Source organism: Xiphophorus maculatus, chromosome 3 (assembly GCF_002775205.1).
Source record: "Xiphophorus maculatus strain JP 163 A chromosome 3, X_maculatus-5.0-male, whole genome shotgun sequence".
NCBI classification, from domain to species: Eukaryota; Metazoa; Chordata; class Actinopteri; order Cyprinodontiformes; family Poeciliidae; genus Xiphophorus; species Xiphophorus maculatus.
In genome coordinates this window covers 10838827-10908972 of record NC_036445.1, presented here as the reverse complement: position 1 = coordinate 10908972, position 70146 = coordinate 10838827, and the positions used below count along the sequence as shown (strand labels likewise).

The following is a 70146-nucleotide window of genomic DNA, read 5'->3' as shown; positions in this document are numbered from 1 at the left end:
TAGCACAGCCGTCATGCTGGGAATCGAGTGACTTTTTATTTATTATTCAATTCAATTCAAAAATATTGTATTTATCCTGATGGGAAGATAAATGCTGTAACTCACATCATCCAAGAATCTTCAGTGAGTCGTCTTGTAGCCAAGAAGGATCTGTGTTGCAGTCAGCTTTCCAAAGAATCTGAGGAGGCTTCTGATTGAAAACTCGTTTTATGACCGTTCATTGGCCATAATAACATGCTAACAGATTTGTTTCCAAACAGCAGAGATGATATTTGTCCTGGATGACACCATCAGTTGTTGGTAAGAACTGCTAATTAACCTCATTTGCTTCTGCTGCTCCTCTTTAAATCTCTGTCTTTCTGTGTGGTGCTTGAAATGTCATGTTATAAACATGGTTGGTTTGTGGAGAGCTTAATATTGCAGCATTAACATGTGTGGTAAATGACCAACAGGGACAGCTTTTCATGCAAAATGAAAGATGAAGAAATATCATCTGACCTTCTGCACCAGCTCCTCATTTATTATTATTGTTGTTGAAATGTTATTTTTTTACAATCAGAATAATATCTCATTAAATCTGTCCTTTCAGGTGTTTGAATAAAAAATGTCCTTGTTTTGATCTAAAGTGAGAAATGTTCTGATAATTGGTTCATTAAGTATTCAGTTTTTTCAGGTACTTTGTTTTGAGGTCACTACTCTTCACCTAGAACCAACAATGGTGAATGACCCAGTCTTTTGTCGACATTTGTGACAGTAGTGTTAATATTTTAATTAAAAGATTTTTTTTTTGCAGCTCAACACATGGTAAAAATATATATATATATATATATATTGTCCATTTAACCAAACTATTTACTGTCATCTAAACCCAACCACTAAGCCGTGTCTCATCATTACAATTTTTCTTTTCAAATAACCAAATAATATAGTTTGTTCATATGAGAAAAAAACTTTTAAGTAGTGCTTGCAATAGCTTTTCTAAATGAAAACAGCTAATCTCCAGTTTTTATTTGAATAAAAACACACTGACACCTTCTTCTAAATTGCTAAACTGATTTAGAAAATGTTGGAAAGTGATGCGATTTGCATAAATATAGTAAAAAGAAAAACTGATTCCTTGTTTGTGTAAATTTGCAGTTATCAGTCACTTAGGAAGCCGTAAGTGTCCTCCTGAATGAAGGCACATTTCCATTCAATCCTGTGTTCACAGACAGACATCGTGGAGCTGCAGAGCGTCGATCTGGACGCCTCACAGTTCAGAGAAGTGAGCTGAGTCATTATGACTGTTTAGCGAAGATCTGTTTGTAATAGCCGTCTCATCGTCGGGCCACAGGAGAGTTCAGTGGCGCGGTTCCGTCAGTCAGTGTAATTATAGTCTCTGCTGTCCGCTCACTTCTCCCTTCAAAACACTGCAGTAAAGCTTTTACCAGAGATTTTGTGACTTTTTAATTGTTTTCTGATGGTGGAAGGTTTATGTAACTTCCAATTTTTTTGATAAAAAGTATTTGCACTTGAATGAATGGATTTTCTGGTCATATCAAATAGGTGTATTTCGCTAAACTGCAATGGAATTTTCTTTTTGCGTATCACAGGAGTCATGCGATCAGCAGCCGGATGTTACTACTGGTGAAAACGACAAAGAAGACAACAGGAAGTAAGATGTTGGGGGGTTTTTTGGACAGTGTGCAGCTGGCTCCACCAGACGTTTGAGCATGGGACTTCCTCACAGTTCATAAAATGTTGTGTCTCATTCTAAATTGTTATTTCCATAGTTCTTCTGTAAAGGAAGAACTATGTTTAGATCTGTCACTGCTATAATTTTTAATGACTTCCTGTGTGAACAAGCTTGTTTACATGTGATTTTTATTTCATTTCTTATACAATGGAAACTCCGTAAGTGTGAAATTGTGTTTTTTCTACATTAGCAGAATATTGACAAAGTTTTGCGCACATTTGTAATGGAAACGCAGCAAATGAAACAATATTTTAAGTGGAAAATGAGTTGGTCTCTTTTACAGTGATTTGTGTTACCAGGTCGGGTTGTGTTACCAGAGCACCAGGCATGCTGTGAGTTTGCACATTTTCACTCATTCACGCCTCTAGCACTTGGTTTTAAAAATGAGTCATGCATTTAGAGGCAAATAAGAGGTCACACAGGGGTCAGTTTTAATACTACCCAGACACAGTTAGCGCTGACGCTTAGTAAAGAGGGCTTTTTCCAGTGGGAAGGTCAGGGGTTCAGTGCTCAGCAGCTCAATTTGTCCTAGAGCAAGGCATTGTACCTACAATTACTTAGAAATCAGTTCAAAAGGTTTAGTGTGGGGAAAAAAACCTAAACTGATTTAAGAAGAAGCTAAAGGTTAATAAAAGCTGTGATTTGGCAAGTTTCTGATTCTTTGAGTTTAAAATGTCATCAGTTTGTAGGACCAGAGGAAGTTCTTTTTTTTGTTTTACCTGAATGAATTGTGCTCAGCTCTGGTGGGCGGTAAAAGTCACCGAGGTGCAGGAGTTTGCTCCCGAGTGGAGCTGTTGTCATTATGTGGCAACATTAGAGCTGGAGGTGAGTCTGAAGACACACGAGGTTGAGAAAAGGAGGCAGTAAAGTATGAAATTAAGTTCCCCCAGAGATGTGGGCAGCAAAGCGGTGGAAACGTACGTTTGTCTTGTTGCAGCCTGTTAGAGTGTGAAGGGTCTGCGGATGTCCAGCTTGTTTTCTATTTCTCCTGGCTGTGACTGTGCGGTCGGTCGGTATTGTTTTTACTATACGAGTCTGTGGGAGTTTCTGTCAGCATAGAAAGTGTCTCAGAAGCAGCTTTGAAAAGTTTGGCATCTTTAAATCAGTGGTGGTGTCGACACAGAGGGAACTAAAAGCAGCCTTTCTTCTGAATCTTTTTTTATTGATGTTTGCCGTTAAATTTAAAGTATCTTCTTGAATTTTTTAAATAAAAGTCCTGCATTATAAAAAAAGAAATAGATTGTAAACACTTAGCTTTTAGTTTATTTTCACTCTATGTAATTATTTGTTATATTAATGTACAGTACAATACAATGTTGTCACTGTTCCACTGTTTCATCTCCAATAGCTGTAGAGGCAGAATTTACCCTTTTTAATTCAACACAATAAATATGTTGCTGAAATATCTGATTTCCACTGATGAGTCAAAATTCACACATAAACTTCATAAACAGATTTTACCACGAGACTAAATTCCAGCCAACAGGTAAATATGGTAAACATTGGGCTTTGCAGAAAGTATAAGAAGGCAAATGAAAACGCTAAGATAATATTCTGCTTATTTAATCCCAACACTATTCAGTAAACCATGAAAAGGAAAATATATTTGAAAGAGATGGCCTTGGATGCATTCAATGAATGGGCCAATAATTAAAAATTAATTAAAAGCAGGCTAACTTTACATGGAAGTATTTTTACATTTTTCATTTACCTTCTATAAAATATAGTGCAGAATTTTTTATTTAAAAAATTTTCACCCAAATTCTGACATTAAATAATCATATATGTATTGCATCTAATATATTGATCCCAGACTTTTGGGTATTTTAATGAGGTAGACAAACACAAACCATTTTTAAAATGAATCTTTAATAAGAATCAGAAATATAAGCTTATAATAAAAGTGAAGGTTTATTTGCAGGGTCATCACTTTTCTAAGCACAAAAAAGGTGTTTTTATTTCCTTTAATTGGTTTTTCTAAATTGTTTGCAACTGTTTAATAGTACAATTTAAATAATGACAAAATATGTAGTCAAAGTAAATATTTTAGTGACCCCTCTGGTGACACTAAAAGGATAAATTGAACTGAAACCTTAATTTGACATTTGTTTGTCTTGGATTCATTAACATTTAAAACCATTGATATTCTAGGACTCAATCAAATTTCTGTGACCTTATTTGTAAAAAAAACAACAAAAGAAAATTATTGAAGTGGACAAAAACAGGTTCCTACCCTGTTCTCTACTTTCAGAATTTGGATCTTTTAAGGTTCGTTACTCGAAAGGAAAATCAGTCTGAATAATTTTTACTTCTAGTGATCTTAATCGTTTTACTTCATTTTAGTACATCTTTATAAAATGCTTGCAAATTATTTTTCTTTTTGCTCCTTTGGAAGTTAAAGCTTTCAATCTATGAGGCGGTTTCTGTGGTTCAGTTTCTGTTATTAAAATGGAACATAAGAGCAGAAACTATAAAAAAATACTAACCCATTGAAAACATGTTCATTGTTTTTCAGATTGTTTTAGTTCTACATTTGCAGGTATTGTGCTGCTCCTCAGTCTGCAGCGTCTGATCTGATTGGCCTCACTATGACCTGCAGAGGTGAGTGAGGACAGAAAACATGATCAGAAAGCACAAAGCAAAGTTCAAATTCCTCTTCAGACTTGAATTCCTCATCCAACATTTATTCCAGCAGTTCAACTGAAAAGCGAAACTCGTGTCCAAAAGCATACAGAACGATTTAAAAAAACATTCATGGAAAGTTTGGTGCAAGAAGAGTTCTGCCCAGATCCTGAGTAGTTATGCTGTGAAGTTAAAAAGTAGCTGGAAGCCTCATTCATCAAGAATAAAATGACTTTTAATTGCATAAATTGACTTAATTTGGTAGATAAATGTGTTTTTAATGAGATTTGGGGTGGAAGATCTGGGAGATGATGATCTAGTCTAAAATATGTACCGAAATAATGCAGAGTGCTTTCTGAAAGCGAATCTAAACCTCTGTGGGTGGAAACATTTCATCAGGGAAATAAAAGCAGCAGAATAAACATATCCCATCATACCTCAGTCTGGATTTAAATGAGTTACCACAAACAGCTGTCTTTTCAATCTATCTTTAATTTACAAAAGCAGTGCTGATCGCATTTTCCATTAATATGAACTCATCTCATCACACAGAGGAAATAGGTTGGACTGAAATCCACAGTGTGTTCTGCATCAAAAATTAACCCAGCATTCATTCCTCATCTCAGATCTGAATGACATTTCTTCACATCAGGGATCTGTACTTCCTGGAAGGTCAGTTTGTTTGTGGATCCACCCAGTCCCAAACGTGGACGGATCCGTCTGAAGCTGCAGACAGCAGCGTCCTCGGCCGCTCGGGATGCCAGACGTGGGTGGTGATGAAGATGGGGGCGGAGCCATCGCCGTGCTGCGAGGAAACCGAATGGCCGGCGTGCTGGAACAGCGGCGAGGCGTCCTGCGGCTCCGCCCTCCATCCAGCGGTGTCGTAAATCTGAACGAGTCCACTGAGTCCTGGAGAGGAGAGGGAGAACCTCAGATCAGACCCAATCTGGTTCTGCCCCAATGAAATGTTCTGGAGGCTTAGTGTAATTTAAGTGATGAGGGACACTCAAACAGATTCAATTAAACTTTTTCGTGATTGCGTGGCGAAGGGTTGCGATTTTTTCCCCCCTAAATGTTATTTTTGCCATGGCAGTCTTCCAAAAAGTTAAAGTTGCTGCACATAAGATTCCCAAAAGAGGTATTGTCATAGTTAATATTTAAAGTGCAAATAACATTTTCAAGCGCCATCTTGAAATAACACCGTTATTAAAGACAAAATCGTGAGTTGTCGAAATGCAAAAGAAGAATTCCATATTGGTAATTCAAGTTAACATCAACTGAATACATAGAACATATAAAAATGGTTTTTGCTTGTATGCAGGTTCACCTTTCAAAAAACGTGAAAGATGAAGTTAAATGAAAGGGAGGCGATTGGTCAAAAATCCACTGAGTTGGAGTGATGAGTCAGAAAAGAAGGGAGTCCAGAAAACATTAAGATGATTGGTCAGACTTGTGGAAAAGTTGCGATGACTGGAGAAAATGTATGAAAGATTGCTTTAATAATATGATTGCAACTTCCTGGAGGGACTGAGAAGTTAAAGGAATCGTATTCAAGGAGGCTCTAAAACCAGTAAAATGTCACAGCGTGCTGAAAAAAACCCCTCATCCATCCTGATAAAAGAAAAAATAGCTTGATGATGATGATGAATAATTATTTAACTTTCTCTCCCCTAGATTAAATTTGACTTTTTATGTCACAGTGACATTAGACATGCTACTAGATTACACAGCCACCTGCATCTGAAGGTTTTTTCAACCAATTTCAGTGAATAAATGATCCATCTCAGGTTATTGAAACTGCTTTTCAAGGCGACCAAATGTGTTAAAATAACAAAGAGGTAAAAATAAAAATGCTTACGCAACATTAGATTAAAATTAAAGTGTTTAGTCTTTTGTAGGAAAGTATTTTCTCCCTCTCAGGAAGCTGGGAAAAACTAAAGCTAGCGTCTGAGAATACATAAAAATTGAACAATTTTGGCCAAAATTAGCAGAAATTTACTGTATTTTTACTCAGAACTTTCTGATTCAGCTGGTAAATAATAGCTTTTACAGTGTGTGCATTAACCAACCTGACACTGAGAAGCAGCCGTCCAAGGCTGGAGCCCACGCCACTGTGACATCCTCCGGTTTCCTTGGCGACGTCTGGACGTCCAGCTGAGCCCGACACACGGCTCCTCCCATATTCCTGAGGTCTGAAACGACGGCCTGACCCGAGGAGGAGAGCCTGATGACCCTACACTGCGGCCCTGCAGAGGCATCTGTCCACCAGAGGGTGCATTCCCCCGGTGGAGGTGAAGCCTGAGGTGGAGCGGACGTCCGAGTGTCTGCGAGGTAAACGGTGCCGTCACAGCAGCTGGCGAGGAACGCCGTCTCACTCACAAACTTTAAGGAGCTCAGAGGTTCTGTCGAGTCGACCTCTGTTGGAAGACAAGAGCATCAAACCCTGAAACTGACATGACGTCCAGCTGCAGGTGGAGGTTCAGTGGTCTACCGAGTCTATAGAGAGTCTGTCCTGTGCCGAGCTGGGTCAGCTGGACGGCGCTGCTCTGAGCTCCATGAAGGACTTCAGGCGACGAGGAGAGTCGAGCTGCGATCCTGCTGCCGGTCTGAGAAACGCTCGTCCCCGGGAGACTTCCTGTTTTCCTGATCACATCTGGCACAGGAAGTCAGCAAACAGTACAGATGATTATTATTATAATCATGAATAATATTCTACATATAACTGGATATGAATTGGACCTGCCTCTCTTGGTTCTGCTTATATTATATTGATTGCTTTAAGGTGTTTTCACATCTGATAGTCCAGTAGACTTGGTTTGATTGGGAACCGAAAAGTTTCAGCTGTTGTTCTCTTTCACACTGCACTATCACACCAATCAAACCCTCTCAGCAACCCCTTCACCTCCTCGCCTGTGGGGGCGCTGCACCAAGAACTACTGAAGGGAATGACACAAAAACATCTGGAGAAAACATTGAAAGCAAAATGGTAAACAATGATGGAGTGGCGTCAGATTTTAGTAGTTGCAGGATTCCTCATCTTTGGCAAAAGACGACAAGCCATTTTGTCCTGCTAGTGCTAGACTTGCGTGTTGAATATTTTCATCTTTTCACAGCAACAAGAGACAAAGCTTTAATTCTGAATGCATGGAATGTTTTATGAATATTTTCCAATATGAAACTCACCATCAATGTCATGCTTTCAGGGCTGTAATTGACGTAGGTAATATTTCTATTAAAATTCTGTATTTCCCATGATTGGAATAAAATTCATAATCCTGCTGGGGATTTATTCACAAAGGTTTAATTTTTAACGTAAAAAGCAGCGCTCTCTTAACTGATGATCTGTAATATTTTGAGCAATTAAACTGCTCTATCTGGCGACATCTTGGCATTGAAACTACTAATAGTCAAGTTAGATTATTTTGAAGTCATGTTGTGTCAATGAGGAGTTTTAGAAAACTAAAACTCACCAGTGTCGTCTGCGCCGAGGTCCCACAGCTGCAGGTCGGAGTTCAGCCCATCATTGGTCACCGCACACCTGACAGAACGACAGTCTTCTAAATCATGTGATCATGATCTATTAAAAAACTAGATGGCAAAGAGGTTACCTTAAAATAAATCAGTTAACCACACGATCAGTTAAAACGAGCTGGTTAATTTCCATCTGCATGTTTGTTTTTCTCGTGACTCTCTCTCTTTCTCCCAAAGACTGTTTGGCTAAAGTCTTCAGTCTGGTGCTTTCGTCTCAAGTCGTTCCTTTTTTGAAGGACAATTCTGTTTAAAGAGACTGAATTATTGTTTTGTAAATTTATTTTGGATATTTAAAATGTCTTCTAGATCCAGTTTTAAATGTTCATTAGAAAATAAAGTCTATTAATCTTTGCGAGGGCAAACTTACATTATTATGCCATCATTATTATTATTATATTACATGAAAATGGCCCAAAAGAACAATTTTATCATTTTTCGCAATAATTTGTGGGACAATTATCATGCAGCAAAATTTATTATTGTGATAGGCCTACTGAGGAACTAGATTTGGGTTTTTTATCATAGATTACCAGACCTGGTATCAATCTGCGAGTGAAGAATCCATCCAAGTTTCACTTTTTGAACTGAATTACTGAAATAAACTCATATTCTAATTTATAGAAATGCGTCTAAATCTATATAAAAAAGTAAGCTTTAAATGTAAAAAGAAGGTTATAGGAGTGTATTTATCCCACCTTTGGAACATTTGTTATTTTATATTGTGCATTAAGCTGCTTAAATAAGAATTAATGGCTTTTCCTATTGTTTGACAGAAAGCCTTTGTACTCAGTTTAAATCTCTGTTTCTGTTTTAATTAGATTTCTACTTAATTATGACTTTCTTCCATAGAATTAATCAATTTACATTTTCCTCAAAGAAAATCCCAGAAGCTTTGAAACCGTCACACATCACAGAGCTAAAACGTCAGCAGGAAGAAGAGAGAAGTTTCAGCTCAGCATTTTTATGACCATGAAAGAGTCAGAACCGACCTGGTTCCTGGAATGTGTCTGAGGCAGCAAACTGGGCCTTCTGAGAAACCACCATGGACAACTTTGAAATCCCTCTCTGCACAGAGACCCTGAACACATCAGACCAAGAGGATGTTACCAATATCTGGAAAACTGCTTAGAAAAATCAAGCAAACACAATTCATGCACTGTTTTTTTTTTTACCTTCTTTTCATCGGCTAAAAGTTTCAGCGGCAAGCGGAGCTCCAAGATTTCATTTTTACCCGAGCTGTATCCAGCAACACAAACGGCTTAAAACACAGACGAGAAACTAATATGTGATTTACAGAAATATTCACACCTTTTGAACCATTAAAAAAAAAAAAACATTTTCACTTTAGTCATAAACTTGGTGTTTTTTGGGGGAATTTTTATAGACCAACAAAATATGTGAAGTGAAAGAAAGCAGATAACGTCCCTGGAACATTGTTTACAAATACAAATATGAAAAGTGACATAAATATCCTTTTCATTTCACCTCATAATATTTGTATGTCATGTTTCATCAACAGGATTTCATTAAAAGAGAACTTCTTCCATGGTGTGTCTCTTTTAATGTTCAGAAGTGAATATTTTTGCCACATTATTTAAATCCACTCACTCTTTCCAGACGTCCACTCGATGATCTGAGTGGGATGTTCCAGCTGGTACACATGAAGATCCTTATATCTGCAGGAACCAGAACAGACTAGAATAAAACAGGAAACCCAGCAGGACATTACTTCACATGACAGGAATACAGGTTGGTTCTGCTCTGCTGTTTTCATCTAAATATATTTTGAAGTGATTCTACTCTGGAGAACTTTTCATTTGATCTGGGTATGTTATTTTTAATGGAGATGGGCATTTATCACATCATTTTTCATTTATTGTGACACATTTCTAAGAGTTAGTATTTATTGTTGTTTCCACAAATTTCAACTATGTAAAAAAAAAAACAATTACGGTAATATCAGAAATTGTATTTATTCCACCGTTTATTCCAAAAGAGCATCAACAAAGATCAGTAAATTTAAAATATATGATTAAATGTAGTTACTATGTGCAGTTTAGTTATATAAATCACACTTTAAGTGGTGTTCTGAAGCTTATTTCAAATGGGAATGTTTTTCAAGAACAATATTTGTTTTTGTGGCGCTATGAATGTCGTGCATTCACCGTTTCATTTTATATTATTTCCGGGTGCATGAAGACACAAATAAAAGCTTATTAATGTGCTATGTGATCGTATAAGTGGAAGAAAACTATTTGGTTATAATTGTGCAAGGTGAAGCAGCTAAAGTTAAAATTGTAAACTCATCGATGCGCGTTGGTTTAAAATAAGCAAGCCGAATTTTAAATATATGTCTAATTGATACCTAGAGCAAATTGTTAACATTTTAAAACCACCTGAACTTACAAATGTGTAAATCTTAAATGTTTTAAGGGGATTTAGAAGAAGACATTCCATCGCTGGCAGCTGGAACAGATAAAAACCGACCGTTTGATGAAGAATAAAAGTTTTCTCACGATTTCAAAGACTCAATGAACCAGTCATCTAAAATATCATCGATCTCCACAGCCTCCGTCTCTCCCATCATCTCTTTAAAGTCGCTTCACTGCTGCTGCTCCACCAGTTCCCGCTCAGTTTCCGTAACGTTTTATCCAGACAGTGGCCGGAGAGCAACACCGCCACCTGCTGGTGTGGAGTTCTCACTGGTTTAGAATATGTTTGGAACCACAAAAAGTTTTTTTTTTTTGTTTGTTTTTTTTTAAATCATCTAATGTTTACATACAGGGAAAGAATAAATTTGCTTCAATGAGACATTAAATTTTTTTTAAAATGTTATCACAGCAAATTTGCAACCATAAGACTTTTATTTAATATAAAACATTTCATTCTTCGGGAAATTCTATGTATATATTAAATGATATCACCTAATGGTGATATCATTTAATATATCACCATATTAAATGACCATATTAATGCCACCTAATGCCTTAGGTGGCATTCGTTTTTATTACCTTTAAATAAACACAAACAGCTTATTTCTTGAGCACTCCTGGGGAAAGTTATTAGTGGATGGTTAATAGGTTTAAGGTAATTTCACTCTTAATTTTATTATGAGCAATACATTTTGGTTCAAAAACAAAACATTTCTTTATCCAGGGGAAAATGGGATCAGAAACAACACCATTTATTTCAAAACAAATATAAACCGTACTGTATCAGCTAATACCCGGTTAGCGATTTTCAAATCAAGTCCCAATAATTAAAGCTAATTTTAATACCTATATGTGTCTGTAATTTCTATTTGTTGCTGTCTTGACTTAATACCTCCACACATGTTTCTTATGTTTCATTTGAAGCCTGGCTTGTTTGTTTCACTAATCCAAATTACAGCACCGCCTGCTGTAAGTGTAAAGGACTATTCCTTAGAGAAAGTAAGAACAGTTACATAAAGCTGTTTCATCAGATGATACGTCTTTGTAAAGATGTTTCAATATTTTTATGATTTTAAAATTTCTAATACGGTCAAAAGTCAGAGAAAATTTTAATTCAAATTCAAAAATACTTTATTAATCCCAAAGGGAAATTAATTAACTTTAATAAAATTTTCATTGACCTGTAGGATGCTTTATGGTTCGTGTTGACCTGTGTTTCCACCATCTTGGAAAGAAGAAACCAGCCCAGAAATGTGAGCAGCAGGAGCTGACCTGCACTGTTATTTACTTTCATTCATGCATACTTTCCAGACTAACTGGTAGAATACATACTGAGCACTCTGATGGGGTCAGAGGTGACTGTTTGAGGTGACATTCCACAAAAACCATTTTTGTGGAATGCTGTGCAAAAGTATTTATCTCCTTAGAGATTTCTTTGGTTTTTGCTAATATTTTACACAATCTATTTTTAATGTCAGAAAATAATAAAGTGAGCAAATTATTATTATTATTATTATTATTTAAATTCTTTATTATGAGAGGGAGAAAACCTAATTTGTCATTTATCAGTTGGAACAGTGGCAGTTCTTGCATCATAAATGAAGCGCGGGCGGGAGCCCTTCTTTTTTTGCTGCCCACCGTCCAATTCATGTGATGTGAGAAAGTTAGATAAAAGTAAACTTTTTTACAGAACTAAATAAATGTTCTGCTGTTTTCAGAGACTAAAAGAGAAGCAGCAAAAATAATTAAAAAAAAACTAACTTAACGTTTTTGAGATGACATTTTCTATTATGATAGAACAAACATGGGAACCTGGAAGTTCTACTTGCTGCACAAGGCACAATTAGCTGATACTTAATTTCTGTTTAGTGAGTTTAATGAGAAAAGAGCCATCACAGATTCTAGAAATGGCAATAAAAGACCATTAATTAGTCAGTGATTCAGATAAGCTCAGAAAGAAACTATAGAATTGAAAACCTCCTGCAGCTGCAGACATGGAGAGATAAGCTTTAGTTTTCTACAATAAGGCAGGGAAAAATCAATATAAAGCACATTATTCAGCCTCTATATTTGATATGAGGTTGGTATATTTCAACTTAAAGCTGTTTTGCTTGGAATAGTAAGAAAATGATTTAATCTTTTCCTGAGTTTCTGTCATTTGTTTAAATTTTTAAGGGATTTTTAAGGAATGTAAATATAGGGATTAAAAACTTTATGAATTGTTTATGTGAATTTGCAGTGACACTGTGCTTTTAATAAAATCAAGAAACTAAGGATTCAAGCATTTACTTACCTTAGATAGGATTATTAGATAAGATTTCAGCTATCCTCCTTTTAGTGTGGAAATTTCAGATTTGATTACATAATAACCCACCTGTTGACAGGAAAAAAGCTTTTATGATGCTTTTGGCAACAATGCTACCCACGATTTCACTGCAGCGCTTGTTGGCCCTGAGTTTTCTCCTGGACAGACTGGTGACTGCATCCTGCCCACGCCATGCAGCGCTCCATCACTGCAGCTGTTGTTTTCCTTCCTCTCCTGCTCGTCTTCAGCAGCCTCATCACTCTGTTCTTCCTGCTGTCTGACAGGCGAGAGTCTGAGTCACTTTCGGTAAGTCGGAAACAAAGAATCCAACTTGGGGTCTGGATTACAATAAAAATCCTCCATGAATGCCGGTGCATCTAAAAAAACTGTTAAATATTTTAATGGCTATGGATTAGAGATAAAAACAACCTGAAATTCAATGTCTCAAAAAATCAGAATATAAAATAAGATCAATAAAAATGACATTTCAAACAGAAATATTAGTCTTCTGAAATGTATGCTCATTTTTACTCTTTCAATGTTTGGTTCTGGTTCCTTTCGCGTGAATTTCTGTATCAATGCGGCATAACATGGAGGAGATCAGCCTGAGGTTCTGCTGAGGTTCAGGAAGCCCAGGAGTTCGGTTTTTCTCATCTTCCTCTTGACAACACACCAGTCTTTGTGGGGGTCAAAGGTCAGGACAGTTCACTGGCCAATCAACCACATTTAGAGGCTCAGGAAGCTTTCTAGATATTTTGAGTTTATAATATGATAAAGGTGTGACACCATCTTTTTCTCACAATATTTTAATTTACTGAGATGCTGAATTTTGAGTTTTCATAACCTGCAAGCATTAATCATGAAATTTACATAAAATAAGTGTTGAAATATTTAACGTATATATAGCAAGTGAGTTTCACTTTCCAAAGTTTAGACCACTTTATCAGACAGCCTTGGGTGAGACGGGTTGGTCACTGAAAAAAGTATTTTATTTGCTTTTTATTTGAACGAACATGGACTGTGATACTTTAGTAATAATTTATTTGACTACATGTGTCTCTTGGAAGCAACATCCTGCTGGATATGAAGCAAAATGGGAATAAGCAAGCTCAATAAACTCAAAATATGACCTTTCTGACTGGATAAGAGTGAATTTAAGTTAGATCAGACTAGTCATCACAGCACAGACCCGTTCAAGTCTGTTGAAATATTTCAGCTTAGTCAGAGAAGCAGTCACACACTAGTTGACATAGAAAACTAGTCTTAACTTCTAGCTTCTTTTGAGAAAACTAATTTAACACAACATCCTGCGTCATATCAGCTGCTGCTGCTGGGTTTTTAGCATCACTGAGATCTGACAGACTTTCTTCCACTGCTGTAGTCACAGTAGGAAAGCTTTTACCCTCCTGAGTTAGGAGAATTGTTCAACTGTCCATGAGATGAGCCAGTTGGCAGCACGAATAAAAAACTTTCCCTGTAACAAAAAAGAATCTTTAATCAGAATCACTGTTTTCATCATTTTTTTATGTTTTATGATTCATGAAGATTTTATATTCTTCTCTCAAAGCTTTTCTACTGTTAGTTGTTATGGCTTTAGGCGAAACGCTGAAACAGTCTTTACTTGTTGATGCCTGGGCGTCTTTTTTTTTGGAGATTTACTCAGAAATAACACCCATAAAATGAATTCAATATATCTCAGGAACTGCAGGGTATATTTGAATGGTTCTGGTGTCAAAATAAAAGTAAGACTCTATAGAATACTTTGGAGAGCTAAAAATCAACACTTCTATTGCTGAGTGACAGCAATAAATATGGCACAGTCAAAACTGGGAAAAATATATATTTTGTGGTGTGGATTTCTCTTTGAGAGAACATCTAGCAATCCACAGTACACTTTAAGACAGCGTCCAAAATTGACTAAAAGAAGTTGGATGCATTAAAAAAAACAGCCACTTCATAACCCACATTTACTCCAAAATAAAGATATTTCTTAAATAAAAATCAAGGAATGGTCTTTGTGGTTCATCTTGGTTTGAACAATTTTCATATTTTTACAAACAACAATCTGTGTTCTGATTCTAAAGTTCAGGCAGCTTCCCTCAGCATCATTTTGCCTGTTAATAAAACGTGACGAATCGGCCTGTGCAAGTGTGCAACCTCGGCCAGCCTGATGAATACTAATGCTGGGAAATAGGTCACCTAATGAAATGATGCACATCAACAAGCTGATGGAGCGAGCACTCACTCGCAACAGGTGGGAGGCAAAGGATGTGGCTTTTCTGTTTGTTTGTCCTCCTTGTTGACACATCACTTAGGAACGATAATTAACCAGCTGGAAGGCACAAAGTTTGTCAGAACACACTTAGCAATAAAAATAGATTTTGCGCTCCTTTAATTAACAAATGTTTGGATGTGATGGAGTTCTGATGTGAATAAGTCGAGGTCAGCTCTAAATTATGTATGATCTGTTTACTAAAGTAACCAACACGTACGCCTGTCCTGACATTTCCTCTGCAGAGTGACAGAAACAGAAACTAAATGTTCAGTATGGCTCATGAGTTCAACCTCTTTTTGTTCCAGTCTAATGGAAGCTGAGCTTAGCAACATATCTCATTTTTTGATCCATAATATTAAAGGTTTTTCAGTTTCGGGTGGTGTAAAACTATTTTCTCAGCTTGTCTAAATCCTTTGGTTCTCATGTGAGCTTATCTCAAGCTGGATTAAGTTTGTTTTACAACCTTAGAGTCTAGAATGCTTTCCACAGACTGCTTCGTAAACTCAATATCTCCATTACTCTAACTAGAGACAATATTTATCATCAAAATGGAATCACACCGAAGTGTGATTTGACTTTAAATTATGGAATAAAATTTCATCAGACTGCTCTCAGTTTTAAAAACAGGCCTTCGAGTCTGTCATGTGATGACATAAAAATCATGAACTTTTATGAAATGATTGTAATCATTAACAGGATGGTTAACTCTTTCTAAATTATGATTAAATATTGATGCCATAAAAACATCAGGTCACTGATGAAAAGTGAAGGCAACACTAACAAATCAGTCATGATGTTTTATGTGAAAATTAATACATTCATATTTAATTATCAAGCATTACTACAATTAATAAAGGATTGCTTAAGGGATGGAACCTTGAGAAGATGCTTAAAAGCAGAAATAAACTAAAACACTATTTATTTAAAAAAAAGTTTTTACTTTGATTTAAAAAATCATCTGCATGTCAACTTATTTGAAGATTGCTTGGTCTGAACCTCCTTTTTATTGTTTCCATGGTTGCACATTTAATATTCTAGCTCCCTCTTGCTATAGAGATAACACTGTTTTTAATTTTGGGTCAGAAACTACACCGAGCATGCTCAGTACAGAAATAAGTAAGCGACGGAATAATGAAGCATTTAACAGTTCAGGAGATACAGAGGCTGACAGAAACCAGAAAGAAAATATTAAATATTGGTTATTTAAATTTATGTTTGAGATAAAGTAAACTCACAATGGGATTCCACTGATGCAACAGGAGAAAAGAAGAAGATAAAATGTATATTCTGGGATGTAAAAAAAGAGAACACAAAATGAATGCAAACTGACTTACAATAAAGATTTTTCTCATATTTTCTGGATTGCTCTCACAGTAAACATAAACATGAGCTCAAATATTTAAAAATATTTCATATCTCAACAGATTTTCTACAACAATTACTTCAGATTTTTATTTTTTTTCTCTAAATCTTTCCTATTACATTAGCCTAAAATATTTAAAAATATTATGATAGAGCAACATTATTACATGACATTTCTCTTTGAGCTGTTTGACAAATATGAATCTTAAGACTACAACCATTGTAGCTTCTCAGATTTTACAAACCCTGTTCAGATCGGATATTGATATCAGGTCAAGTTTCACATCAGTGCATCTCTGTTATACACTTAGCATTAAGGAACTGTTACTGAACATTAAATAAAAGATAAAAACATTTTATAGAGAACAATATTGGGACCATTGAGGAGTCCAACAAAAAGTTCTTAAATGTTTTAAAACATATTTTTAGATCTCCTCAGGTGGCTGTTTGATTGTTTCAGTTCACTGAGTTTAACAAAGTTGCCTCCAAGTTTCATTTATGCTGCCAGTTTTATCAGTTTGGATTTACTCCACCATCCAAAACACATTTCTGTTTTCACGTCCAACTCATTATTACTCAAACTAATAAGTTTTAGTTCCATCATCAGGTTTTATAGATGTTTTATAGATATGTCTGAGAAACTATCAGCTACCATTTGTGGTCCATGCTGTGTGAGCGGCATGTTTCCCAGCTGTGAGCATCAGTCCAGATGTTTGCCACAGACCCATCTGAGCTGAGGCTGGTCTCTGAGGTCCGTCGTCTCTGAGCTGGAGAGCCAGTTGCACTGGCAGGCGTAAGCCCGCAAACCCTTCCTCTTCTTCAGTTTGGCTCGGAGCTTCTGGCGGTCCGGCACGTTGTTCCTGCAGCAGCCACAGAGAAAATGGCAGCAGTTTAATCACTTAACATGCAGGCTGCTCACTTTAGCAAAAAGTGCAATTTTCTCATTTAACACACAATAATAGAGTTATGCAGTCATCATGTTTTGCTTTTTTTTAAACTCAACTATTCAACATAGCCAACAAGAAAATTAACCTTCTGGCTGTGAGCAGAACTTTTAATAACATAAAAATATAGTTAGGCCACTTCAAAACTACATAAATAGCTTTTGACTTCCCTTATCAACCTTTAGCAAATTCACTGGAAGTTAAACTGATGCAGTAATGTTTTTTCAGCATTTATGAATGGTTATAAAATGTTGGAAACTTCAAAAATCAATGTGAGTGTTATACAACCGATGGCCTGAAAAGTTTACACATGAGAATTTTCATTATCTGCATTTCAATATAACACTGCAAAAACACAAGAAATATGTAATAAATAAATATTTGTAAATATTTTAGCACACTTGAAAGAAGACACAACTAACTGTTCAGCAAGATATATAGGGGCTTGTTTTAAGTACTTAATTTTTAAAATTATGTGCTTAAATAATTACATAGATTTTTATTATTTGAAGAAAAAGTACGACTGTACATCCACAGGCAGATTATTTCACTTACAGTATGACTTGGGGGGAAAATGTCATTACATGAAATAATCTGGCTGTGAAACTAAAACTTTTTAAAATCAATATTATTAATATTAAAGCCGTATGATACTGTATGATAATATTAGAAGATATAAAGAACAGAGTGAAGTTAAACCTCAGTCCAGCTGTTTTCATCACAAGTTCACAGCTGTAAATCTGCAGCTGTGAACACAGAGAATAAACTGATGTGTACATGTATTATTACAGGTCCCTCTGCCTGTTTAAACAGCCAAGTTTTAAAAAGAGCATAACTAAGAAGTTTTTACAACATATGAATACATGTATAATATTTCTTACAATCTCCATCTGCAGATTACACCTTATTTTACAGTCTCTATTTTATCTATATTATTATTGCCAACTCATGATAACTTCTCCACCAGGAGACAAATAAATTAAATTACAAATGACAACATCAGTCATAAAGAAACCTGTGAGATGTTAACAGAGGAAGAACATGTGTTTAGATGTTGACATACAGCTGTAGAGGTAAACAGAGCTTCTTCATGTCCTGTCTGGTTTATTTGTTTCGCTGTTTATCGCCGAGGGGTTGGAGCTGCGACTGCAGCTTTCTGTCTGGATGATTCCGCTGACATTACAACTAGAAGGCCAAACTCATCCTCCTGAGTGCTCCTGAGTGTCTCAAAGTGTTTTGAACTCAAAGTAGCACAAAAAAGAAAATCACACAGAGCTATACAGAAAAAAAGGTTAGTGATAAAATGTCAAGGTGTCAAATGATGTGGGTAGATGTGAGCGCAGTGGAGTTGGCTTTTCTTTCTGAACTACAACAGGCTGACAACAAAAAGTAACTTTAACAACTTCATCCAAATTTTACCAATGTCTTTTTTGTATTGTAGTTTTCCTCCTACAAAATAAAGAGAATGTTCCCATTTGAATTAAACCTACTTTGTTCAGATGTTAAAACTTATCACCCTTTGGCACATCTCAAATTCTGGTTCATAGAGCAACACTGACTGACAATAACTTGATAGTAATTCAATTCAGACCATTACAAGATGCAATCAAATCACCTTTTTAAATGAGTTTTATTCCATAACAAAAAGGAACAAAAAAACTTCCTTATGGGTGTGTTGAGGGAGCTGAAGTACTAATGAACAGGAGGTGGCAGTTCATTTCAGCTGTTTTAGCTGTCAGATACTTTCAAGGACCATTTCTGTGTTTAACTCCCAGAAAACAGCCGCCCACTTCAACTCCTTTAATCTCTTACAAAACAACATGTCTGTAAGAATAAAATGTCAGAAACATTTTTTTATTTTAACATATACTGTGTTAAAATAAAAACTATAATTAAAAATAATTATAATTAACAAAAAAAACAAATATATATTATAAAAATGTTAAGTTAAACATATATTATGTATGGGTCATACATATTCATTCATTTATTAGACGGATCTACATATGAACGGACGGACGGACAGAAGGATGGATGGACAAATGGATGGATGGATGGATGGACGGATGGATGGATGGATGGATGGATGGATGGATGGATGGATGGATGGATGGATGGATGGATGGATGGATGGATGGATGGATGGATGGACCATCATTCGATCGATCAACAGATCCACACATGGATGGATGGATCTTTAATTTAATGAGTTAATTTCGTTGGTATCTTTTGGGATTAATAAAGTATTTTTAACTGAACTGAAGTTTATATAAAAACTAAAAACTCTGATATTTTGTTTAAGTTACTGTTGAATTAAGGCCATTAGTTCCATAAAATAAAAATAAAATAACCAGGCAGCTTCAACATTGTCGAACAGTAAATAATGTGTTGTGAAAAACAGTTCCTGAATTCTCTAATGCATCTAAAATAGCAGAAGATTGCAACACGATACGATTGCTGTTATAAACAGCAGAGGTTCAATGTTAGAGACGACTGGAGCTTCTCCCTGTCTAGTATCAACATATTTTACCTTTTATGCTCAGAGCAGAAATCAACATCAGGAATAGTGGGGATTCGATGATTCATTCATGTTATTTTTGACCAGATGAGGGGAATCAGCCGAACATAGCAGGACTGAGAATGAGACAGCAGCCAAACGTGCAGACAGGTGTAAGAGATCCATCATGTCTCTTTGTGTCAGGACTGCTTCTCCCTGTTAGTTTCAGAGTCTTCGTGTCTGGGCTTTACAACCCGATGTGCTGCGTTCACTCTTCAGAAAACACTAACAAGCCTCACATTTCCATCACTTGCCACTGGATGAAAAAAACAGGCTATATTTCTCAGCTTAGTGAAGCCAGAAGAAATCAAACCTTCAACCTCAAACATTATTAGATTCACCAGAAGCTTCAATATTTCTAACCTGATCAGAGGACTTAAATTAAAAACTACACAAAATCTCCGGGCGAAATATCCAGATAAGTTTAGACAAGCAGGAAGCAAACATCTCACTTAGAGAAGGATAAAGTTCTGCCCTCAGAACTTAATCAACCTCTGGAAGCACCTAGACACACCTCCGTCATCTGACCATGGCGGCCTGTCAAACACAGTTACTGTAACAAATGACACAGTGTCACATTAAATCAGTTCTTATCCCTCTGGGTGACGCACATCTACAAACAATGTGACCATCACCTTGGGGTCAACTGCACCAGAAGACGGGGGTGATGCTGGCCTCAGTGTGCGGTCACGTTTTAATCTGCTCCTGATTTTATACTGAGAACGTAATTCATTTACAGAGAGCTAATCAATCATATCATAAAACTGTGGCTGGACACTGAATAGCAATGATTTTATAAGGGAGATCAAACTGCACTCACTGAATCAGGAATTAGACATTATAAAAACGTAAGAAAAAGACATTTTGTAGGAAATTGTCTTCACACTAGCTGCATTTCCAATGACTATACAACTGTACAATACAGTACTGTATGTCACCCTTTGAAACACTAAACCTAATTTCCAACCACTTTCCAACCCTAATTCAAAAATTTTATTAAATAATAAAGTATAATTATTGAATAATACAATTAAATACCTAATATTATTATCTATTTTTGCTACTAAAATAAAATATGAAAAAAAGTAAAACTAAATGTAAATATAATATAAAAAGGTAATAAAATTACAAATTTGTCACAAATATTTAAACAAATCAGACATCTAAACCAAATTAGATCCAGGTATTATTCAGTCAGTTCCTGGTTGTTTTACATAACGCAACAAAAGCCCAAAACTGGCAAAAATGTAACATTTTTGTCTCAATTCATAAATCACTGGTAAAAGAACCTAAGTAATGACTTTATTAGTTACCAGGTTAGATTGCACCGTTGTGGTTTTAAAAGGAAGCCGCTGTGAGCTGGTTTGAAATAACATGAAGTCTGCTTGTTTATATTCTGGTCACATTGATGTCCAGATTACAGAACTGTTCCCATCAGGAGGAAAGAGCAGCAGCTCTCATGGCCTGATGTGGATGTGGGCGGCTTAATGACGCTCTAACATTTTTTAATTTTTATTTTTTACAAAGATGCTCACCTCTTAAAAACCAGCTTTTAACCCTCTTATCTTCGATGCTTTACGTTAAAGAATGTTAAAGGAAGGAAACAATATCCGCACGGGTAAATACTGCCACCTATTGGTGAAAAACTAAAATGTCACCCAAAACAGCAGTTTCCTTTTCACTGTGAAAACAATTTTTTAACTGGGGTTTTATGATCTGAAAGTAATTTTACATTTACTACAGAGGATTCTTTTAGGAATTGAGGGATGATAAATCTGAGATAATCCACCAATAATAACAAAATATGTAATTCAAGATGATACCCATTAAGAGTAAGGCCATTAAGAGTATACCCATTAAATATGTAGAAAAAGACTCTGAATAAACCTTCAGACTCACCTGAGGAACAGGTAGTCACATGATGCGTCCCATTCAGAATCGTCAAACATCAACACCCGGAAATCACAGGAGACGCACCTCAGCTGGTCACATGACCTATCCATACAAACACCAGTCATAGATTTTTTTAATAAACTTCTATTAAACACATTTCATTTATCAGTGAATTATAGTTGAAAAGTGCAAATTCTGCATGATCAGAATGAACTGGGATAAGAAATCAAGGACACTGATGTTCTGTGTCCTGATAAATCCAAAGCAGATGAGACTCAACAGACGCTGTTGGAATAAATTTATGTTTTCACACCTTTTGGAAGTGGCTGTTCCAACACCGTTTGTTACTGAGCTCCCACCGATGAAGACAGGACAGCACCTGGAAGCGGAACGGAGAGCGCAAAATGTCTCAAAGTGACACACAAATACACCGCAGGGAAAATCAAAGTCGCCACGGCAACAAGAATAAAAGTTTTTACTGGTAGAAAATGAGAGATACGATTAAAATCTACAGCTCAGATACGTCCAGTGCTCATGTTCAGTCAGGTGCAACATTAAAAGATTTTTTTCCCAGTTAAAGTTAACTCAATTTTTTTCATAAAAACAGCAATACAGAAAAAAATGTTCAAAGTAGCATCTTTCTTTTTTCTTCTTTTGTAACTGTTTCGTTTTTTTTCTTTTATTCAAGCTAAAATACTCACCTTCTTCCAGCAGACTGTGAAGAGAGTTTCTTCTCTGCTTGTTCTCTTTTAGAAAACTGTTCACCCTGAAAAAGAACAGTAAGAAAGAGATTAGAGACAATTAAATCATTTGTTTATGACTGTTTCATTTATCTTGCGTCTAAATAGTTTTTAAATCAAACTTTCACAGGAAGTCACATTTTGATTCATGAAAAGCCAAAGAAGAAACATGCCATGTGGAAACACTTTGTGCAATTAAGAATTTTAAGAAATCAGTGGCAGTTCTTGGAATAGTTTTACATGCTCAATGCAAAGAAAAAAATATGTTGCAAAAGATATTTTTTTTTCTAAGAAACCGTTAAAAAAGCGCAAACTAAATAAACTTAGGTGTGGCATCTATGGAGACACTGTCTTTTATTTTTTTTTATTTAAAATGATTCTCTAAGCACCTCTGTCACAAATATTTTACAGACATAAGCTCACCTTTGACTGAGGAGAACTGTCGTAATCATCCTCCAGCAATTCCTCCAGAAGGGCATCAATGTCCTCAGAAACGCTGCTTTTATGTGGCTCACATTTTGCAGCACTAAGTCACAAAAACAAAATGTTACTGTACGCAGTGCTGAATACCATCTGCATAATTTATGAATAGTGGTTTTCCAGAAAGAGAGGAGTTTCAAAAACTTTGAGGTAGTTTGCAAACTTCCAAACACTTTTTGCTGACTTCAATGGTTTAGACATTTTGAACTCTTAAGTTATTAATGAATGACAAGAGAGATTTATGAAAGCTTGGCACTTGTTGAAATCATTTTTAGCATAATTTAAGTATGATGTTCGTTTTTGAACTGTTATTTAGAGCCAGAAATGGAAACGCTTGATATGAATGTAAATTTCTAAGTGGAGGATACAATGTCAGAAAGAGAGTGTTCACTGAATGTTTTAGCTGAGCTAATTAATGGAGAAACATATCATCAAAATCAATAGAATAAATGCATTCATGTTATTAAGTTTAATTTTCAATGTAATTACAATTAATTTAAATGCTCCTGTATTTAGATTTATGCTGATTTGCAAGTACATAAAAAATGTGTCTATAATAAAAAGTTCAATATTTTTTGTCCCTCATTTCAGAAAGTAAGGATTCATCACAGATAGAGTGAAATATTTCAAGCCATTTCTTTATTTCTTGCAAACTGACACACAAGTTGATCAATTATTGGGAGTTTAAGTGATGTTTATTTGCTACCAGCGAACATGTGCTAGCAAAAGTAGCTTTGTTTACCTCCATTCTTCTTGTTTATTTTCGTCTTTGTTGCGTTTTACACCGGAAGACGCTGCAGAAGCTTTACTACAGAACTTTTTTTCCACTTCATCCAACAGCTCATCCAGGTCATCGTCATCCATGATGAGGTATTCGTGTTTGCCCTGCTAGCTTCGGAGCCTGATCAGCGCTCACAGGCCAGCTTCCATTACCGATCTCGGCGTTCGCCGTTGCTAGGTAACAAAGCGGAACTCGACCAAAGTCGAAAATAAATGCTCTTCAAAATAAAAGCCGAAATCGAATTACACTAAATACTATAGGAGCTTTAGAGATAGTCCCCTTGATAAAAAAAACACATTGTTGCTATGATTAAACATCATAACTGTCCCAAGGTAAAATTAAGAGAAAACATGCGTCCAGCTGCACAACATCCAAAACCAGAAGGAATAACTGTCCAACATGAAACATGCTAATGCCTCAACCTAAACAAAGAAATTCGGGAAATAAAAGACTAAAAACAGAACAAACAGAACTAACGTGATAGTGCTAATTCAAAATATTACCAACATGAGCGACTCAACTAGAACTAATTTCTAAAGATAATTAAGAAATGTTAGACATTTCTTTGCAAATTTCTTTGAGTGAGTCAATTTATATATTCACACAGCCTGAAGGAAAATTACAAAATATGCCAGGCAGTCACATTTTTAAATAGATCTAAGTTCCAACAGTAAAAAACAACTTTTTTTTTTCATTATGTCAAAGGCGCATTACTACGGAAGACGATTAGGGCCACCGAAAAAAAAAAAAATAGAATTCTGATTTTAATCTCAGAATTCTTTTTTTTGGTGGCCCTAATCCTCTTCCGTACATTACTTATTTTTGTAATTTGTCGCAGATTTTATTTTGAAAATCAAACAGGAAGTACTGTTACAGCTCGATTAGTTGAAAATTCATTTAAAATAAGGTGCTAGTACCATAGAACAACAGTAAAGCGAGCAAGCAAGATAACCGTGAAAGAAAAGAAGCATTTTCTGTTGTGGGAAAAAGAGAAAAACTCGTTGTCGGCAGGATTCGAACCTGCGCGGGGAGACCCCAATGGATTTCTAGTCCATCGCCTTAACCACTCGGCCACGACAACTGGATAGCATATAGGGTGTGTAGGTTCGTTTTTATACATAGAACCAGATTGTTTTTCAATCTGTTTATTACTTATTTATTACTTTAGAAAAGATGGATACATAACATTAGATCAGTTTTTCTCAAACTGTGGTCCGTAGGTTCCCCCTAGTGGTCCGCGAGGTACTGCCGTGACGTGAGCTCAAAGTGCGACGCTACAGCTAGCTTTCCAAAGATTGTGTTAAAAGTAATAATTGGCGTAAAACCGGCTCACTCAAAAGGAAAGCTTCAGATACCGGTGGAAAGAAAACAACTCCAGGATTACTTATATGATCAGAGGAAGCTGAGACATAGCTGCTGATTTTTGATATGTCATTCACTAGCGACTGGATTCCTTTGAACGGCTCTATGCGGTGAGCCGTACAACTCGATTCAGTTAAACAGAACTGTTCTTTGTTTTTTATGACTTTGCTTGGTAATGAATGATGCTCTGCTTACGCGTCTACTATTGTTATTTTTATTTAATTCAATAATTAAATTAATTAAATATATTTAATAAGTGCAGTTAAAGTGGACTATTTTTATATTTAATGGTGCAGAAAATGATTTTTTGTTTCTGCTGAAGCACTCAAGTCTATGTTTCTTCAATTGTGATTCCATATTACAAATTTTATTAATGCACATAAAACTTGGTGGTAAAGAACAACTTCTTTTTTATTTCCATGTGTTTGACATCATTGGGAAGCTTAGACTCCACACTTTCAAAATCTGTAAATAACCCAAAATGCCCAAGTAGATGGGTCTTCATGTTTGTGACTTTGGCGTGGCCAGTCATACCAAACGGCACCATTCTTCTCATTAGGATGAACAAAGAATAATAGTTTTATTTCAGGTTGCATTAAATATTAAGTTGTGTTATCGCTGGGCAATTTCAGGTTAGGTGGTCCGCAGTGACGTGCGGTGAGGTTCATAGCTGGTGAGGCACTGACGTCATCAGAATCAGATTTGCAAATAGATGCATAGATTGACAGCAGTTTACAGGTTATGTTTCACTTCTGCATCCTTACACATACAAACTGTAGCTCACAAAACACACATTTCCTTAAAAAACAAAACAAAATAAATGTTATTACTGTCTTACCTTTACTTATAAATGAAGTCCATGCGTCGCTCCTTCTGCACAAAAACATCCGTCACTTTGCGATAGAAGTCCTCCTTATCTTCCTTCAGTTTTAAAAGTCTCTCTTCCACTTGAGAAAACTTTTTTAGTGTTGTAAAGTAGTCATCCATGTCGAAAGTCGGGATAAGCGAGAGGAAAAAAATCACTATCTCTATTATAATCTATCGCTGCACTTGACTTGCTTCCCGAATCGTTTAGCCTAGCTCGCTGTCACTTACTCGGCAGTTGAGGAGTGAACAAGACGAACGTCTGGGATCTTGAGCGCCCCCTGCCATGAGGCAAGAGAACTGCCTGCCTCACCTCGAACCTGTTCTCTGCCGTTTATAATCGCTCATTACACGAAACACGTTACACAAACACAGTTGGTGACAAAAAGCGCTGTACATTATATACATAAGCTAAATTATTGGAAATAAGTTCACATATTAAATTTGTTTAAACCATTTTATTGACGCCGTACAGCAACATGCTCTCTCCGCTTAGCAGCCAGCGCAGAGCCAGGGGTTGCGCAATCCAAGGTGAGGCAGAGCTCGCTGCTGCCTCACCGGCATCGCTTCCAAGCATTTGAATGGGAAAATAAGAAAATTCAGCGATTTTGAACAAATAAAAATCGAAATTGGTGAAGCTACATGAAAAATAAATATTTTTTAGTACAAACCACTGGATGAATATAACAATTGAAATTACTTTATGATTATATATTTTCTTTCTTTCCATGATGGCTGGTGAGGCACTGCCTCACCTGCCTCCCCTGACCGCACGTCACTGGTGGTCCGTGACTGTTCAACAAACAGTCCTCAGACTAAACGGGCCGAGGACTTTTTCAGGTTTGAGAAACTTCATTAGATGAACCACTTGCATGTAAACTTAAGAAAAAGCGTGTAGTTACCATAACTTCTCATTTAAAATTATTAATGTGATGTTTTAATCAATCAATATATACATACAACACATTATAAATAAGTTACCCAGAATTCTTCATGTCAAAAAACAAAATTGATATTGGGAGGTGACAAAGAAAAATTGAACCAACAGTACAAGTTTTCACAGGAGTATAATTATCATACATGTAAATACATGCAAAAATAATAACCAAAATAATCTTAAGGAAGTTTAGAAGCACCTGCCTTTTTGAGTATTGTGAATCCAAACCATTCAAATTCAAGAGTTTGTGGAAGATTATCAAGGTGTGGACTATGATTATAGTCAGTGCCTCAAGGCCAAGCACACACAGATGTGTCACGAGCGTCGTGTTGTTAAGCCACTACTGAACCACAGATGTCAGAAGTTGTACAGTGTTTTTGCATGATATGAACAGCTGACACTTGGTTATTATGGGTTAGACTGAGCTGCATAACCCTAACCCTAACCCTAGCTTCAGGACACTTATATCATTGGTACATCAGTGTCACCCTGGTTTCTTTCCAGTTAGTAAATTAAGTAATTTTAACATGAGTGTATGCTTAATAAACTGTTTCTGTAGCCCAGGGATCTTCCAGTATTATACAAACATTGGAAGATGTACAGAGTTGACACAGACCCACACTTAGATTGTAGTTTTTATTTCAAGTTTAATGAATTTCCAAAAAACCTTTAAAACATAACAAAAAGTGCTACAGTGCACGTGACATGTGTAAGAGATTCTACGTCACAGTATTAGCTGCCACAGCGCGTTATCTTACTTCCTTTTTCCATTTCTGGTTTAATGAAGATGCAAGCGGAAAGATTAAAAAGGGCTTATGATGGATTTTCCCATTTACGTATCGATTACATGACATATTAGGTTCCTCTGCTGTTGCTTTACTTTCCTAATAGTTATAGCAAACATTTCATTATTTCTTCGGCAAAGTATAAAATCATGCAAGGTTAAACCAGGGCAACAGCTTTCAAAGTTTCAAACCCAAGAAAAATCCAGAACTAAGAAACCAAGATCTAAAACTTTCCCCAGAGTTAAATTTGCACATAACGTGGGTGTTTGCATATGTCTTCACTTTTCAGTTCTGCATTTAAAAGGTTAGTCTGGTTCGCCCCCTCATACAGAGTTTCATGCTTTTCTCATCTCCACAAACAAAACAAGACTGGAAGAAGGAGAACATGAACACCAAAGCCTGAAACACACTGTAGTCAGATTCAGTTTTAATAAATAATATATCTTTCACACCTTTGCACACAGACACAGTATGAGAACATGAAACTAGAACTCAAGCTATCAAGAGCTGAGTTCTGGAATGGCTCAGTAGCAGCTTCTACCTACATAAGGTCAACTCGCTGTAATTCCACAACAATGAACAGAATATATTTGTCAGCTAGTGTTTCTCTAACTTTTTTTACTTTCTTTGTTTAGCATAATTTCAATTAAACATTTTCATAAAACTTATATCTTGAAAGTAAAATAAAGAAAGACTGTTTAGTATAACTCTGGATTAACTCCCCCTCTCATACCAAAGCGTTATCATTTCTACCCCATTTTTTCCATTTCATACCTTTAAGCAAACCATTTTGTTTACATGTTCATCAGCAGTATATCTATCTTTTCTCTACTCTGGTAAAGTATTTTCTTAAATTATGGGGACAAATTGTGATAAAAATGCTCCATTCTCACATTTTTTTTATTGGATTTTACTGCATACCAACTAAACGGACGTCTTGTTGGTAGATATTAATTACCAGAGAATTATCCCCTTGATGGTTGAAAAAAATAATATTTTTAAAGGTATGAAATGGTGAAAGGATGAAATGATCAGCACTGGTTTTGGAACATAAACATCACAGTAAGAACAGCAGTCTGACAAAAAAAAGAGCTTTACCAGCTAATAGATGTTAGCCATGAAATGTCCTGCGTATGAAGCAGCTAATAGTGCATTTATATTGTTTTTTTTTTTTAAATTGAGGTATGGAGCATCCAAGCAACAGCTTGCTGTGTATCTTTCTGGCCTGAACTGGAGCAGCCCAAGCATCCTGGACGATCAAAGTCCCGACCTGAATACTGGACCCTGCAGACGTTGATCGTCTCTCCATAGATCCTTCTTCCTTGCTTGCATTTCTGCTGCCTCAGAGGAGGTGGACTTTGTCACATCTTTCTCAGACAGTCTTCAGACACAAATATGCTGCAACTTGGACACTTTGGGACCCAGAGTGTAAATTAGCATCAAGTCCTTCTTTTCCAGGGGCTTGAGCGGCGCGTTCAACGAGATTTCTTTCTTGGCTACCTGGATTCTGTCCTTGACTGTATTCTTCAAACATTTCTAGGGAGGGAGAAAAAAAAAACTTCATTTAGATGGGGAATAAATGAGGATCAGTCACAAATACATAGAAGATAAAGATTAAACAATGTGAAGGTACTATTAGAGATTTTTTTGCACTTACATAGCTCAAGAAGGAAATGAGAAGTGCGAGCACCAGCAGCGCTGAGGCAAAAATAACCAGCAAAGGAGTTTCAGGTCCGATGGCATCAGCAGGACAATCTGGAGATAGGAACAGAGAGAACCGCTTAGAACCTTCCACGTTAGGGATAAATGTAGGGATTATCACAAATTATTCAAAAATAGCAGCAATGATTTTAACACCAAGCGATTTACGTATATTAAAAAGGGTTAAAAGCTAACTGGGGCTTTGCATACAACTTTAACCTGTACCTGTTTATACAGGAAGATGTTTTTCTGTCTACAACAGTCTTGATTTGATAACCACAATAACCCACTTCACCATGAGGGGACTTCTTTTTACCTGGCAGTGTGAGCTTAACTTTCCCCTCCTGGTTCTGCTGTCCCACAGGTGCAGCCAGAAAACACAGGTACACTCCACTGTCGCTGCAGGTCACGTTGGGCAGGACGAGGTCAAGGGAGTCATCGTGCAGCTCCACTTTCCTGGTCACGTCTTTGTACCATCTGGTGGTGCCGTTTGGGAGGTATTTGGCCAGAAGGCCATCGCGCTGATGAGACGAGTCGCTTCCAGCCTGTGAAACCACGGCAAAACTTGTTACATGTTTGTAGGAATCTGAGAGATCAGAACAAGAATCTGACACAAGATGTTTAGGAACAGAAGCAAACACAAGCTATTATATATAATGAGTTACCAGTTCTGTTTATATCACCAGTTTTCTTCATTTTTTGTTATTTATAGATTTAAGTAATCTATTATTAGACCTTTATACTGCCGTAGGTTGTAACAATATTTTCTCAAATTTTCTGAAGGCTATTCACATTTTTATTGGACACCAGCTGCTTTTCATCCATTTTCAAAGGAGCATTTTACTGCCACTGAACCCTGACTTACAAACTGTCCTGCTACTAAAATGCTTCCCAGCTTGCTGGTATGCTGAAAACTCAGCAAAGAATTAATTAGGAAAATGATCTGTAGGCTCTTTGTTACCAACTAGTCATCAGGACACAATTTGTTCCTGTGTGAATCTTTGAAAAGTAGAGAAGATAAATGTTTTTTAGCTTTAACAGTTCGTTCAGAAAGCTAATAGCAGAAAACATTCTACAGTAAACTAAAGGATGACACATTTCTCAAGTTTTGTCAAGTTTGTACTTTAGTATCCTAAATATACATCTTTAAAAAGGGGGTGGTTTAAAACTTTTACATAGAGCAATTTTCACTTAGGTATGTTGTACTTATTTGACTTATTTTCTTTATTAAATACTTGAGTTACAGATTTATTACAGTAGGTCAATAAAATATTACATTATGCTTCCCAGGTTTCTGGTAAGAATCAATTTCTTTGCTGATAATCCTTCATGAGGTCATAAATCAGTAAACAATAAAAGTGTTTTTATCATTAAAGGCTTTCATCTTTTAAACAACAAAAAAAACAGTGATGAAACATTTTTGATTAGTTATGCTAATTTGTAATGTTTATGAAATGTATTTTTTACTAGTTTTAACCTAAAGTATTTCTAACATATCTGACAGACTATGAACTAAACTGTAATCATTACACTGACATGGTCTAGCAAGCTGACATCTGAGCAATGAATGGGCTTAATAATAAACAAACTGCAGTAAACAGTGAACCATAACAGCTTAAACAACCAGTTTACAGTCTCTACTGGTGCTGCTGTTTAATTCTGACTTCTCTGTCGCAACAACAGACAGACTTCAATAATCCAGACTGCTGCTGCTCTTCTGATCTTGCAAGCTCAGTTTTATTTGCCCCAACTATTTCCGGTAACACATGAAGCCTTTAAAGGAAATCAAACTGAAACCAGCAGCGGTGTCGGGTAATGACAGGCGTGGATTTTCCCACTCGGATATCTGCCGCCCTTTCAAAACAAAAGGGCCCTTGAAGAAAAAGTTTGAATAAGCGGCTGTTCTTACCTTGTACCACCTCACGGCGCTGTACTGCACCCCGGGTATTTGTCTGGCGGTGCACCTCAGGGTAGAGTCCTGATCAGAGAGAGTGGAAACCACCAGCATGTCTTCGCTGTCAGCTCTGCTGGATGCCGAGCCCACTGACGGGTAGAAGAGAGGAATATGTCAGTTTCCCTTTCAGTTTGAATGACAGAAGCGTATTCAGAAATCAACTGGAGATTTCACATTAAAACAAAATCCATTAGAAACTCACCCAGTGACAGCAGCAGAGGAACACAGAGCAGGTGTGGAGTCATCATGCTGATAATTGAGTCCAAACGATAAACAGTCCGAGAAACGCAGACTGGCTGTCCACGAGGTTGACTCCTCTCTTAAATACAGTCGTGCACTGACGCTCCACCCTTTTGCTTCCTCTTCCATGTTTACGCTGCATAGTGGGCTTTACCTAAGTACCAGTATATACTTATTATTTGTGTTTATGTGCCCGGTGAGGGAAACAAACAAAGAAAAAAAAGAGGAAACTGAAAATTCGTTGAATTCTCTCCGGATCTCTGAAGAGCGTAGAGTTCACGTATAGTTAACTATAGCCTATTATTATTATTATATTATATTATTTATTTATACCTACTTTAACTATTTTACTGCCAATTACATTTTTGGACTTTAACTAAGCGTCTCGTTATGCTGCGTTCCGGGTGTATCTGGAATTTTCGAATTCCCAGTTGGAAAAATCAACTGGAACTCACTCGAAGTCGGATTTCCCACTGGGCAACTCAGACTTTCCCCAGTTATGACTTCTAAGAGCGACTTGCCCTGTTTGTCCGCTGTAGTAAGATGTGATGGAAATAGTTTATTTTACAAAACACGCATGCAAAAGCGCTTCTAAAATCAATGTTATATGTAACGTGTGCAACTGTAAACTGTACAAATTAAAAGTAGTGCTCGCTTATGGAAATAAAGCTTAAAATGATGTTTGTAAGATGTACTGTAAACCATGTCTATGTGTGTCGCCATGTTGACTTCACATTACGCAGTTCCGACTTCCGAGAGACGCAGCCTGCTGGGGAGGAGACTGTAGGTGGAAACATTCCTTGTGCTGCACCTCGATGGATGCTCTCCTGCAGTTTGGATCAAATTAATTAGTTAAAGAAGTACAACTGTAGCCCAACTTTCCAAGCAACCCGGGAGACTGGAGAAGATATCAAGCAACATAATAAGAGCAACACAATAAAATCTTTAAACATTGTTGTCTTCTCCGACATGGCAAGTCTGACACCGAAAATCGTTGCAATCTGTGAGTATCACTGAGTAGCCTTTCCAAATATTATTGCCTACATTTCTGATTGATTTAAATGCTTTTGACACCTAACTTGTGAAATGTTTGTCACATTAAAATGAGCGCGTTTCAATTTTTCGTTTTATTATTATTTTTCGCACACAGAAGTTGTGAAGTAGATATTAAATACTCGAATGCTCGTGTAGGAAACAGAACATGAAAAAAATGTAGGGTTTAGTTTTGAAACCATGCGGGGGCGACGGCGGGGGAACTGAAAGTGTTAACTTTATCTTTCATCACCGTGACAGCTGAAGTTTTTATAATTCAAACCGCAAAGGCTGTAAAAGCAATTCGATTAGAAAACACGTTATAATATAACGTGTTTATTATATAATAATCATACTGATGATAATATTTTTGTCATAACGACATTCGGCTGAATGAAAGTGAAAGTTGCATATCCAGGTATCCCCCGTGCTCTACGTGGGGGTTTCCACGCGTAAGGGAAAGCATGTAGTTAAATGAAAGCTGGCAGGGAATTCCCGCCCCGCAGTGACGCAACTGGTTTGGTTAGTCAAACACGTGTTGAGACGTGAAAAACTAACCAAGATTTACAAGGAACTTAAAAAAAAAAATCGAGTTTTGATACTACCAATAACAAAGCAACGCGTGTTATTGAACAGTCGTCTACACACTTTTATTTACTCTGTATTACAAGATATATATAAAAACATTTTAGATGTACTGTTGCTGTCAGTGTGTTTTGATGAAAACACACATGTCGCATGGTGCTGTGGGGTTGTATAAAATAGTTATTTCAAAGGGACGCGCTGAAAATACCGTCAGAAGCTGCATTTCCATTACAAATGTGCGCAAACTTTGTAACTATTCATCTAATGTAAAAACACAATTTTGCAATTGTGGTGTTTCCATTAAATAAGAAACACAATAAAAATCATCCATGGATAAGTTGGTCATTCTCCTGCCACTTCCTGTCCTCCTCTTGTCTTTTCCAGCAGCAGCAACATTCGGTTGTTGATCACGTCACTGGGAAAAATGATTCCACTGCAGTTTTATGAAATACATGGATTTCGATAGAGCCATTCCAGCACAAAAACATCTTAGTAAAAACTTTTAGTTATTTTGAAATTGTAATTTTTCCATTAAGCAAATTTATTATTGTAATTCCAATTTTCACATTTATATGGTCAATGGAAACACATCTACTGTGTAAAACAGTGAGATTAGTGAAAGAAACAAACAGGTGTCAGTGAGTGGCTTTTATTTAAGGGGGAACACAGCAAGTATTGTTACCTACAGTACATGCTGGTTGTAGTGAAAGTTTGAGTAAACTGGAATAAATACCATTTAAGTGGATTAGAACAGCCAGAAAGTTGAAAACTGATCCACGCCGAGGTCATCAAAGGTCTACAGTTACTTGTGAGCATCAAGTAGAAAGTATCTACGGCCATTAGGAATTTATAGTGAAAGAAAGATTACTAAAAAGTTTAAAACACAAAGCTTTAACCATTCACTCTGTCACCTGTCAGGGTTAAACAGATGAATACTGAATTTTTAGAACCTGCTTCTTTCTTTTACTTTTCCTCAGGTGTCATGTTGGTGAGCAGCAGCTCAGCAGTTCAGCAGACAACTTCATTGTTCTCCTGCTGTGAGCAGACTGTAAACTACTTACATGAAGTTTCATGTGATCACACATGGAGTGCCAATAAGACGGTAAGATTCACTATGTTCATGTTAAATAGGTTTAAACATGCAGACAACATCTGCTGACAGAGATGAGTTGGATAAATCAACCTCCAGATCTGGATTGTTTAGATTTTCAGAAAGTGTTTTTTCTCTTTTCTAAAAGATTGGACTCTAAATAACTATAGTTGTAAACGGGGTCGGGGTGAACTGCTAAACAAAGAAGGAAAGAGCATTTTCTGGAATTTTTACAAACTGAATAAAAACACAAAACCGTGCTTTAAGTAATCGACATTTGGTGTAAGATTCTTTATTTATTCTGAGACAAGTCCTGGATTAAAGAAATGAGGGACCTAAACAGATTCTGAAAAGCAGTTGAAATCTCACTTTAATCTATGAAATAGGATTTAGGGGAACTGAAAAAAATTCTCCCTAATCCCAGAAAAAAAGTTAGATTCTTGAAATTGAAATTCTGAATTTAATCTGAGAATTCAGAGAAAAACATCTGAATTCTCAGATTAAATTCTAGCCAGACCAACATTCTTTAACATTCTTCTTGAAACCGATACTAATAAGTCAGAATATTTTAGTTCTCTGAAGTAAAACATCAGTTTTTCCATTTGTTCCTGTAGAACATTGCTGTAATCGCTGATGGGACCAAAGTCTGTGAATCTCCATGCAAGGAAATCAATGACGATGGGATAATCCTGGACAGATGTGTGAACGTGGCTGTGAACACTGTGTGCCATGTACGTTTCCAGCTTTCTGTTTTATTTTAATCTAACTCTACTAGAGCTTGAATTTAAAGTTAAATACTTGATAAGGGGTAAAATATGTGCATTTAACCTTAAACTCATCTTTACAGGTAAATGGTGTAATTAAGGAGACAGGTGTGACCTTCTATGGCCAAAAGTGTTCTCGCCGATTCACCAATGGGACGACAACGGGAAATAAGAGTAAGTCCTTACTGTGTTTTTTTTTTTTTTTAAATCTGATTATGAAAGTTCTGAAAGTTTTCATCTGATATTACTGTATATTAACTTGTAAAATGTCTTTGGAGAACCACTAAAGATTATCCAATTGTAGATAAATTGATTTATTAATCATAATAATAAGAAATCAGATTTTCCCTCAAGGAAATTAACATCCCATTACAGTAGGGCCAAAAGAATTGATCGGATTAATCATAAGGAATTGATTTATGAAATAATCGTCAACTAGTTTAGCAATCGGTTAATTGTTAACTGGAGTACAGAGGCTCAACAATGAATGCAGATGCATTCTTTGCTAGAGATGATCATGAAAGTGATGTTGTTATTGCATTTTAGGCAAGAAAATGTTTATTTTCTTATTTAAAAAAGAACTGACATGTTTATCTCTATCTGTTAATGTGTTTCTAAAATCGTATAAAAAGGCTTATGTGGTTAAATGAAAAATCTGCAGAATATAAAATTTTTTATCCGATGAATTGATTCAATAATCAATAGAAATATCTATTACTAAAATAATCATTAATTGCAGCCCTGCATCACATACATACACACTTAGACATACATGCAGAAAAACAGAAAAAATGGAAAAAGAAACACATTAAGCATTAAAAACTTAGGAATAAGTTTTTAATGCTTAATGTGTTAAATCTGAATGAATTAAATCTAAATCCACCCGTGGTGTGAATGATTTTGGCCTCAGCAGATCCCATTAAATGGGGTTATGAACGAACAGTTAAAGCTCTTCTGGACTAATTATTGTGTTTTTTTTTATTTTTTTATTTCAGATTCTGTGGTGCTGCTGCTGCTCACTTTCCTGACTGGACACCTTCTGCGCTTCCTCAGTTAGGATTCGCCATGTCAAAAAGTGTGCAAAATACTTAGCTATATGGAAAAGCTGCTTTTTTTCTGACTGCACTTTATCCTCATCTCAGAAAATCTTTCATTCTCACCAGTTCTTCTTTTTGTGTCATAAGAGTGGTACCTTACTGTCTTTTAGAACAGCTTCTGTCTGTTTTTCCAATGTGACTCTAACCACTTTTTTATAATCTATTCCTGGTTTGTGACTGACGGTGCAAATGAAATTATCATAACTACTGTAAAAAGACTTATTTACATCAGACCAAATTCCCTAAGTTAAAGTTTTCCCCAAACTGTGTGAATGTATGCAAAAACACGGCTGAAGAACAAAACACTGGCAGCTGAACTTCAAAGTACTGTGACATTTTTAGGTGGTGACAGAAACAAACAGTGAAATCTTGAATGAAATTCTAAACAAAGTGTTTTAGAAGAGCTGTGAATAGGTGGCCAAAAAAGGGTCTCGTAAAATATAGAAGGACTAACTGTTTTACTTTTGCACTGAAACGGTTCCTAATTGTTTGATTTTATTATTTGCTGCATCTACAGTTAAAAAGTTCTTAGGAAAAAAAAAAAACTGTGGATCTGAATATCGTCGAAGGAAGAAGCACTTTACTGGAGCGCCAAAGAGCATCTCACGGGTCTTATGTCAATATTTCCATAAAAGAAACAGAAACATTGAACAACTCTTTGACTTTGGTGCAACCATTTACTAAAATTGGCTGAATACAGAATATTTTTTAATATATTTGAATGAACGTACAAATTAACTGTTTGGCTAATTTTATAAAGATATTGCTTATTGTTGTTGATCAGATGAAAAGAAAATTAACACTACAGTTATTTCTGGATTTTTTTAAATTTAGAGAAATAAATAGTTTCAACTTCATAAATTTAGTCAACATGCCAAGAAGTTTGGAACAACCTGATCTAATGTAGCGGTACAGACCTTAGCAATGGTACAAAATGTTATTTTCACTGGTGTAGTTCTCTAAATGTTTTTTCATTTAATCCAGATTATAATGAATCAAACAACACATCAATTCTAATTTAAAAGTGTGCTGCTCGTTCGCAAATATAGCGATATAATCACTTTTAGATTCAGCATTACAAAACTGACATAGTGAATGTAAAAAGTTCAACAATCAATTAAGCCAGTTATCTAAATAATATGGTGCTTTTTTAAAACCATTTCTTCCAACATTAGTCTGCCATTATAAGCTATTTAAAATCTAATGCAAACAACCATATTTCAGTTTTTTTTTTGTAAAATGTTGTTTCTTTACACATTCCAGTATTTTGTCAGCAGTGTTTCTCTTTGTTCGTTCCAGTGTTATTCTGTGTTTTTGTTTTGCTTAAAGACTGAGGCTTTTCCTCTCTTCTCCTACTTTTAATGCATTAAAGCTGTTGCTATGTTGATCAGTTAAAAAAAAAAAAAAATCAGTTTAAAATAGTTTAAAATCACCCTGAGAAAATTCATAAAATTTGTAAAATTTGTAGCGGAAAAGTAAGGTCAGTGTTAAATATTGCACAAAAGTATGCTTCTAAAAATATTTAAGAGTTTATGAAACATTTAAAGACTTGAACGAATAAAGTAAACAAATTAAGATAATGCCGGAGTATCAACACTGAAAAAGGGAGAACAAATGTTTTGTATCAATACTTAACAATGTCACTACTACTGCTGCTGTCAGTACTTATTATTTTAATATATTATTTATTATTCATAGTTTTAATAGCATACCTCGTTATAAACCACTTTACCTCAGCTTTATTCCGTTTGCTTTTATTTGTTCTCATTTACTTTCCTCTTATTTGGTTGTTTAGATTAGTTTTTGGTTTTTACTTTAAGGGAATCTAGACTAAAAACAAAACAATTTTTTTGGTTCAGTTAATTTCTATTAACTGCTAGATTAACATACAATTTATGTTTCTAGATAAATTAATGAATGTCAAGTATTTAATTTTAATAATTGTTCAAGCACAATTACACTTTATTCTAGACCAAGTGATCATTTTAAAGGCTCCGTCATTTTGAAGTTTAGATTAGTTAACACTCCTCTGATGCTCTTTGTTGCTCCAGAAACACCTCTGGTCTTCCTAAAATCACCGAGACTCTGGCATTATGCTAAATTATAGTGACTTTTAGCAATAGAAATCTATATTACTGACATCAGGATGGACAGAGGAAGTCACGGTGCCTAAATGAGCTCTAATAGTTATACTTTGTCCTTCTTTGTTTTATTATTTCTTTTTTTGTAGTGATTTTTTTAACTCATGTTTTAATAATGTGTGTCCATGTTACAGTCCAAAGAAAATAACTCAACCAATCATGTATTGATGTCCAAATTATTCTATTTTGTAGTTTTTGGAAATCTTGCCATATCATGTTCACCACCTGCCAAACATATCCCTTTATTGTTTACAGTTTTTATACAGAGTTGCCTTAGTCCATGCAGAGGGCCAAGTTTGTACTGTTGTGTTGCTGCTGCTTAATTTTCTTTTGAAAAAATAAAAATGATTTTTGCACACTCCAAACCACTCTGTATTATTTATTTAAAGCAACTTGATAATTATAATATTTTAATGAAACATTTCACAATGTCACCCTTAAATATATCTGACCTGTTTAGTAGTAGTTATGTTTTGGATGGAGGTGATGAATTAATTGGTTTGAGTGAGTAAATATGAAACAACAACTTAGACACTTGACACTGGGGTTAAAAATATCAGTTTATCTGAAACAAAAACAAAGCATAAACTTTATACTCCGCATATTATGTACATAAAATGTGTTTCTTTATTTGGAGGAGGAAAAAATAGACAAAGAAGGAATCTCTCTTAAATAATTTACTTTTTCCTAAGTTTATATTACAAGAAATTCAGCTGAATCAATTTGAGCTCATGCAAGATTTGCCTTTTTTCTGGCTCTTATGCAACTTCTCAGTTGATCAACTTGCTGCAATTTGTACCATCGGTTGTGACGTCTATTATTGTCCTAAAAGCACAAACCATTTTCTCACATATTTATGCAGATTACTACAATAAGCTGCAATGTTGGACGTAGGAATTCTGTAATTCTGTTTGGAGTTTTCTTCAGGCTCAGATGTTTGAGCTTGCGGGTCCTTTCACCAGGCCCTGCTCTTTGCGCATCACCGGCGCATAAATGCCACAGTCCCGCATCTCGCAGAATCCCGGCACGCCCGGGAACCCGACCGAACCAGGTGGCCCAACCGAGCCGGGGAAACCACGGGGCCCGCGTGGACCCTCCGTCCCATTATTGGGTTCTGCTTGGTGACCCTGTTCACCTGGGGAAAAAAAGTCATGACATTCAGAAAAGGATTTATTTTGCATTCCAATAAGATTTTAAGTTAGTTAGTTCAATATTTTATTAATTTGAAGGAAAAATGTTGCTTTTTGCAGTTTTGTGTTGATTTTATTAGGAAATGAGAGAAGAAGAATCCTACCTCTGGGTCCCTGTGGTCCATCTGGACCCTGCGGGCCTTTACCTGGATCTCCTGTCGTGCCTTTAGCTCCCTTCGGACCTATTGATCGAAATACATAAAGCAGCAGAGGAAAAAAATGGAACTGGGAAAATATGGACATATTCCTTATTTCAAGAGGTGTGAAGAAATATTTCCTTACAGTCATTTTGTTTTCACTTTTCTGTCACACTTTAATGTTTCACATCCAGCAAATTTTGATATTAGACAAAGATAAGAGTTAACACAACATGCAGTTTTCAATAAGTTACATTTATTTTTAAAAAATGGATAAAATGGATGGATAAAAAATTTCAAAAATTATAAACTACTCAGGGCTGCACAGTGGCGCAGTTGGTAGCACTGTTGCCTTGCAGCAAGAAGGTCCTGGGTTCGATTCCCGGCCAGGGTCTTTCTGCATGGAGTTTGCATGTTCTCCCTGTGCATGCATGGGTTCTCTCCGGGTACTCCGGCTTCCTCCCACAGTCCAAAAACATGACTGTCAGGTTAATTGGTTTCTCTAAATTCTCCCTAGGTGTGAGTGTGTGTGTGCATGGTTGTTTGTCCTGTATGTCTCTGTGTTGCCCTGCGACAGACTGGCGACCTGTCCAGGGTGTACCCCGCCTCTCGCCTGGAACGTAGCTGGAGATAGGCACCAGCAACCCTCCCGACCCCATTAGGGACAAGGGTGAACAGAAAATGGATGGATGGATGGATAAACTACTCAACCAGCTCAGCCCTCTGTGATAAACTTAATTGATGTGAAGGAATTTTTACCCATTTTTCTTAGCAGAATTGTTTTAATTAAATGTCTGACTGACTTATTTAAGATGTCATAAAGGAATCCAGCACAACTAATAAAGCTCTGCACTGGCTTTAGTTGGGGTCAGAGTTCAGAGTTCATCAATAAGAACTAGCCCAGAATGGCCTCCATGGGAGAAATCCGACCCAAATAAACACAAAGAACTGTTTCATATTTAACACAAAAATACATCTTTATGTTCCAGAAGGCGTTTGAGAAAATGTTCTAAGATTTAATTTCTTGAAAAAAAAAAAAGCTTTAAGGAAACAAATGATAGAATATTAAAGAAATGAAATGATGAAGTTGTTCAAATGAAATAATATATCAAATGTATGTTGGTGGAGAAAAAATCTGTAGCCTTGATTTCATTTTCATATCAGTTTCTTAGCAGATTTCCAAAACATCGAAGCTGCTTCACACGATTACTGAAAGTAGATTCCTGATGCGGGGAAAAAAGTATTTGACTGCAAAATGACATGCAAATATGGTTATTTGTGGATTTCTTTTGTTGACATCTTCTTCTTCATTAAAATAAAATTACCAGAAAAAAAATCCATTTTTGGTTTTTGCTTGTAAGGAAGCAAAGTGAAGTTCTAGTTTCACTCACAGTGTAAAATGGTTGAAGCCGAGACTGTATATCGGAATAATGGTTGTTTTTTCTGCATTGATCATTATAGAATAGAAAAGGCCTGAACTGCAGTAAACAGGAATATTTACCTCTTTGTCCCTCAGCTCCTTTTTGTCCCTCCAGTCCTCTCTGTCCTTGAACACCTCTGGCTCCCTTCTCTCCAGGTTTTCCTGCTTTGCCCTGGTTTTTAAAAGTAGAAATGTTGGATAAATTCCTCCACAAAGTTGGAAAACTGACTGGAGTAAACTGGCAAAAAAATACACAACTGAGGAGAAAATCAAGGTATTCATTCATGAAGTTCAGGGAATTATGGGATTATTTTGCAACACAGCTTAAGCAACATAAACTTAATTAAGATGTGCTATGTGTTTATTTATAGGTTATCGCAAAAAATTAACAGAAGCCTGTTTTTAAAATATATCTTTTCAGAAGCACTCGGATCATCTTGCTCTGCAGATCTAGAACAAAACAAATTGGCAGTATATCAGTGATGAGAACCTGAAGAAGCACTCACAGCTCTGCCAGGTGGCCCCGCTGGTCCTCGGGCCCCTGGAGGCCCAATCAGAGTCCGGTTGTTGATGGGGCAGCCCTGGGTGCACTTGGCTCGGATTGAGGCGGCGTACTGGGCTAACTGGGCCGTGACCACGCCTCTGCAGAGCTGCAGGATTTGTTCATCGGTCAGACCGGGACCCTTCAGGACCAAAAACCCAATCAGGTTATATTCTGATGCAGAACGTCAACAACATGGCTTAAAATCTAGTTTTATGAAAACTGATGGACTGCCGCCACATATTTAAGAAACAAAAAGCAATTTTTAAAAATTCTTATTTTATCTAAAGTAAAATAGATAAAAGTTAATAAATGTGTCCATATTTTCATCTTTCACCTCTAAGGAATAATCAAAACAACAGAACCACCTATAAAACCTCAGCAGGCGGGAATAACAGCCAAAATGACTGTATTCACATAATAATATCCAAACTGTCCAGAATAAGAACTTTAAATAGAGATTTTCACTTTTTTATTCCTTTTGTACATAAAAACTAAACTACTAAACAAAAACCTCAGCAAAATAATATTTTGTCAATATCTCGTCATGAACCAATCAGTTATGGGTTTTTTTTGCTAGCAAAGTGGGATAACATATAATTATCTGAACAGCTTCAGTAAAACGTTGTTTTGATATATTTAATCTCTACAGCTTCTGCTTTATGCAGCTTTTACACACAGCGGGACCTGGAGCTCCTTTTGGTCCCGTACGACCTTTGCCACCAGGGTCACCGATTGGACCGCGGTCTCCTCTGGAGCCAGGGACGCCGGGTGGTCCAACAGGACCTGGGACGCCGTTACGGCCTCCTGTGCCTACTGGTCCTCGCTTTGAGACAAAAATGGATTAGAAAGAAAAGGAAGAGTTAATTTAACATCCACAGTGAGTCTGTTAATACTTCACTTATCAGTATGACCTGAACTACAGAAAATCCAGAACAGAATTTTATTTCTCCTTCTCACACAATCAGCTCTATCGTTCATCAGAGATCTGATTGTTTCAGATGATCCAAACAGATCACCCTTTTAAGACAAGGCTTAAAACTTTCCTGTTTGATAAAGCTTAAAGTTAACCCAGCTTGTGGTTTTCCTGAGCCGTTTTTGTAGTTATGCTGCCATAGGCTTAAGCAGCTGAAGGACAAACTGACCACTTTTTCTCTCTTTCTGCTTCTTCTACTTTTTAATTTGCATTATTTGTTATTTCAACTGTTAACTTTTTGTTTTCTCCCAGTATTTTTTCTCTCCATAGAAGCTACATATGTTCTGGCGTTCTGTTTGGCTACGCTCCCAAATAAAAGATAATGCTGCCATAAACTAATCGCTCGCTGTCTTTTGGTATTAACTTTTTACTTTCATGAACATAGAAAATAATCCTACATCAGCTCATTAGTTTCTTTTTGTGTATCTGCTCTGTCTTCTCAAACTCTCAGTCCGTTGTGGCAGATGCCAGCTTATACTGAGCCAGGTTCTGGTTCTGTTGGAGGTTTCTTCCTGTTAAACAGGACTTTTCCTCTCCACTGTTGCTACGTGTAGCATGTATGAGGGCTGTCGCTACGTCCAGGAGGAGTGAATGCTGCAAGACAATGACTCGATAATATCCTCTGGGTTTCCTTAGAAAACTTTTTCATTAATTGAACTATTTTTTGGTAACTGGGAGGAATTTGAATAGATGTCTAAATGGACCATTGTAAAGTGCCTTGAGGTGACTGAGTTTGATTAAACTTGTTAATCTGGCAGTTTGCTGACTACAATTAAAGTGAAAAATGTGCATCAAGGTAAGTCTTCTTTTAGCTAAAACTTAATGAGAATTGATTTTTTTTAAATTGCTCCTTAAACAAAGCTTTGTTTAAACAAAATTTGAAAGTTTATGATTCAATCACACAAATAATTCTTTCCTATTTCAGACGCTTTCCAAGAGATGTGTGCATTTCTGTATTGGAAATCCCCAAATCACCTGTCCTCTGTCTCCTTGGACACCTTTCCCTCCCTGAGAGGAGAAAAAAAAAAGGAAGAGATACACTATACGTTAAAAAAAGAGCAGCAGTGGAAAAGAGAAGTGAAATAAAAAAACAACAGATTTGTCACATGCCTATGAGACATGAAAAATACCTTTTGGCCTTTCTCCCCCTTCAGGCCTTTCAGGCCTCCTGCACCCTGTGATATGTAAACAAACAAAGGTGTGAAAAATGAGGGAGTTGAGATTAGTCATTAGCTTCACGAAAACAACACCTGACCTGGTTACAACCATATTACAGTTTAAAAAAACCTTGAAAAACAGGAAGAATAAGATGCAAAAATAAATGTCAACACAGACGGGAAATTCCCTTCGAGGCCAAGGGACATTTTTTTAGCCACTTGTGGGTTGAAAACATGACTTTTGATACGACATGCAGTACTTGTTGTTGCTCAGGAGGCTAGCTGATCATCCTTCAGTCAGAAGGTGATTGGATCAATCCCAGGTTTCTCAATTGTTAAAGTATCTTGTGAATCTTGTATCATAAAGATTCAAATATTAGCTGGAGTTAGTCATTAGCCAGAGTTAGTCATTTAGCTGATTTATCATTTTGTACCTTTCCTGTTTTGGTCTTTTCATACCAAATTGTTTTGGGTACATTTGTACCGACAACATTGTTAAATAGATTAGTTAGTTTAGATAGTTTCTACAATCTTCTAAAGTCTAATAAAGTAAAGTATTAGATGTAATGGGCCTTTCAGAGTTTTGGGGGTCAGAACCATAATAAATGGAAGTATAGTATAATCCAAAGTTTTTAGACCAAAAAGCAGACAATTAAACTAGATTACACATTAGATTTAAAAGTTTTTACAATTATTTTTCAAGATAACTAATCAAAATACATAACTGCCAGGATTTTTTTCTCTGGTTGTTACTTGTGATTCTTTACAATCACTGTCTCTCACAAAGATCCCAGCCTACAGATAAATCCACTTCCATCTCTGAAAACAAAATTTCAGTGATCTAGCTTTGTGTCAAAAATAGCATTTTCTTTTATTTGTTTTTTATAAACTTCACCTTCTCGCCATCAGGTCCAGTCTCCCCTTTGGCTCCCTGAAGGAGAAAAATGAGTTAGAAGATGGACATATTTGAAAGGTTTAACATTTTAATAAGTAAAAACTGTTTGTATATAAAGTAAGTAAATAAAACATCTTGTCATATAACATCTGTGGGCCTCCAGAGTTCAAGAGGATTCGTTTAACTTGGTATAAACTGAAAGAGAAAAATTACATTATATCTTAAAATACTTCTTTTGTTTTTCATTTTTTAAAATTACTTCTTCAAATTTCTTCAAGTAATCTTTCCTTCCTATTACGGTACAAACTTTGTAATTATGACTTAAGGAGAAATTATTTAGATTTGAACTTGATTAGTTCTTGTTTGTATTGTTACCCTTCGGGGTACGTACTGTTGGACCCTGCAGACCTTTGGGTCCATGTTTTCCTGGTATTCCAGCATCTCCAGGTTCTCCTTGAGCTCCCTGTCGGAAAAACAACAGAAATGTAACAAAGTTGATTCTTTACTCAACATTAGTTTTAAGAGCTCAAGAAATCATTCATCCCCATCTACAGACCTTTGAAATCTGGATAATTTATTATAGTAATGTTGCAAAGGTTTATACAGCAAACTGTAGTGTAACAGTTTGAAAAAAACATAAATTAAGACAGATGAAAATAAGGATACTTTTTTTTGGTTGTATTGTAAAAGAAAACTGGAGAAGAAAGAAATTGAAGAAATCACACTGAATTTAGTTTTGTATTAACATTGAAAGTCCAAGTATGTCAAATATAATACCGACCTGATGTTATTAATTATTAATAAACTAAATAGTAAACTATATTTAGTAAACAGTAGTTTACTAAATAGTAAACTAAATATAAAATCTTGTAAAAGAATTCATATTCCATTAATTGTTGCACATTTTGTCACATAAAAACCTCAAACTTCAATGTATTTTGTGTAATGGCCCAGTCAAAGTCCAGACAGGCTCATTTCAGACTCTGTGATTATATTGTAAAGATTAATGGTCACAGATGCTGACAGACGCTCTTCAACTCAATCTGACTTAGCTTGAGCCAATTTGCAGAGAAATATCGGCAAATGTTTCAGCCTGTAGTCGTGCAAAACTAAAAGAGACGCTTCATATTTCTACTTCATGAGGATCTATAACACAGTGTCTCAGTTCACATTAACTGTAAGAAAGTGCAGAATCATTTGCAGCACTGCTGCCAGTTTAAAAGAAAGCAGAAGCCTCTTGGGGAATTATTTACAGTGGTCTGACATTTGACAGACGTTTGAAAATACAGAAGTCTTTGCAAAAATATTTCAATATATGAAATAGTGAGTCACTTATTCAAATCAACTAAAAGCTTAAGCTTACACAAGTTTGATAAATTGAAGAAGTTTCCCTCTTTATGGGAACAAACAGTGTTTGTTGTTTTACTCTCCAAGGGGAATTCCCTTTCTGGTTTCAGATAAGGTCACTGGTAATTTTGGCATTCGCACCAAAAACAACGACTGACCGCTACGCTTTGAAAATGTCCAACACATTTTATTAATTTGTATCTATAAGAACTTCCCTATTAAACATTTCTTTAAACCCTAAACAGGGTTTATAGAAACCCTAGTAAAAAATCTTGTTCACCTGTTGATCACTTTAAATCTGTTTGCACTAAAAATAGTTGGGATGGTTACACCAAAAAAAGACAGATTTTAGATTAAGATAACATACAATAATATGTGATACAGACTACTTTAGATTTATTTGGTAAGTTTGGCATGTCTTCATGTATTTAGTTTATTTTTACTTTATTGTACAAACTTACAATATTGTATTGTCTGGGAAACTAAAAAGTTACAGACAGGAAATCTTTAGTTCAGTGGATCGAGGATAATTGGTGTAATGTTTAGCAGTTTCTAGTTATCAAGTTATTCTTGGTTTTACTGCTAATAGCTGGATGAAATAAATGTGTTTTCAAATTATTTAACAGGTGAATCTGATTTAAAAAAAAAAAAAAAAAAATCACCCAATAAATTCGGCTAAAAGTTTCATTGCTTTTTTTTTCTTTTCAAATGAAAAGAGTCTGTTTTCACTTCCTAAGTCTAAAAGCAGATGTCAAGACTTCCCTAATAATGCTGCTGCTGACGTTCAACTATGCTATTCATGGAAAAACAAAAGATGAAAAGTGAACAAAACAAAAGACATAACTTCTCTGTTATTTCATAAGAACCCAACTTTTAGTACAGAATCAAAATTATGCATACTGGCTCAAATATATACATACAATCCTACTAATATTTACCTACATGCGTTTATAAGTTGCAAAAACTCAATGCATTTTAAGTCATAATTTAATCATTGTTATCAACGGAGGGTTTAAATTAAAACCAGTTATTCTAGGCATACCAATTTATGGTTTTCTTTGAGAGATGGACTGCCAATTACAACTCTGACACATTTTATTACTATTATTTTAAGAGCTGTAACACCTGAAGGAATAAAAATGCTATTAATGGAGATAGCAATTTTGAATCAAACAAAAAATGAAGGAATTTATAGCATTAGTCATATAGAGTTACAAAATAATGAAAAGTGGATGCTGTTCATGTGCGCACAAACAAAAAATGGTGGAAGTTCTTAGTTTTTATGATTGTATTGAACAGCAAAAAACAGATACATAAGTAAAAGAAAAAAAATATTTCTTAGTATTTAATCCACTAATGACGGACAAAAAATGATCAGGAGGAAGCTGGCCCATTTCAGACCCCAGATAACTGATTCATGCTTCTATACTTAAAGTGGTTATACTTCAACTCTTGGTTTTATCTATTTTTCTGATTGAAGCAGGAACAAAGAGTAACCTGAAGTAATTTAAATAAAGAAAGCAACAAACGCCCAGAGGAAGCTGAGGGTTTAGGGCAGGGGTGCCCAAAGTCGGTCCTCGAGGGTCGGCATCCTGCACGTTTTAGTTCTCTCTCTGGTGGCACCAACAACCTTTTCGGCTTGTCAATGTTCTTGTTAGGCCTTCTAACGACCCATCATTTGATCCAGGTGCGTTAAACCAGGGAGGGAACTAAAACATGCCGGATGTCGGCCCTCGAGGACCGACTTTGGGCACCCCTGGTTTAGGGTGTCTAAGATCTGGGAGATAAATGTTTGGAGTAACGTCATGTGTGCAGGACATCAACTGCAGGTGGAAAAAAAAATTTCCTTTCTATTTGACTGGATATATGCTCCATTAGAGAGTGGATAAAATAGAGGACATTGCATGTGCATCATTAGTGGAAAAAAATTAAATAAAACACAGACTCAGCAATTATCCAGAAAAAAAACCAAGAGGAAATCGTTACAAGTGTTCATTGTTTCTCTCTGGGAATTTCTCATGAATTGTGCATGTTAATGTCTCCCACTCAGAGTTTGGTTCCTGTTCAAAGTGCCAGAAACTCACCACTCTGCCCAGTCTGCCCTGGGGTCCTCGAACACCACGATCCCCTTTACTGCCCTGCACAAGAAGGGAAGCAGTGAACAGATTTAAACATAACCTAGGCAGGTTTATAACAACTAATTTAGATATACAGTAATGTGGGATTTATTTCTTCCTTCCTTCCAGAAATTACTCAGTTATGACAGGATGATTTGTATAGACTTGTGTGACAGGGAAAATGAAACCCACATCAGTAGCGGTGGAATGTAATACTGTCTGGGTTGCAACACAAAAAGATTCAAAAAGAACAACTGCAAGCTGTGACTATCTAGATTTACTGCCATCCTCTTCCACAGAAAGTGGATGGCAGAAAGAAAACACCGTGGAGGTTTTCCCAGATCAGACATTTTAGATCAAGAAGTGTTTTGCACCACAGCTGATAGCCTGAGGAGATAAAATGATCAATTATCATAAATAAATTATCTAAAGTTGTTATAATTATTTGATAGGCAGTAGACATATTTTCAGCTACCTTGACACCAAACAGCCCCGGTTCTCCTATCACACCTGGGACTCCTATTGGACCCTAAGTAGGCCAAGCGAGAAGAAGAAATAATCTTTACAGTAACAACAGATCATAAGACCTTTTTTATGACTTTGTGGCCTTAACCCACTTACATCTTCCCCAGGGTCACCTTCGCTTCCTGGAAAGCCACCCAACCCTTTAGAGCCCTGAGTAACAAACGGGAAAGAAAGACAATAAAGAATAAAGTAGAGATTAGACATGATATACAAGCTTTTGTAAAAAAAAAAAAGTCCTAACATGAAAGACAAAAACTAAACCACTAGTGATGTAATTACTTTGGCAAGTAAAGATCAAGGCCAACTATAAATGAACAGCATAGAATGAGTCGTAACAGAAAAGAGTTCATCTCTATGTGCTAGAATAAGTTAGGACAAGGTTTCTGAGAAAAGCTTAATGTGTCATGATCCACTGTTGTCTGTGTTTTTGGTTTTCATTTGTTTTCTGATTGTTTCTGAGTTTTTTAAATTCTCATCAATGCCATTTAGGTTTTTCCTTACCAGTCCATTCACCGGTGTTTTTTATTGTGGTAATTCGTCTCTTATCAGTTCATTCTTTTGTGTTCGGCTTCTTACTTTACTTTTTGAATCATGACAGAATGTGTTAAAGCTTACGATGCTGCGTCTTCTTTTTAGATGCTACTAAACACATTTTGATGATAGCATGACTACTGTCAGAATTAAAATCAATATTTATTTCAGCATCTGCAATCAGCCGTGAAGATCCATTGATAAATGACTAATTAACCGTACAGGGCCTGGTAATAAGCTGTTTGATTAAGGTGTGATAGAACAAGGAAGCATCTAAAGGTTTCATGGTAAAGTTGAAGACCACAGAGGTAGATAGATAAGGATAAATATCAGAGGATGAATTGATCAGACTTTATATTGATTTTGTGCTTGCTATACAGTGTGGCTGGTTACCCATCAAGTTGAAACTAAATATTTATTCAAATAAAATGAATGTAGTAAATTAAATAAATAAATGACAAACTACAGAATGTGGTTTTGATCAATAGTAATTATACCTAATGCTTACACATATTAGTTGCAGAGTATATCTGTAACTAGCATGCTAATACTAAATAAATTTAAAAGTGAAAGTGTTGAAAGAACACAAACCAAAAGTAAATATAACTAGACCTCACTTCCCATACATTTTTGTTTCATTTTTGCTTTATTTATATATAGTTAAACACAACAATTCTGATCTTATAATCCCTGACATTTGGTTTCAGTTTCAGTTTTTTTTTTTTGCTCTAAATAAAGCGTAACATCCGGGAAAATCCGCAGTAATCCCTTCACAAAGTTCCTGAAAAACTCCACATGAGTCTGCTGGATAACCTGTTAGAGACAAATACTGTTTTATATTTAGGGAAATATTACACAGCACTTGTCATAAAAGATTAAGGCCATGTGTTTATGAGTGATGACTGTACCTATAATCACACAGAGCTATCAGCAGAGGGCAGCTAGGGGAACTCCAGAAACTAATGAAACACACTCCAGACGGCATTACACATAACACAATGTAGGCTATGTCTGGCATGAAGTCACTTTCACTCTGGCATTGTTTACCTGTTCTTACTATCATACATACATCAGTAGTGAAGACACTCCTGTTCATTCTGACATATAGGGGCAACAAAAAAGAGGTTTTTGGGGCATTTTTACAACTTAAACTGAAAGTTTCTGGGGCAGGCCTGTGTGTCATTTCATTGTACCAAGATAATAATTTTTGAACTTTAAAGTATTCCACATGATAAACATGTTGAGTCTTCAACCTTCAAAGGGGAATTATCCTCTGACTAACATGCACTATCTTTCAGTCATCAGAAAAAGCAACAGAAAACTCATTTTCTCTTTCTGTGTCAGTTATTTACTCAGGAAAAGAGATTAGATAAAAAGTAGGACTTTCTCCTTTGTAACAGGCAAATCTTGTGACTACTCAAATTGCCCGTGTGTTGTATTAAGATATGATGTGTTAAAATGTGTGTAATTGTGTTTACACTACCTTAAGTTATATTTAAAAACAAAGCATAATTCCTTCTCTGATAATGCATCACTGTGAAAGCATAACCAGGTGAAAACAGCTCAAAATAAATGCAACATATTGTCGTTTGTGGAAAGCAGGTTTTCTGGCACACTTGGATCAAGAAAAATAATCAAACAATCTACAGCTTTGTGGATAGATGCCACTATGACCTACATATTTAATTTTCAAACAGTTTCTATTTATTCCAAAACTTCAGAAATACTGTAGCTCAGTCTGTTACATTAAAGTTCACTTTCTCTTTTCATATGACTAGTTGACAGTTTGAATGTTGACATATTAAATATGTTTCCAGGTAATCATGTAGCTCTGTACGGCTTTTGACTACAGAAAGCTGTTGAGCAAAACGCACAGCAAGGTACATAGTGAGATTGTGCTGCAGCAGAAAACTCTCCTTCATAGAGAATAACATTGTGAATGAGGAAAACCTCTTAGATAATTAAGGAAAACCTCTAAGCCACATAGAGGCTAAAATTGTATCGGTTCTGATTTTGTAGAATGTATTTTTCACTTAAAATGACTTAGAATTTCAAAAATAAAGTAATGCAAAAATATTAACAGTTCACAACAATTTGCAAAAATATTTTTAAACCAAAGAATAATTTTTTGATCTACCAGCAACTTTTCTATTTCCACCCTGAAGTTATTAATATTAAGGTCTGCATTATGAAAGTGAAAATCTCCAAAGAGACGTCAGCAGCAGTTTTATAAAATACCATGTGTACACACCTACATAAACTCCCTAAATGTTAGACGTACTTTCACCCTCAGTGAATAGTAAAATGAAAATACAAGAACTATTTTCGCTGTGGTTCTGTACCTTTGGTCCATTTGGCCCAAAAGGTCCTGTTTGTCCTGGATAACCCTGGAAGAGAGGCAACAATTATTAAAATGTGATGCACAGATGGGAGAAAAAAGGAGAAATCTTTATTCTCTCTGTTGATGCTCAACTTTATTTGGGAAGTTCGACATAAACAAAAAAAGGAAAACACATTCTTTCACTGATGGTTGTAATGGAAACAAATTAAAAGGAAATTTTCACACACAGTTTGACTGAAAATGTACAATGTTACATAATTGCTCAGTGTGTAATGATTAGAGTTTTCCATGTCTCTAACCGTAAAAAGAGGGTTTTATCTTACAGCGTTGCCTCTCTCTCCGGCGTCACCTGGAAACCCGGGGGCTCCTATTTGACCCTGAGAGACAAGATTAAATATTTGATCTAGATTACTCCTGCTTATTAGCTAGCTATATTTAGATAAATAAATATCACAAGTTGATCATTTTAGAGTAGAAATAAGCTCAGCTATTAAATATGTTCTTAAATGTACATTTATAAATGCGTACTTACAGCATTTATTTGAATTCTTGAGAAAAACCAATACTGTCTCTAGTGCAGATGTTAGAGTTTTATTATTTTACCTTGTTTCCATCTTTTCCCTGAGGACCCTGCTTACCCAGGTCACCACGAGAACCCTGAACAAACAAAGACAAAACAAACTATTCAAATAACAAAAACCAAAAGCATTCATTGTTTTAAAAGAGTATTAACAGAAAATTAACACGGATTAAACATCTTCTAGATATGTAAATTCAGATCATTTCTAAACATTTTCTAGCACTTCTGTGCAATAATTTTTAATTTTACATGAGTATTACATGTAATAAATGTATTTGTACTTTTTTAATATGTTTGCAAATATATACAGTATATACTGTAGCTACACTGCAAATAGAACCATTACAGATCAAAAACTCTGGTACCTTGACACCTTTACCTCCTCTCGACCCTGGAGGCCCGGGGTCACCGCGAGGCCCCTGAGATAAACCAGGGATTAAATTAAATATTAACAAGGTAAGTAATAACAATTCATTGGTTGTAAATCACAAACTCAGCTAGTTTGAAAAGTTTTAAGTAGGAGACGAAAAGAAAAGACAGAAAAAACATTGTAAATGTGAAGTTTAAATATTAAAGAAATATATTTAAAATATAGTGCAGTTGATTGCGTCATGAGATTTCAGTACAAAACAGAGTGCTTGAACCTGACTTATAACATATAAAGAGTGAAGGCAAAATAAAATGAGGTCACCTGGAGCTGAAAGTGAAAGTAAAATTTAATCCCAAAAGTAGGCTTTCTATTACAACAAAGCTTCAACTTGTAAGACCCTAATGGGATACAGTCCCACTAATTAACAGCTGCACCAGCTGCTGGCCAGCAAACCCCCCTAATTTACCACCAGCGTCTCTATTTTGCTTTGTTTAGTGTCAACAGAGCAGCAACTATGGCGGTTGGTGGTGAAGCAGGTTCTGGGTGGTTTCCAAATGTATCTGTCACCTACCACAGCTGGTTGACCTCATGAGAAGGTAGGATGTGTTAACTGCTTTTACCTGCCTCAACGTAAACATCTATAACCACTGACAAGCCAGAATTGTCTCAATTACTACAAAAACAACTTTGTTTCATCACATAATCACACTACGGCACAAAATGCATCTGCTATCAATACAATACAATTTGGGTTTTATGTTTTGGTAAGTGATGATGATATTTAAGAAACTTAAAAAACATAAAAAAAACCCAATATCCTCAGTTTTTAGCCAACAGACTAAATGTGTCTGTGAAAATAAATTTCAAAGAAATGAAGGCAGCTGGATTATTTCTTCTTGAGGTCAAGAAAGGACCGATTTCCATTTCAAACTTTCCCCAGTTAGGCAGCAGGTTTAGTTCCTTACAGTCTCACCAGCAGCTCCTACTCCTCCCCGCGGGCCCTCCATACCGACATCACCCTAAACAAAGTATTATAATGACAGAAATATAAATAAATGTAATTAATTAAACATAAAATCTCCATGATTCACCACAGTTTATGATGGAGTGCCACAAGGTTCTGTATTCTCACTGTTTCTATTAGTTAACATTATTATTGTCTTTTTCTGTCCTCAATAGACTTCATAGTAGATGGTTCTTCTCTGCCACTTTACACAGGACTTTATTGTTCTTAGTATATTTACTATATTAGAGATAAAATGTTTAGCTGCTAAACTATCAGCTAGTCATTCCGCACAACCTGTAAACTATTTTTAAATACTGGCAAGTATCTACCACCTTTTCTTTTAACACTTGTCCTTAATGGGTAAGGAAAATAATCTGGCTTTTATTTTAAGACGTTGTAAGTGGGAGGTACCTTCAGACCGAGCTCTCCACGCTCACCTGGGTCACCCTGAAGTCCAGGTTCTCCCTGAAAAAAATAATAATAATCAGTTTGTGTTTTCCCTTCCTTATCAAACATTTTCAGCTTAAATAAAGTCTTGTGAAATAACCCAATTAAATACGTTTAAAGGTAAAGTTTTCATATGATATCGTCAGATTCAAACTGTGCTAAGCCATCGTCATGGTTTCCACCAAAAAACTGACCATCCCGCCAGAGAAACCTGAAGCTCCTTCTTCTCCTCGAGGTCCAGCATCACCCTGCAAGGGCGAAGAACAGTCAGATCTAAACATAATATCATTTTGCTCAGTCTTTTAAATTTCTTCTGCGTAGAGATACACTTATTTTATTTTGGAAGTGTTTTGAAAACTTTTCATTTTACTTTTTCCATATTCAAAGAAATTCTTTTAAAGCTGGCAACTCATTTTGGTTTCTCTTCACCCAAACTGTCCTTGATATTTTTACTTCTGGTTTCATTTTCACCTGAAGTTTAAAAATCTTCTTTTACTTTCAGTTCATGCTTGTTATGCAAACAGTGGTATTATGGGTTAAACTCATTATTATGAGCTGCAATCCATTGTCTCTGCTGTTGTATAAATTACTTACAACAGGTCCAGTGTCTCCTCCTCTTCCCCGAACTCCTTTAGCTCCTTTATATCCCTAAAATGAACAGCATACATTGAATCCACCCTCATTTCTGCTTCTTCTGTCTTTAGGAAACAAGTTACAGCATGGATTTTAGACTCACCTCTCTACCTTGGATTCCAGGCAGGCCAGTTTGACCTTGTAGACCTCTGGACCCCTGCCAAATAGACAAAATCATGACATATAAACTAAGCGCTTGTACAATCAAATCCAGGTAAATTTAATATTTGGGAATAAATAAAGAGAAAGAAGCTTTAAACAATATTTAAAAAGTAATGAGATCCCAAAGTTGCTCCTTCACTTATAGAAATCTCAAAATGTTTGATCCATTTGGTTTAAAAAAAGATGTTGTTTGAAACTAAATCTTTTTATTTACCAGACAAAGAGTTTCCTTCAAGAAGGAATGACAAGAAAATAGGGATTATTATGAAATGTTTTCCTATTTAAATATTTATTAATGACCTAAAACATCCATAATTGAAAATCAGAGACAAGAAGTTTCAATAACTCTGGCAAAAAAGCAGCCAGAGGAGAAACATTTACTTTTTGCAGAAGACTTAACTCTTTGGTTTGTCTGTTACTGTAAGCAGGCCGCAGTTTACAATAAAGAAATTAAAGTGAATGACGTAATAATGTCATACCTTTGGTCCTGCAAAACCAGCAAAACCGGGTTCTCCAGGTTCACAGTCACACTCAGTCGGCCCCTCCCCTCCGAGAGCCGCATCGCCTCCAGATTCCTCCTCTGAGGAGTCTGTGTCCGGTCCGGCTGGGTATTTAAAAGGCACCTGGAAATAAAACCATTAAAATATCAGCAAACTGTCACAGAAACCACAGAAGACTTCCTGATTTATTTTACTTTAATAAAAAAAAAATCTGCAGCTGAGTTAAAATGTTGGATTTTGTGCAGATGTATAAGTGTAATACTACCTGACATTTATATTTATACATGTATTTATGTTAACATTTATTTTTCAAATTCACAGTAGTAATAATGCTCTGTAGCAGTTTTTTTTTTTACATTAAAAAACTAAATTACCTCTGGTGATTGAAAAGATCAGAATTTGCACTTAGTTTTGTGCAAAAGAAGAAAAAAAACTTTATTATAGTGTGCTGGATTACTTTGGCTGACTTTGGCGCCTACTAGTGACAGATTATAGAAAGGCAGAGGTATAGAAATATCTTTTAGTGTCCAATATTGGGGAAATTTCTGTGCCACAGCAGCAAAGTGACAGGCAGTAACAGAAAACAGACTCACACAAAGACAGAATAAAATAAAATATATGAAACAGAATGAAGAATAAAAAGATAATGTACAATATTCCTGAAAGTAAACAGTTGTGCCGAGGCTCCGTTATTATTTTGCATTGCAAATATTTTTGCATATATCTCAATGCAATGTTACAAAACTTAATTCATAAGACTGCAAGGCGTTCTCTGTTTTAATTGATCTGCAGCATGGTCACCAAGACTTACATAAGTTCATGAAAATACGACACAAATATTGAACAAATTAAACCCTGTTGTCAGGAAGTTCCTGTCTTACCTGCATGGTCTCTGTGTCCTCCTTGGCATAGTGGGACTCTGTGGTCATGGCAAAAGGAAAGATGTCCTCGGTGACCATGGTAACCCTGGGTGGGTCATAATCCTCCTCCACTAGCTGCTGCTCCTCATCATAGTACTGAGTGGGCACAGGTTGATGCTCTAGAAAAAAACAGTTAATCACAAAACTTCAAAGATGATTTTGCACGCTACAGCTGCTGCTGGTTAATAAAGACTAATCTTAACAGTCGGTGGAGTCCTACCAGGTCGACGAGAGCCTTTGTCGTTATAGTGGTCGACTGCAGATGACTCATAGGCGTGCTTCTCACCTGCATGGACAATAAGGGACATCAAATTCAATTCAACAGGTGAAATGATGCATTAGTGCATCAGGAATTTGACAAAAATGACTAAAATAACAGTTTATTTCAGTTCGCAACCTAACACAATATTAAAGTTACAACTTCAGTGCCTGAAAACTTTGACTGGCTTAAAATTGTACAATTTATAACAAAAAATAATAAAAGAAAAAGCGAAATCTGAAGATTGTTTTGTGCTTTATTTATTTTTTACTCATTCAAAAACGCTTTTAAGTTTTCTCAAGAATTCAATTTAATTTTTGTTTTGGATGTGGATCAAGTTAACTTGGTATTAACAACTGGCTGTTATCCTGTGAGACAGCATTCGGGTACAAACAGTGAGAGCAGAAAGATTATTTTAACCTGAACATGGAGCAGCTCTGACCTGAGTGGTATCCAGAGTATTCATCCTGGCAGAGAGACGAGGAGACACACAGCACCATCAGCAGAAGCCCTGAGAGGAGGGAAACCTGATGAAAACACAAATTATTTAATATCTATAGACCAAACCTGATTGGGACCTTTCAGCTGGAATAAGGACTTTTAATCTTTGAATAGAAATCTGAGTGAGATGAGCTAAATTAAAGAAAATCTATGCAGATTTAGAGTCATATGGTTACTGAAAATCTTCAACTTGCTGTGGAGGTGGACAGACAGAAAGACTTTTAATCCACTCAAGTGAAAAATATTGACTATATTCACATTTTTTAGCTCTTTTAATTATTTTATTTCACAGCTACAAATATTGACCTCCTGTATGGGTCCTCTGTGAAATATCTCCACTCTGACCAGTTTACATTTACTTTTTATGAAAACGACACCAGATTTAAACTGTTGCAGGGCTAAATTAAGGCTTAAAGAGGCTGAACGACGTACTGGTCCAGTTTATCAGGATCTTTTACTGAAACCATGGTGGTTTTAGCCTGTAGATGTGACTCAGGCTGCGTTAGGGTGAGAACTCAACAGACTGAGGATTCTTTGTCAGGATGGTCACTGTTCCAGCTTTTCTCAGACTCGTCTGACATTCCTGAAGCTACGCTGTCAGCCTGAAGATCAACCAAGGAAAAGCTCTAAACTATAACCACATAAACAGCTGATAGACCTGAACACAAAGTCAATAAACAGATGATTGATGAGGATGAAACCTTAACCACAACTTCCAGGCGTAAACCTCACACTCAATTTAAGGAAGCTGGGTTGGACAAAAATAACAAATACAAGTTATTTTAACCTAAACATCATTGTATTCCATTAAATTCAAAGTTGTGTGTTATTGCAATACGCAAGAACAACAGATACCTTCTACCAAGATTCAATAATTCACCTTGTAAACAACATCTAATGCAGCATTTAAAAGTCTGTTAGATAAAGAACAGAGCGGTCAGAGTGAACCAACAAGCAGAGGGATCTCTGGGACAATCAAGTCAAAACTATTCAATGGAAAATACAGTATATTTTATCCATTTTATTTTAATTAGGAAAAATAATAAAATCTGATAAATGTAGCAAAATTCATACTTTCTTACTGAACTTATGAAAACGACAAACCAAGCAAAGTGACTTTCAGGAAACAAAGAGAAACTTCTATAGCAGACAAATTAAGGTTAGAAAAATTATTCTTAGTAACAGGTAAATATGTTTACGTTCTCTAAATATGCTAAAAATGGTAATTCGGCAAAATTATCCATTGTATGGAGATTTAAAATGTTTTAAACTTCTGAAGAAATGATAACTTCTGAAACTGATTTGAGGTTATTTCTAGGATTACATGAAACTAGTGAAGCATTTGATCTAACGGCGTTGCAAATCGTTTTTTCTCCTTCTATTTAAAATTACTTAGCAGATATTTTCAATTTAACCAATAAAATGTTAAATTTGCTCATTTTACTCTCATCCTTAAAAGTTCTTCACACAACAGCTAATTGATCCAAGAATCAAGCTAAAAGTTTTTTTCTCTAATCATTTGATTAATATGCATTTATTTTTTTTGCTTATCCATCCTAAGCAAAGTTTGTTTGTAAAAAAACAAACTTTGTACTATATACAGATTATTTAATCTAAATGGACTTTATAAGACAATAGCAGGATAACTTCAGCAGAGTATGAAGTTATCCTGAACTGTTTCCTCTCACCTTATCCCTGCAGGCTCCCATGGTGTCTCCTCAAACCGCTCCAGATGTCCAACAGGATGTTTGGACAAACTCAGTCGGCTGTTCACCGTCACAGCATTATCTCAGGTTTGACTCCGGCCCGTCTGCCTCCAGGATCCGTCGGGCTCCCAGGTTCTGATGGGATCTTCTCAGTTTTCTACCTCTCACTTCCCAACAGGGTGAGAAATACCAGCTCCAGGAAGCAGCTTCAGCAAGAACCATGCTGCATCTCTGGATTAAATCAGATGGACTTCCTTAGATATCTAATGAATTATCTAAGATGAACTGAATTTGAATTCATTATGAATAAACTGAATTTTCAATTGAGCCATACTGGAATGAAAAGAGTCGACTTAAAATTAAACCCAACTGGATTCTTCATGATTAGAAGTGAACAGGACGCACTAAAACACCTTGACAATATATTTGTTTTGGGTTTGTATAGTCAGACTTTGAGATCTGAAGTGGATTAATTTGGTTAAAATTGTGAAGATAATTCATAGAAGATCTGATGATAGCTTCCTCGCCTTAGTCAAGGTTTTTCTTTTGAATAAAAAGCAAAGTGAAAGATTTAGTGCAAGTCTTCAAAAGACAAATCTGTGAGCTTTAATTAAATAAAGGGCAGTTTGAAGATGGTTAAATCCCAAAACATAAAAATATGACAACAACTTAGTTACTTGTGAAACATTGAAGTAAACCAAATTCCTTCAGTTTAATCTTGTTCCTAATCAAATTACTTAGCTACATTGCTTTTAGTTTTTCTACAAATACAAACAGTTTCAAACAGTGGGCTTGAGTTTAAAGATTTACTTTTTGCTTTATTTGTTCAACTTACAGTGCAGCGTGAGACTTTTCCTAATCCATCCATCCTCTATCCTTGCAGGATTACAGAGTGGGGTGGGGGTTGTGCCAATCTGCAACAGGAATAAAGCAACAAGTGCAGTACAACCTGGACAAGAGATTAAGAGTAACCAGTTGATCTAATAGCCATGTTTCTGACCTGAGAGGAAGCTGGAGTACCTGGAGAGAATCCACACATTCAGACAAACAATAGGCAAACTCCATGCAGAAACATCCCAGGTTGATAGTAGGAAAACATGCAAAAATAAAGGTAAATGTTGTATAGCAATATGATTTGCGATTTTATATTTCTTGTTTCATACAAATAGAAAAAAAATATTTGTTGAATGACTGGAAAAGGGATTTATGGAAGACTGCAGAGAACATATTAATAAATCTAAAAAACTGACATGAAAACATGAGAAAACAGAATGAAAGGTTGTTTGCATAAATCTTTATTCACTTTTTTTTTGCAAAAATCAGAGTTATAAACTGATGACAGCCGCAGGTTTCAGCTGTAAGAAGTTTTAATGCTAAAGAGCCAGCGTTCTCACTTGTCCTTCTCCCTGTCATCTTTCTTTTTCTTCTTCTTCTTCCTGTCATGGTGGTGGCCATCAGGGGATCGGGAATCCCTGCCAAGAGCAAAATTTGAGGCATCAAAAACATAATTCTCTTTTATGAACACAAAGTATCCAAAACATGTTCTTTTCTAAATGTTTATAAGAACATGAGAGATTTTCATCTCAGAAATAAACATGTTGGAGATCCAAACTGTGAGGGCTTAAATCGACATTTCCTACCTCTCCTTCCTTTTCTTCTTCTTCTTCCTCTCTTTGTCTTGGCTTCGTTCTCGACTTCGTTCTCTGCTGCGACGGCGCTTACCGTGCGAATGATGTGACTCTGAGGATTTCGACCGTCTTCTATCCAGCCAGCGACTGAAAACACACCATGTTTTGTCTTTGCAACAGTGATTTATTTATTTACAGAAATAAATTCTTTTTTAATTTACCCTTGAGGAGATTGAACAGATCTAGATGAGTGCTTCTCATCCTCCTCCTCCTTCCACTGTCTGGCGAGTTCCTCTGAATGGACACTGATCACCTCTCTGATTACCTGCAGAATGATAAACATCTAACTTTAGCTTAGTTAGCTAAAACTGTAACTATTTTTACAGTTTTAGTCTTTCCATCCAGATTTTGTGCACTTTTCTACCAGCTTTGACAGAAGATGATTACAATTAATATTTTAAAATCAATTTATCTTTACCGTATTTAAATGAGTTTGAAGCGACTCCAATACATACTATTTGTCAGCAGGAATCCACTCAGTTATTTCAATTTGATCAGGATCTCAAATCATATTTTATGCAAATTAACAGAATTCAAGGATACAATCAATAGAAATTCAGTGCAACAGATAACACATAAATAAAATCATGTGAGAAATTAGCTTTTGTTATTTTGTAATTATATTTTTTCATTTCAGTCCTTAAAATACCAGAATTTGCATAGAACTTTATATTTTTGACTAAAGGAGTAAGCTTTAAATCAGTTTTATTATTTTTAGCAGTCTGTAATTAATCAAAAAAGTGTTTGAAACAAGCATACGCTTGTAAAAATGTCCAAATAGCTGCTAAAATGTTAATACACAAAAAAAAAACAGACATGTGAGAACAAAAGTTATATCATAAAAAATAAAGAAGCAAATTAAAGCTTTTATGATGAGCTGATTAAAAAATAAGGAATTTAAGTTGCATTTAACTGGAATATATAAGAACACTTCAGTTCGATGGAAGGATTTACCTCAGTGTAGGATTTCTTAGTGATGTGGACGTTCTTGGCTCTGTAGGACTGACGTCGCCTCTTGTAGTCCCTCATCTCTGCCATCAGCTCCAGGTGACTCTTTGGCTCATTCTGCTGTTCATCTGAACCAAACAAACACAATCAGCTATCCAAGTCTGGAGAAGAAGTGAAAAATATAATTTTTTCCATTTATTCAATAGAAGACACTACCAGCGTTGAGTGATTGTCACCTTTTTTAAGTTTTGAAACCAAATCTACGTAGAGATCATCGTTGGAAGACGCAGTCTCACTCTGCTGGCCGAGGACGCCGACCACATGATCGTAAAGAGCCAATCGGTCAGCAACAGTGAGGTCACACACCGCCCGCTTGTGGTTCTGTGGCACATCGACGGGCTGGCCAGAGTACTGACCTGATGAAGGACCACAGAGGTTTTACACTCCAACAAAAGACTCACACACCCACCAGGTGACTTCAAAGTCACAACTGACTGCCTGACACCAACAATACGTATCAGATAACCAATTAGGAATTAATATAGAAATAAAAAACATACTGAAACGTCCAGAATTTTGTTCATTTGGCACAAATTTATTATTTATTTTTTGTTGAAATTAAGGCCAAAATGAGTGTTTGTCACAATCAGTGTAAACCTGCAAACACTCACACTCAAAGGATTTGGAGTTTGCTCTGCTAAAGTGAAATAAGCTCAACTGGTTCAGTTAAAGTCATGTGATGGGTTACGCATGACACCTTCTATACCATTGATGCTTTATTTTATGACACCACTGGATGTCGTCAAGAGTTTGAAAGAGTTTTAAGCCTTGAAGCATGTGTCAAAGTGTGCAGGATGCTTTGAAAAAGTCTGTCACAATAAGCAGTTAATTCCATGATCAATTAAAAATGTGTATTCTGATGGTGAATATATTTTGTAGAGCAATTTTGTTCACGCAGGCATAATAATCCATTTTATTTATGGCACCGGTTGTGTGTGGTTTTTGTTTCCTTTTTATTATACAAATATGTACATATATATTTATTTATATTTGGTTGTTTTGTCTTATTTTGGAAAATGGTTTCCAGTTCCAGAGTGGAGTATTTGGTACAAAATTAAAGCTTTGTAGTTTTTGAGAGGGAAAACTTGCACTATTATGCCATTATGCACATAGTAGTTAAAAATGGTCTCAAAACCACAATCATCACAATATTTCTGGAAAATGTTTTAAATAATTTAAGTTAAATTGTTTTCCGAAAGAAAACTTTAAGCTCAGTGTTGAGTTTATTTACCAATACTTTATGCCACTGAGTTATTTTTTACAGATGACAAATTATAGTAGCTATGAATTAAAGCTGTTCACTTAATTCATTTGATAATTTTTAGATATTATAAACATCATATTCCAATATGATCAACATTATTATCATAATTAATTGATCGTTTTCAGTGGGATACATTTAAAAAAGACAATTTTATGAATACAGAAACTGAAAATGTTTCTATTTGGTACATTCTCTGCAGATATGACTGACTGTGCCTTCCCCAAGACGTAAAGGGAAAAGTTGGTGCTAAAGAGCCCCACAGCCCCACCTTGTGGTTTAAAAAGGATATGACAATAAAAGGATACTGCACGTTATCAGGCAAGCCTGAACCAGAGCAGCAGCATTTTCTAGAGCCCATCTCTTCTCTAATACTCACCACTGTTGCTGCAAACAGAACACACAATACACAGATCAGAAGGCATATCTAGTGGAGGTATTATGTCCTGGGTGTAAAAGTTAGACATTGGATGCCTCCTCTTTAAGATTAGAAAAAGAAGAAATGTTGACTGGTTGTTCTGAGTAAAGGTTCTTAAGTTGAGATGGTACCTTGCCAGAAGACGCCTTCCATCTTCATCAGTGGAGCTGCAGATCTAGCCTGAAGGATAACCTGGTGCTGGGTTGATTTGTCTACAAAAAGAAAATTAAAACAAATTAAAATATCTAAGAAACAGGTATAAAGAGTACCGGTAGTTTACAGTTTAAAGTTAATCTGAATATTTAATTAAATTAGAATAATTTTATTTTCATTTCTCAAAGCACCCTTATAGAAATAAGAAGTTAAAAAGTTCAACTTCAGGAAATCCCAGTAACATGAAATTAACTGACTGAAAGTTACAAAAACAACAACAACAAAAAATAAATAAATAAAATAAAGTGAGTAAATTACAAAATATAGTAAAAAATTATTCACCCATTAAAAAGGTTTTGATGTTTCTGTTTTCATAACAAACAGAGGGATCACACATCTCTTCCTGCAAAACAGTGACAGGAAATATTACAACATTTACACAAGAGGAACATGATTCAATCATGCATCATATAAATCTGTATATATTTTCTCTGACATAGAAAAAACATCTTTCCACCATCATGCATAAATCTTTTAGTACGGACGTTATCTGATGCAAGGAGAGCAGAAAAAGATCCAATATTAATAGTCAAAGAAATGGTTTGCAAGCTACAGAAAAAAGTGACATCTAGTGAAGGCAGTATGTCTTGGGTGTAAAAGTTAGACATTGGATGCCTCCCGATTAGGCCTGTCACGATAGCAAATTTTGCTGAGCGATTAATTGTCTCAAAAAATTATTGCGATAAACGATAATATTGTCTGAAGACCTTTTTACACTGATTTAATAGAAATGACGTAATAATGCATGTGATTTCCTGCCAAAGATAGACACACTTTATTTTCAAAAGAATATTTAACACTGGAGCTGATAAACAAAATAAACAAAACAACCAAAAACAAAATGGATTCTCAGTCTCCATTAACAAAAAATGTACTTGATAAAAACTAAACAACATAAAGCCAAAGTGGAAATAAATACTGCATTCAACCAAAAGAGTGCAGATTATGAAGTCTGTATATTATGTTGCCCTTCAGTAATAATTAGATTTAAATAGAGAAGATGGGCACATCGACTACCTGATGCAATAATTCACACTACATGATTTTTTGCTCCTATTTTTCCCCTTACAACAATCTTAGACCTTTGGTCTTCCTAAGGTTGTGTGGTGTGTTACCGTAGATCCTCGTTGCCGCTCCGATCTAAATCAGGGGTTTTTCCCCACTGGGATCTTAACGCAGCCTGTTGAATGTGACAGGCAGCCAATCAGAAAGGGAGGATGCTCCTCCGTGTTTTCTGAGGGGAAATTATGTCGGGGAATCCCAAACAGCTGACACGGAGCAACCCGAAGTCCAGCGGACGTGGAAACAACATTAATGTTTATTCAACATGTAAAGAATATAGAAATGACAAGAGGAGGAGTTGGAGCGAAATTGCTACCGCAGTTGATAAACCCGGTAACTTTTCAGCTGTTCTTCGTTAACGTGACGTAAATAGGTTCTAATGATTTTCATTCAGTCAGGACTTTATGCTGACACTAGCCACATGCATTGCAGGTAGATTGTAGTAAAGCATTGATTAATGCCTGGTTTTAAAATTAGTTCACTGGACTTGTAGCCATTATTTTGTGCCCATTGTTGGACACCACAAGGCAGGAACAAATTCGATCAAACCGTTATACCAAGGATTTCTGTCGGCTAACGTGTGGTCTGTCAGGTTTTGAAAATGGGCCGACAATCGGCTGACAGCTCTAAGATCGTGTCGTGTGCGCTGGGCATTACACTGAGGAAATGAGGAAGGGAGGGTCAGTGGAGAGCACCGGAGTTGAGCCTTTTTTCATTCGGTGTCATCAACAGAAAGAGAAAAAGGTCGGAAGAGACGATAATCCCGATAATTGAAATGACGTCGATAGTTTTAATTTATCGTACGATTAATCGATTTATCGTTTATCGCGACAGGCCTTCTCCTGATTAAGATTGGAACAAGACGAAATGCTGACTGGTTGTTTCTTAGGTTGATATAATTTAAAAAAGTTGTTTTTTTGCAGTTTTCATTTTTTTCCATGGAATATTTGCACAATAATATTTATTTAGACATATTTTTCTAAATATAAATTTTCCACAAATCAGAAGCAAGAAAATGTACCCACTCTCTTTTTGCAAAAGATTTTGTTTTACTCCTTACAGTGAAAGCCATGTAAGATTTGCAGCATGGCGGCAAAAATAGATATTTTGATTTTAAAGGGTCTAAAGTGTCTCCCTCCCTAGGTATTTTCCCTTTAATTAGACCATCACCTGTTCCTCAGCAGAGTAACCCATTCTCCGGAGCATGCAGGAAGCTTTGTGTTTTTCTAAGTTTCTGACTGGGACTATGTGGTTGGAGTCATAAGGACATTGCTCCATTGGATCCTGGGAAAACAAGAGCAAGGAGAAGAAAATAGAATCAGAACAACAAAAACGCCATGCCTCTACTTCATGTCAAATAGTTACTTATCGAGCACATAAAAGCTCGCACCAAAAAGCTGTACAGACGAAATAAATCAGAATCTGACACTACAAAATGAGAGAATGCATAGTCATATGAACAGCATAATTTATTCTAACAGAGAAAAAGCACAACTAAACGCTTCAAGAGGAAATAATAGAAAACACACCAGACCAAATACGTAAATTAGGTATTTATTTCTAAAGAAACAAATATGTTTTATAGGGTTGTAAATAGAAAGCAGAAGCTACCTGATTGAAATAGTCGTCGTTCTCCTGCGACCATCCCAGCGTTTCAAATAGTTCATTTAACTGTTTCTGACACGTCTCAGTAAATTCTGTCAGCTCCTGTAGACGGTCCAGGCGGTCCTGAAGGGCTTCCGACTGAACAGGGTCCGACATTGTTGCCTTTTAGTATAAAATTAAACCAAACATTTGACTTGCAACCTCGAAAACGGTACTGGAGGAAGCCATGATGTTCTGCCGCTCGAGATGATGACGCATGCGCAAGATGGGCGAAAATGTGTGACGCATATTCTTCTTCTTCTTCTTTAGATTTCAACGGCAGCTTTCATATAACGTTGCACTACTGCCATCTCTTGGATTTTATTACTTATCACCTTTCCTCAAATTCTCCTAAGTATTTTTCAAAAAACGAAATTTTTCTTTCATTACGATTTAATTGAGCAACCACGTTTTCAAATTTCAGTTCCTTATTAAAAGCCATTTCCATATTCATAATCTTCTTTGATTCACATATTTCCTACAACTAACAAAAACATGTTCAATAATTGTATTACATCAATTACATAAACCAGTAAGATGTTTTTCTATTTTAAAAAGAGTGCCATTCATAAAATTATGACCAGTTCTTCTTCTCCATAACATATCGTATGCTTCCTTATTAATCTGAGTTTTCCTAATATCATCTTCAATTGATCTTCATCAGGATCAATTGCTCCACTTCCTCTATGAAAGCCACTCTCATAAGGAATCATTATATTTACATACTTTTTACATACTTCAATAATAATATTGTGAAATGCCACAGCTCTTTCTTGAGAAAAATATCTGGATAATCTTCCCATTGTGATTAACTTCACTAAATAAATAAAGAGAGAACAAAACCTGAACTACGTCTAATGGTGCTGATTTTCCACTATTTCAATATAGCAACAACACTATTGTCTGGGTTTCTGCACTCATATACTGTTGACTTAACTGGAATAAGTCTTATTAATACACAAGAATAAGTTTAATTAAAATAATTCTGTTTTAATTAAACAGAACTAATATAAATTCAAAACAAGAACCCAGTGTTCAACCATGCAGGTGGTAAACTGGAGAATAAACCCTAAATATTGTCCATAAATTCCATCCCCATTTCTGATAAATAGCTGCAAGGATGATAAAAATAGATCTGAAGTTCTCGCTCATTGTTCTTGTGAAAGTAGGTGCTTCAAAAAACAAAACGCAGTCGAAGACTCAAAGTTCTGAATAAATTAAATTTTTATCTCATGTCTTCATGAAGAACAACAGAAAATTGTTGAAATTAGGCTTTTTAGCCCTCATTTTTCTTGGGGCTGTTCTCCTCATCTCTATCCTGCTTCATAATTTCAGTTCCTTGTTTTTTGCAAGCGGCATCACATGGAACCTCCGATACTTTCAATTGTTTCTTTATTTGATTTATTTCCGCCCTGGTTTTCTTGGGGTTGTATACCAAAACTGCTGCTTTCTGGCCAATCTGTGAATACAAGAAGGTTACTTATAGTTAAGAAACCTTAATATACAGTTGATATTAAAGGAAACAAGCTGCTGTTAAAATTCAAAGGTTTTATGACAATAAAAGTACAGCATACATTATTTCAGATCTTTTCTCTTTTTAATGTGATCTTTACAATTCAACTGAAAAAGATTTTAGAGGAAAAATATAAAAACAGAATAAGCTGCAACATCCTGATTACATAAGTGTGCATTCCCTTAAAATAGAACTTTATTAAGCAACCTTTTGATTCAATTTCATCATTCTTTCTTTTTTTGCAGGAGTCTTTAGCATCGTGTGAAGACATCTCTTCTTCATCCCCCAAACTGATTTATCTTTACAATTGCATATTTTTGCTTTTTGTAACCTCTCCACCAACTATGGCTTTAGCTAAAGGATGCAAATGGAACAAGGTACAGAACAAATAACATTGACCCATTATTTCAATTTAATCATATTCTCTAAAGTTGATAGCAAATAAAATATGTATGTTAATGCTGAAACTGAATCAAAAAAATGTATCATAAAAGTATTTGAACTGTGTGCATGCTTATGTAATCTGGTTATTGCAGATTTTTGTATAAACATTTTTCCTCTAGTAGATTTTTTTTTTCAGTTTGATAATACAAAATTTGTCACATTTGAGATAGAAAAAATATTTTGTTTACATCTCAAAAACTTGACAGTTCAATAGGAGTGTATATACTCTCTCACTCTGCTTCAACCAGCCACTTACCTGCAATGAAATTTTCTCTCCGTAACGTATATAATTAGCCAGATGTTCACAGTTGTTGGAGAAGGCTTCCCAAATACTCTTTTTTGGATGTTTCCCGCATTTTTTATACTGCTCTTCAATTCGCTTTGTTATTTCTGCTGTAGATACTTTGTTTCTGTAACTTTCTATTTTGTCCAGGTAATTATCCTTCGCATAACGTTTGATATTAACTTTATCAAAGATGCAGCCACCCAAGATTGCCTTTCTACGGAAACCTATGGAAATATGTATTTTTAAAGTTTTAGTCAAAGTCTGACATATTATTTATTTATTAATAACTTAGTAAAATAAGTTCACATATAGAAAGAAAAAAATAAAATTTCACAGTGGTCTTAAATATGTCATAAGATACATTACCTGTAAAATGAAATATGTTGTCATTTGCTTTTTGGTCTGCAAATCTCTTTTTATCCAGATAAATACCATAGTGCTTGAAGGTAAATCCGAGGATGTTACGACTCCTGGAAATGATGTCACCATATTGTAGCTATAAGACAAGAAAAACATTTTGGAAAATAGAAATGAATAATATTCAAGTATTCCATCAGAAATAATAACTGAATATCTAAAAATGTATTCCAGATAAACACATCGGGGAAACAAACTGTAACTCCCAGTTATCACACAATGTAACTTTCCAGGCTTCAGAGTATGTCTATTAGTGAAAACAAACTGCATCAAGAAATTACAAGATGTTGAGATGCAAGCAGTATATTTAATGTTAGAAAACTTCTTACTTCACTCTTAGCTGTTCCACTGACCAGGTATAAGGTCACAACTATCAAGATCAGGATCTTCATTTTTCCAAAGGTTAAAAACCTTTGAAAGTAGAGTACAAATGACATAATCACACCATCTATACTGTGACAACATTTTTCATCATTAAACCTTGAACCCATTAAACAGATTAATATTATGCTATAGTTACCTGGAAGGTTTATGCAGAAAATAGTCTGGTCTGTTGTTGAAGTCTCTCTTGAATAAATGAGAGATTCTTCTGTCATAGAAAATAAGCTCCTTATATAGAACAGTGAACGTAACAGAATGGATTCCTAGTCCATCCCCACTTTGAGGGGTTGGGCTTAGTGGAAGGCTTAACCCATAGATAAAAAGATAGACTAAACACAGAAACTGTTTTATTGAAGTTGCTCTTATTAATATATTTTCCTGTTATAACTGTCAGAGTAATTGAGTGTCATACTTTGAATGAGAAATAGCCTAAAAAACTACTGTTTCTAATTGTGGCCGCTGTCAAAGGACTGAGAGGCTGTTGCTTCTTCTTTTGGTTTAAAAATTTCTTATCCTGTTACATATTAGCAGAGTGAACAGTTAAAAGTGACAGAATGCATTCAGGTGAGGGGTTCAAAACTTACAGATGTATTCAAATTAAATAATTCAGCATAATTTTATTGAATATGCTGAAAAGAAAAAAGACAAAATAATTCCTCCAGAATTATATCTCAATGCTGCTAAGAATGAAGAATTAAGATATATTTCTTAATTCTTAGTAGAATAAAAATTCTGCTAAGAAAGAAAAAGGGACAAAATTTGGTTTTCCTTTAAAGGAAAGCCAAAAGGGAGAGGTATACATGATCAATAACATGACCCACAAAAATAGTTACCTATATGTGCGTGCTCATCTAAACTACGACACTGTCAATGGTAAATGAAACACTTGCATTGCTTTTTATCAAGTCCAGAGGACCCCAAAGCGCGTCACCCTTTTTTTTTCATTTCTTCTTAAAGGTCTCGTGTTTTTATGCACAAATATATACAGTATATGCACATATTGTGCAATTGTTTTTTGTTTTTTTTAATTACCTACTCAGTAGAATATTTCTTTTAACCGACCGGTTTTTTTTCGGACTATAAGCTGCTACCTTTTTCCTACGCTTTGAACCAGGCGGCTTTATGCCCGGTGCGGCTTTTCTGTGAATTTTTCTTCAACCAGGTGGCTCTTTAACAGGAAGTGAATCATTGGAAGTCAAAATTGGGAATCAAAGAAGAAAGTGATAATTTTCTTTTAGAACAAGCACATGCTAGCAGCAGGCATGACAGAGAAATTTCTTCAAACTCATATGATGCAGCTTTTAAGTCGATCTGGCCGTACAGGAGGGAAATGGAGCCGCT

The 70146-nt window shown here is 35.8% G+C and overlaps 5 protein-coding genes and 1 non-coding gene across 10 annotated transcripts; all 6 read right to left on the bottom strand.

Annotated features, from left to right (window-relative positions):
* Window positions 1-4829: 4829 nt before the first annotated feature.
* On the bottom strand, window positions 4830-10564 carry wdr73 (WD repeat domain 73). The gene is made up of 8 exons (XM_005801866.3): window positions 10405-10564; window positions 9497-9564; window positions 9061-9146; window positions 8878-8966; window positions 7828-7895; window positions 6849-7010; window positions 6427-6774; window positions 4830-5266 (listed from the first exon to the last, which is right to left on the bottom strand). Exons 1-8 carry the CDS (start codon window positions 10473-10475, stop codon window positions 5031-5033), a joined length of 1128 nt encoding a protein of 375 aa, XP_005801923.2. The 5' UTR covers window positions 10476-10564; the 3' UTR covers window positions 4830-5030.
* Window positions 10565-13632: 3068 nt separating this feature from the next.
* Window positions 13633-23818, bottom strand: c3h8orf37 (chromosome 3 C8orf37 homolog). The gene is made up of 6 exons (XM_005801867.2): window positions 23619-23818; window positions 22820-22922; window positions 22358-22422; window positions 21970-22035; window positions 21663-21758; window positions 13633-17122 (listed from the first exon to the last, which is right to left on the bottom strand). The coding sequence occupies exons 1-6, from the start codon at window positions 23738-23740 to the stop codon at window positions 16963-16965; spliced, it is 612 nt and encodes a 203-aa protein (XP_005801924.1). The 5' UTR covers window positions 23741-23818; the 3' UTR covers window positions 13633-16962.
* Window positions 23819-24656: 838 nt separating this feature from the next.
* Window positions 24657-24738, bottom strand: trnas-aga. The gene has a single exon. It is a non-coding gene; the product is annotated as a tRNA-Ser (tRNA).
* Window positions 24739-27448: 2710 nt separating this feature from the next.
* On the bottom strand, window positions 27449-31602 carry cd83 (CD83 molecule). Its single transcript, XM_005801868.2, has 5 exons — window positions 31463-31602; window positions 31216-31349; window positions 29623-29851; window positions 29263-29360; window positions 27449-29141 (listed from the first exon to the last, which is right to left on the bottom strand). The coding sequence occupies exons 1-5, from the start codon at window positions 31506-31508 to the stop codon at window positions 28989-28991; spliced, it is 660 nt and encodes a 219-aa protein (XP_005801925.2). The 5' UTR covers window positions 31509-31602; the 3' UTR covers window positions 27449-28988.
* Window positions 31603-38653: 7051 nt separating this feature from the next.
* On the bottom strand, window positions 38654-58540 carry LOC102221044 (collagen alpha-1(I) chain-like). 4 transcript variants are annotated; one of them, XM_005801869.3, is made up of 26 exons: window positions 58453-58540; window positions 56706-56790; window positions 56225-56290; window positions 55966-56123; window positions 55064-55207; window positions 54526-54579; window positions 54384-54437; window positions 53984-54037; window positions 53754-53807; window positions 53302-53355; window positions 52332-52385; window positions 51990-52043; window positions 51710-51763; window positions 51388-51432; window positions 48611-48664; window positions 48465-48518; window positions 47957-48010; window positions 44917-44988; window positions 44526-44561; window positions 43604-43648; window positions 43449-43481; window positions 42177-42323; window positions 41463-41639; window positions 41038-41128; window positions 39504-39581; window positions 38654-39344 (listed from the first exon to the last, which is right to left on the bottom strand). In XM_005801869.3, the coding sequence occupies exons 1-26, from the start codon at window positions 58471-58473 to the stop codon at window positions 39139-39141; spliced, it is 1998 nt and encodes a 665-aa protein (XP_005801926.1). In that variant the 5' UTR covers window positions 58474-58540; the 3' UTR covers window positions 38654-39138. The 4 variants fall into 4 exon arrangements, with proteins under 4 accessions (XP_005801926.1, XP_023186829.1, XP_023186830.1 ...); XM_023331061.1 differs by having other exon boundaries at window positions 56706-56774; XM_023331062.1 differs by lacking the exons at window positions 56225-56290; window positions 56706-56790; window positions 58453-58540 and having other exon boundaries at window positions 53780-53807; window positions 55966-56080.
* Window positions 58541-58611: 71 nt separating this feature from the next.
* On the bottom strand, window positions 58612-69898 carry snrnp48 (small nuclear ribonucleoprotein U11/U12 subunit 48). 2 transcript variants are annotated; one of them, XR_002752552.1, is made up of 16 exons: window positions 68945-69898; window positions 68754-68835; window positions 68374-68503; window positions 67978-68231; window positions 65732-67223; window positions 65291-65404; window positions 63341-63401; window positions 62977-63057; window positions 61343-61522; window positions 61113-61234; window positions 60320-60423; window positions 60111-60245; window positions 59865-59942; window positions 59471-59490; window positions 59306-59384; window positions 58612-58701 (listed from the first exon to the last, which is right to left on the bottom strand). XR_002752552.1 is itself a non-coding variant. In XM_023331064.1 (13 exons), the coding sequence occupies exons 5-13, from the start codon at window positions 65879-65881 to the stop codon at window positions 59861-59863; spliced, it is 1029 nt and encodes a 342-aa protein (XP_023186832.1). In that variant the 5' UTR covers window positions 65882-67223; window positions 67978-68231; window positions 68374-68503; window positions 68754-68835; window positions 68945-69898; the 3' UTR covers window positions 59538-59860. The 2 variants fall into 2 exon arrangements, 1 of the variants encoding a protein (XP_023186832.1); XM_023331064.1 differs by lacking the exons at window positions 58612-58701; window positions 59306-59384; window positions 59471-59490 and having other exon boundaries at window positions 59538-59942.
* Between the last annotated feature and the right edge of the window lie 248 nt (window positions 69899-70146).

Excerpts from the sequence above, each read along its gene's own strand:
- LOC102221044 (XM_005801869.3), bottom strand. The coding sequence starts at position 58,473 with ATGGGAGCCTGCAGGGATAAG. Across the intron at positions 42,324-43,448 it reads TCCAAGGAGACAGAGGACAG|CGAGGACCAGTAGGCACAGG; the intron begins GTGATTTGGGGA and ends TTTGTCTCAAAG. Across the intron at positions 39,345-39,503 it reads TGGACCACAGGGACCCAGAG|GTGAACAGGGTCACCAAGCA; the intron begins GTAGGATTCTTC and ends TTTTTTCCCCAG.
- wdr73 (XM_005801866.3), bottom strand. The coding sequence starts at position 10,475 with ATGATGGGAGAGACGGAGGCTGTGGAGATCGATGATATTTTAGATGAC. Across the intron at positions 7,011-7,827 it reads CCTCGGCGCAGACGACACTG|ATGTGATCAGGAAAACAGGA; the intron begins GTGAGTTTTAGT and ends TTCCTGTGCCAG. Across the intron at positions 6,775-6,848 it reads ACAGACTCTCTATAGACTCG|AGGTCGACTCGACAGAACCT; the intron begins GTAGACCACTGA and ends GTCTTCCAACAG.
- snrnp48 (XM_023331064.1), bottom strand. The coding sequence starts at position 65,881 with ATGTCGGACCCTGTTCAGTCGGAAGCCCTTCAGGACCGCCTGGACCGT. Across the intron at positions 63,402-65,290 it reads GTTACTCTGCTGAGGAACAG|GAAGAGATGTGTGATCCCTC; the intron begins GTGATGGTCTAA and ends ACTGTTTTGCAG. Across the intron at positions 63,058-63,340 it reads CATCAAAACCTTTTTAATGG|ACAAATCAACCCAGCACCAG; the intron begins GTGAATAATTTT and ends TTCTTTTTGTAG.
- cd83 (XM_005801868.2), bottom strand. The coding sequence starts at position 31,508 with ATGATGACTCCACACCTGCTCTGTGTTCCTCTGCTGCTGTCACTGG. Across the intron at positions 31,350-31,462 it reads TCCTCTGCTGCTGTCACTGG|TGGGCTCGGCATCCAGCAGA; the intron begins GTGAGTTTCTAA and ends TCTACCCGTCAG. Across the intron at positions 29,361-29,622 it reads AGTTAAGCTCACACTGCCAG|ATTGTCCTGCTGATGCCATC; the intron begins GTAAAAAGAAGT and ends TCCTATCTCCAG.
- c3h8orf37 (XM_005801867.2), bottom strand. The coding sequence starts at position 23,740 with ATGGATGACGATGACCTGGATGAGCTGTTGGATGAAGTGGAAAAAAAG. Across the intron at positions 22,923-23,618 it reads AATAAACAAGAAGAATGGAG|TGCTGCAAAATGTGAGCCAC; the intron begins GTAAACAAAGCT and ends TTTGTGACTTAG. Across the intron at positions 17,123-21,662 it reads TGTGACTACCTGTTCCTCAG|GAACAACGTGCCGGACCGCC; the intron begins GTGAGTCTGAAG and ends TGGCTGCTGCAG.